At 44.0% G+C, this 72089-nt stretch overlaps 2 protein-coding genes across 3 annotated transcripts; one reads left to right on the top strand and one right to left on the bottom strand.

Annotated features, from left to right (window-relative positions):
• Positions 1-43564: 43564 nt before the first annotated feature.
• On the bottom strand, positions 43565-59747 carry LOC110491892 (beta-2-microglobulin-like). 2 transcript variants are annotated; one of them, XM_036945372.1, is made up of 4 exons: positions 59631-59747; positions 59050-59322; positions 57065-57101; positions 43565-43622 (listed from the first exon to the last, which is right to left on the bottom strand). In XM_036945372.1, exons 1-3 carry the CDS (start codon positions 59692-59694, stop codon positions 57088-57090), a joined length of 351 nt encoding a protein of 116 aa, XP_036801267.1. In that variant the 5' UTR covers positions 59695-59747; the 3' UTR covers positions 43565-43622; positions 57065-57087. The 2 variants fall into 2 exon arrangements, with proteins under 2 accessions (XP_036801267.1, XP_036801268.1); XM_036945373.1 differs by lacking the exon at positions 43565-43622 and adding an exon at positions 53908-53980.
• Positions 46805-49979, top strand: LOC118938855 (protein FAM111A-like). Its single transcript, XM_036945362.1, has 2 exons — positions 46805-48691; positions 48728-49979. Exon 1 carries the CDS (start codon positions 47671-47673, stop codon positions 48649-48651), a length of 981 nt encoding a protein of 326 aa, XP_036801257.1. The 5' UTR covers positions 46805-47670; the 3' UTR covers positions 48652-48691; positions 48728-49979.
• Positions 59748-72089: the final 12342 nt, after the last annotated feature.

Here is a 72089-nt window from a genome sequence, read left to right as displayed (position 1 = left end):
GAGAGTGTAAGAACAATTTATGCTTATGTGGTTTAAAACATAAAGCAAAAGACTGAGTTTCAACAACCTACAGAGTCATTGACAAAGGGACAGAATTCTATGTGAGGCAGATTACTCAGAGAACCAGATCTCCTGCTAAGCTATGATGAAGTCGAGGTGCCCGTTGACAAGGTGCATAAGCAAGAGACAACACAGAAATGGTAAAAAAAAAAAGACAAAGACCTTGCAACAACTAGTAAAAGAAAGGTCATAGGGAGAATGCTCACGTTGTGGATACAAACACAAATCAACAACAGTGTCCAGCATACGGAAAAAGCATGGCACAGGAAAAAAAATCATTATGCCAAAATGTGCTCCTCACACACGGACAGAAAACCAGAGGGTTCACGGCTTTGACAGGGAGAGGACAGCAGGAAATGGGGACATTGGGACAAATGTAGTGAAACAGAGTGAAGGTAAAGTGTGCAGCTCAGCTAGTCAATGAGAAAAAAAACACTGAGAAAGAGCAGTGGACAGAAACACTGAAAATAAACAACCAGAAACTTCCTGTTAAGCTGGATACAGGAGTTGAGCGTTTTGTCCTTGAGAGACTTGAAAACGCTGAAAGTGAAAGTGAGTGTCGATTCCATGCAAAAAAATCCAACCGAAAGCTAGTGACGTATTCTGTCCACCAGATGGCGCCAAAGGGCAAAATAAAACGCTCAAACGTCGATACAAAGAGAAAGTGGTTTTGAACTGGAATTTCAAGTGATAGAACAAGATGCACCAGTAGAGACTCGGAAGAAACGGGATTAATAGAGAGAATATTCAAGCTTGAACAAAAGACAGAGACGGACATTTTGAATATGAAGATATGCACCTGGACGTGCTCCAGGAGTTCATCATATACAAACAGATCCAGAAGTCACACCAGCGGTTCGTTCACCCATGAAATGTGCCTGTAGCACTAAAAAGGAATAAAAAAAAACTGTGGGAAAAGGGAACTGAACCGCAATGACAAACATGGATGTTGTCGTCAGGCAGATTGAGCTTCCTGAATGGGTAAACAACTTAGTGACAATCAGGAAGCTAAACATTTACAAAATATGGATATGCATGGAACCACCGGATCTAAACAAAGCCATCAAGAAAGAACATGATCCTTTACGTACAATTGAAGAGGTTGTTGCTGAAATGCCTAACACCAAGGTATTTCAAGTCATTGATGCAAACCAAATATACTGTCAAATCCAACTGGATGAAGAGAGCTCTCGACTCTGCACTTTCAATACGCCGTTTGGGAGGTATTCTATCAAGAGACTGCCGTTCGGAATCGTGTCCCGCTCCAGATGTGTTCCAGAGGTGTTCCAGATGTGTTCCAGATGTGCTCCAGAGGTGCTCCAGAGGTGTTCCAGAGGTGTTCCAGAGGTGCTCCAGAGGTGCTCCAGAGGTGTTCCAGAGGTGTTCCAGAGGTGCTCCAGAGGTGCTCCAGAGGTGCTCCAAAGGTGTTCCAGAGGTGCTCCAGATGTGTTCCAGAGGTGTTCCAGATGTGTTCCAGATGTGTTCCAGATGTGCTCCAGATGTGCTCCAGAGGTGCTCCAGAGGTGCTCCAGAGGTGTTCCAGAGGTGCTCCAGAGGTGATCCAGAGGTGTTCCAGAGGTGCTCCAGAGGTGCTCCAGAGGTGTTCCAGAGGTGTTCCAGAGGTGCTCCAGAGGTGCTCCAGAGGTGCTCCAAAGGTGTTCCAGAGGTGCTCCAGAGGTGCTCCAGATGTGTTCCAGAGGTGTTCCAGATGTGTTCCAGATGTGTTCCAGATGTGCTCCAGATGTGCTCCAGAGGTGCTCCAGAGGTGCTCCAGAGGTGTTCCAGAGGTGCTCCAGAGGTGATCCAGAGGTGATCCAGAGGTGTTCCAGATGTGTTCCAGATGTGTTCCAGATGTGCTCCAGATGTGCTCCAGAGGTGCTCCAGAGGTGCTCCAGAGGTGTTCCAGAGGTGCTCCAGAGGTGATCCAGAGGTGTTCCAGAGGTGATCCAGAGGTGATCCAGAGGTGTTCCAGAGGTGTTCCAGAGGTGCTCCAGAGGTGCCTCGACACAACATTTGGTAGGTCTGGAAGGTGCTGTGAACATCATGGATGACATTCTCGTCAGGGGTGATGACACAGATCAGCACGACCGGAGACTGAGACAGATATTAGTCAGACTGAGAAGCATCAACTTAAAACTGAATAAGAACAAGTGCAAAATCAGAATGACAGAAATTCTCTACATTGGACATGTGTTAGGCAAAGAAGGCCTGAAACCAGACTCCCAGAAGGTCCTGAGAAATACAAGCCAGAGGACAAAGCGCTTCAGAGGTTCATGGGAATGTTGCAGTATCTCTCAGATGATTGATCAGCCAATCGCAGTATCTCTCAAATGTCAGCACACCACTGACACAACTGCCCTAGAAAGAGACATTCAGTGGCACTGGGAGTCTGCACAGGAACAGAGCTTCAGAAACTTGAAAACACTCATCAGCAATGTGCCAGTGTTAAAGTACTACGATATGAAGAAGAAAAGAAACACTGACACTCTCTGTGGATGCAAGCTCAGAAGGCTTGGGAGCTGTGATCCTGCAAGATGGTCAGCCAATCGCATACGAGTCAAGATCCCTCACAGACTGTCGAAAGAGATACGCTCAAATGGAAAAAGATCTACTCTAGCGATAGTGTTTGGCTGCGAGAGGTTTCATCAGTACCTGTCTGGAAACCAGATCCAGGTGGAGTCAGACCACAAACCCTTGGAAACAATCTTCAAGAAGTCGCTCCAGAAGGCACCAGCCTGACTGCACAGAATGCTGATGAGACTACAGAGATACAGTCTATATGTGACATACAAACCAAGAAACCGAGATGCAGATCGCTGACGAGACTACAGAGATACAGTCTATATGTGACATACAAACCAAGAAACCGAGATGCAGATCGCTGATGAGACTACAGAGATACAGTCTATATGTGACATACAAACCAAGAAACCGAGATGCAGAACGCTGATGTTGGATGGTGAGCTGGATGTAAACTACAACTTCCTGTTTCAGAAGAGTAACTGCAGCAATTCAAAAACAACAAACAGAAGAAGATGAAGAGTTAAAAACGGGTCACAGTTGGATGGCGAGACACGAGAGGGAACGTTGCAAAGAAAATACAGCACTTACTGGACCTGCTGGGAGGACCTGACAAACTCAGATGGACTGCTGTTCAAAAGTTCAAAACGTCCTCGTTCCTCGGGTAATGAGAGAAGAAATAATGAAGCACACATGGGAATCGTAAAAAATGTAAAGAACAAGCAAGGGATGTTCTGTTCTGGCCAGGCAAGGCTAAACAGATCGAAGATGTTGTAACAAAATGTGCCGTCTGCAACTCACACAAAAAACAACAATCAAAGAGAACCGCTCATATCTCATCCAGTCCCAGAGAGAGTTTGAGCCAAAGTTGGAGTGGGCCTCTTCCATTACAGCGACACAGAATATATACTACTCACAAATACCCAGAAATCTCCAAGCTCAGTGGAACAACAAGCAAACACATCATTACAGCACTAAAGTCGAACTCAGCGAGGCTTTAGAGGGGGACCGACGTGTTGTGCTCCGACAATGGAAGACAGTTGGTGAGTCAAGAGATCTCTACCAGCTGGGAGTTCAAACATGTCACGTCGAGCCCTAGATTTCCACAGTCAAACGGCCAAGCTGAGAGTGCAGTTCAGACTGTGAAGAACCTGTTGAAAAAAGCACGAGAGACAGCAACGGAGATCCTAACACAGCTCTCCTTGAGTACAGAAACACACCCCTGGAAGGAGTAGGTATCTCTCCTGCACAACTACTAATGAGAAGAAGGCTGAAGACAAAGATTCTGACATCAAAGAGATTGTTGAAGCAAGGACTCTATCAGCATGTCAGGCTCCGTCTCACAAGCAGACAACAGAGAGACTCTCTCAGCATGTCTCCGTCTCACAAGCGAACAACAGAGAGACTCTAGCAGCATGTCAGGCTCCGTCTCAAAAGTGGACAACAGAGAGACTCTATCAGCATGTCTCCGTCTCACAAGCGGACAACAGAGAGACTCTATCAGCCTGTCTCCGTCTCACAAGCGAACAACAGAGAGACTCTATCAGCACGTCAGGCTCCATCCATTTGGTGCATTACCTCATCACACACTGAGGGTTATCCACAACAAGTCAGTTTGGTGCATTACCTCATCACACACTGAGGTTTATCCACAACAAGTCAGTTTGGTGCATTACCTCATCACACACTGAGGTTTATCCACAACAAGTCAGTTTGGTGCATTACCTCATCACGCACTGAGGTTTATCCACAACAAGTCAGTTTGGTGCATTACCTCATCACGCACTGAGGTTTATCCACAACAAGTCAGTTTGGTGCATTACCTCATCACACACTGATGTTTATCCACAACAAGTCAGTTTGGTGCATTACCTCATCACACACTGAGGTTTATCCACAACAAGTCAGTTTGGTGTATTACCTCATCACACACTGAGGTTTATCCCACAACAAGTCAGTTTGGTGCATTACCTCATCACACACTGAGGTTTATCCACAACAAGTCAGTTTGGTGCATTACCTCATCACACACTGATGTTTATCCACAACAAGTCAGTTTGGTGCATTACCTCATCACACACTGAGGTTTATCCACAACAAGTCAGTTTGGTGTATTACCTCATCACACACTGAGGTTTATCCCACAACAAGTCAGTTTGGTGCATTACCTCATCACACACTGAGGTTTATCCACAACAAGTCAGTTTGGTGCATTACCTCATCACACACTGAGGTTTATCCACAACAAGTCAGTTTGGTGCATTACCTCATCACACACTGAGGTTTATCCACAACAAGTCAGTTTGGTGCATTACCTCATCACACACTGAGGTTTATCCCACAACAAGTCAGTTTGGTGCATTACCTCATCACACACTGAGGTTTATCCACAACAAGTCAGTTTGGTGCATTACCTCATCACACACTGAGGTTTATCCCACAACAAGTCAGTTTGGTGCATTACCTCATCACACACTGAGGTTTATCCACAACAAGTCAGTTTGGTGTATTACCTCATCACACACTGAGGTTTATCCACAACAAGTCAGTTTGGTGCATTACCTCATCACACACTGAGGTTTATCCCACAACAAGTCAGTTTGGTGCATTACCTCATCACACACTGAGGTTTATCCCACAACAAGTCAGTTTGGTGCATTACCTCATCACACACTGAGGTTTATCCACAACAAGTCAGTTTGGTGCATTACCTCATCACACACTGAGGTTTATCCACAACAAGTCAGTTTGGTGCATTACCTCATCACACACTGAGGTTTATCCACAACAAGTCAGTTTGGTGCATTACCTCATCACACACTGAGGTTTATCCACAACAAGTCAGTTTGGTGCATTACCTCATCACACACTGAGGTTTATCCCACAACAAGTCAGTTTGGTGCATTACCTCATCACACACTGAGGTTTATCCACAACAAGTCAGTTTGGTGCATTACCTCATCACACACTGAGGTTTATCCACAACAAGTCAGTTTGGTGCATTACCTCATCACACACTGAGGTTTATCCACAACAAGTCAGTTTGGTGTATTACCTCATCACACACTGAGGTTTATCCACAACAAGTCCGTTTGGTGCATTACCTCATCACACACTGAGGTTTATCCACAACAAGTCAGTTTGGTGCATTACCTCATCACACACTGAGGTTTATCCACAACAAGTCAGTTTGGTGCATTACCTCATCACACACTGAGGTTTATCCACAACAAGTCAGTTTGGTGCATTACCTCATCACACACTGAGGTTTATCCACAACAAGTCAGTTTGGTGCATTACCTCGTCACACACTGAGGTTTATCCTCAACAAGTCAGTTTGGTGCATTACCTCGTCACACACTGAGGTTTATCCACAACAAGTCAGTTTGGTGCATTACCTCGTCACACACTGAGGTTTATCCACAACAAGTCAGTTTGGTGCATTACCTCGTCACACACTGAGGTTTATCCACAACAAGCCAGTTTGGTGCATTACCTCATCACACACTGAGGTTTATCCACAACAAGTCAGTTTGGTGCATTACCTCATCACACACTGAGGTTTATCCACAACAAGTCAGTTTGGTGCATTACCTCGTCACACACTGAGGTTTATCCACAACAAGTCAGTTTGGTGCATTACCTCATCACACACTGAGGTTTATCCACAACAAGTCAGTTTGGTGCATTACCTCATCACACACTGAGGTTTATCCACAACAAGTCAGTTTGGTGTATTACCTCATCACACACTGAGGTTTATCCACAACAAGTCAGTTTGGTGCATTACCTCATCACACACTGAGGTTCATCCACAACAAGTCAGTTTGGTGCATTACCTCATCACACACTGAGGTTTATCCACAACAAGTCAGTTTGGTGCATTACCTCATCACACACTGAGGTTTATCCACAACAAGTCAGTTTGGTGCATTACCTCATCACACACTGAGGTTTATCCACAACAAGTCAGTTTGGTGCATTACCTCGTCACACACTGAGGTTTATCCTCAACAAGTCAGTTTGGTGCATTACCTCGTCACACACTGAGGTTTATCCACAACAAGTCAGTTTGGTGCATTACCTCGTCACACACTGAGGTTTATCCACAACAAGTCAGTTTGGTGCATTACCTCGTCACACACTGAGGTTTATCCACAACAAGCCAGTTTGGTGCATTACCTCATCACACACTGAGGTTTATCCACAACAAGTCAGTTTGGTGCATTACCTCATCACACACTGAGGTTTATCCACAACAAGTCAGTTTGGTGCATTACCTCGTCACACACTGAGGTTTATCCTCAACAAGTCAGTTTGGTGCATTACCTCGTCACACACTGAGGTTTATCCACAACAAGTCAGTTTGGTGCATTACCTCGTCACACACTGAGGTTTATCCACAACAAGTCAGTTTGGTGCATTACCTCGTCACACACTGAGGTTTATCCACAACAAGTCAGTTTGGTGCATTACCTCGTCACACACTGAGGTTTATCCACAACAAGTCAGTTTGGTGCATTACCTCATCACACACTGAGGTTTATCCACAACAAGTCAGTTTGGTGCATTACCTCATCACACACTGAGGTTTATCCACAACAAGTCAGTTTGGTGTATTACCTCATCACACACTGAGGTTTATCCACAACAAGTCAGTTTGGTGCATTACCTCGTCACACACTGAGGTTTATCCACAACAAGTCAGTTTGGTGCATTACCTCGTCACACACTGAGGTTTATCCACAACAAGCCAGTTTGGTGCATTACCTCATCACACACTGAGGTTTATCCACAACAAGTCAGTTTGGTGCATTACCTCATCACACACTGAGGTTTATCCACAACAAGTCAGTTTGGTGCATTACCTCGTCACACACTGAGGTTTATTCTCAACAAGTCAGTTTGGTGCATTACCTCGTCACACACTGAGGTTTATCCACAACAAGTCAGTTTGGTGCATTACCTCGTCACACACTGAGGTTTATCCACAACAAGTCAGTTTGGTGCATTACCTCGTCACACACTGAGGTTTATCCACAACAAGTCAGTTTGGTGCATTACCTCGTCACACACTGAGGTTTATCCACAACAAGTCAGTTTGGTGCATTACCTCATCACACACTGAGGTTTATCCACAACAAGTCAGTTTGGTGCATTACCTCATCACACACTGAGGTTTATCCACAACAAGTCAGTTTGGTGTATTACCTCATCACACACTGAGGTTTATCCACAACAAGCCAGTTTGGTGCATTACCTCATCACGCACTGAGGTTTATCCCACAACAAGTCAGTTTGGTGTATTACCTCATCACACACTGAGGTTTATCCACAACAAGTCAGTTTGGTGCATTACCTCATCACACACTGAGGTGTATCCACAACAAGTCAGTTGGGTGCATTACCTCATCACACACTGAGGTGTATCCACAACAAGTCAGTTTGGTGCATTACCTCATCACACACTGAGGTTTATCCCACAACAAGTCAGTTTGGTGCATTACCTCATCACACACTGAGGTGTATCCACAACAAGTCAGTTTGGTGCATTACCTCATCACGCACTGAGGTTTATCCCACAACAAGTCAGTTTGGTGTATTACCTCATCACACACTGAGGTTTATCCACAACAAGTCAGTTTGGTGCATTACCTCATCACACACTGAGGTGTATCCACAACAAGTCAGTTGGGTGCATTACCTCATCACACACTGAGGTGTATCCACAACAAGTCAGTTTGGTGCATTACCTCATCACACACTGAGGTTTATCCCACAACAAGTCAGTTTGGTGCATTACCTCATCACACACTGAGGTGTATCCACAACAAGTCAGTTTGGAGCATTACCTCATCACACACTGAGGTTTATCCACAACAAGTCAGTTTGGTGCATTACCTCATCACACACTGAGGTTTATCCACAACAAGTCAGTTTGGTGCATTACCTCATCACACACTGAGGTTTATCCACAACAAGTCAGTTTGGTGCATTACCTCATCACACACTGAGGTTTATCCACAACAAGTCAGTTTGGTGCATTACCTCATCACACACTGAGGTGTATCCACAACAAGTCAGTTTGGTGCATTACCTCATCACACACTGAGGTTTATCCACAACAAGTCAGTTTGGTGCATTACCTCATCACACACTGAGGTTTATCCACAACAAGTCAGTTGGGTGCATTACCTCATCACACACTGAGGTGTATCCACAACAAGTCAGTTGGGTGCATTACCTCATCACACACTGAGGTGTATCCACAACAAGTCAGTTGGGTGCGTTACCTCATCACACACTGAGGTTTATCCACAACAAGTCAGTTTGGTGCGTTACCTCATCACACACTTAGGTTTATCCTCAACAAGTCAGTTTGGTGCATTACCTCATCACACACTGAGGTTTATCCACAACAAGTCAGTTTGGTGCATTACCTCATCACACACTGAGGTTTATCCACAACAAGTCAGTTTGGTGCATTACCTCATCACACACAGAGGTTTCTCCACAACAAGTCAGTTTGGTGCATTACCTCATCACACACAGAGGTTTATCCACAACAAGTCAGTTTGGTGCATTACCTCATCACACACTGAGGTTTATCCACAACAAGTCAGTTTGGTGCATTACCTCGTCACACACTGAGGTTTATCCACAACAAGTCAGTTTGGTGCATTACCTCGTCACACACTGAGGTTTATCCACAACAAGTCAGTTTGGTGCATTACCTCATCACACACTGAGGTTTATCCACAACAAGTCAGTTTGGTGCATTACCTCATCACACACTGAGGTTTATCCACAACAAGTCAGTTTGGTGTATTACCTCATCACACACTGAGGTTTATCCACAACAAGTCAGTTTGGTGCATTACCTCATCACACACTGAGGTTTATCCACAACAAGTCAGTTTGGTGCATTACCTCATCACACACTGAGGTTTATCCACAACAAGTCAGTTTGGTGCATTACCTCATCACACACTGAGGTTTATCCACAACAAGTCAGTTTGGTGCATTACCTCGTCACACACTGAGGTTTATCCTCAACAAGTCAGTTTGGTGCATTACCTCGTCACACACTGAGGTTTATCCACAACAAGTCAGTTTGGTGCATTACCTCGTCACACACTGAGGTTTATCCACAACAAGTCAGTTTGGTGCATTACCTCGTCACACACTGAGGTTTATCCACAACAAGCCAGTTTGGTGCATTACCTCATCACACACTGAGGTTTATCCACAACAAGTCAGTTTGGTGCATTACCTCATCACACACTGAGGTTTATCCACAACAAGTCAGTTTGGTGCATTACCTCGTCACACACTGAGGTTTATCCTCAACAAGTCAGTTTGGTGCATTACCTCGTCACACACTGAGGTTTATCCACAACAAGTCAGTTTGGTGCATTACCTCGTCACACACTGAGGTTTATCCACAACAAGTCAGTTTGGTGCATTACCTCGTCACACACTGAGGTTTATCCACAACAAGTCAGTTTGGTGCATTACCTCGTCACACACTGAGGTTTATCCACAACAAGTCAGTTTGGTGCATTACCTCATCACACACTGAGGTTTATCCACAACAAGTCAGTTTGGTGCATTACCTCATCACACACTGAGGTTTATCCACAACAAGTCAGTTTGGTGTATTACCTCATCACACACTGAGGTTTATCCACAACAAGCCAGTTTGGTGCATTACCTCATCACGCACTGAGGTTTATCCCACAACAAGTCAGTTTGGTGTATTACCTCATCACACACTGAGGTTTATCCACAACAAGTCAGTTTGGTGCATTACCTCATCACACACTGAGGTGTATCCACAACAAGTCAGTTGGGTGCATTACCTCATCACACACTGAGGTGTATCCACAACAAGTCAGTTTGGTGCATTACCTCATCACACACTGAGGTTTATCCCACAACAAGTCAGTTTGGTGCATTACCTCATCACACACTGAGGTGTATCCACAACAAGTCAGTTTGGAGCATTACCTCATCACACACTGAGGTTTATCCACAACAAGTCAGTTTGGTGCATTACCTCATCACACACTGAGGTTTATCCACAACAAGTCAGTTTGGTGCATTACCTCATCACACACTGAGGTTTATCCACAACAAGTCAGTTTGGTGCATTACCTCATCACACACTGAGGTTTATCCACAACAAGTCAGTTTGGTGCATTACCTCATCACACACTGAGGTGTATCCACAACAAGTCAGTTTGGTGCATTACCTCATCACACACTGAGGTTTATCCACAACAAGTCAGTTTGGTGCATTACCTCATCACACACTGAGGTTTATCCACAACAAGTCAGTTGGGTGCATTACCTCATCACACACTGAGGTGTATCCACAACAAGTCAGTTGGGTGCATTACCTCATCACACACTGAGGTGTATCCACAACAAGTCAGTTGGGTGCGTTACCTCATCACACACTGAGGTTTATCCACAACAAGTCAGTTTGGTGCGTTACCTCATCACACACTTAGGTTTATCCTCAACAAGTCAGTTTGGTGCATTACCTCATCACACACTGAGGTTTATCCACAACAAGTCAGTTTGGTGCATTACCTCATCACACACTGAGGTTTATCCACAACAAGTCAGTTTGGTGCATTACCTCATCACACACAGAGGTTTCTCCACAACAAGTCAGTTTGGTGCATTACCTCATCACACACAGAGGTTTATCCACAACAAGTCAGTTTGGTGCATTACCTCATCACACACTGAGGTTTATCCACAACAAGTCAGTTCGGTGCATTACCTCGTCACACACTGAGGTTTATCCACAACAAGTCAGTTTGGTGCATTACCTCGTCACACACTGAGGTTTATCCACAACAAGTCAGTTTGGTGCATTACCTCATCACACACTGAGGTTTATCCACAACAAGTCAGTTTGGTGCATTACCTCATCACACACTGAGGTTTATCCACAACAAGTCAGTTTGGTGTATTACCTCATCACACACTGAGGTTTATCCACAACAAGTCAGTTTGGTGCATTACCTCATCACACACTGAGGTTTATCCACAACAAGTCAGTTTGGTGCATTACCTCGTCACACACTGAGGTTTATCCACAACAAGCCAGTTTGGTGCATTACCTCATCACACACTGAGGTTTATCCACAACAAGTCAGTTTGGTGCATTACCTCATCACACACTGAGGTTTATCCACAACAAGTCAGTTTGGTGCATTACCTCGTCACACACTGAGGTTTATCCTCAACAAGTCAGTTTGGTGCATTACCTCGTCACACACTGAGGTTTATCCACAACAAGTCAGTTTGGTGCATTACCTCGTCACACACTGAGGTTTATCCACAACAAGTCAGTTTGGTGCATTACCTCGTCACACACTGAGGTTTATCCACAACAAGTCAGTTTGGTGCATTACCTCGTCACACACTGAGGTTTATCCACAACAAGTCAGTTTGGTGCATTACCTCATCACACACTGAGGTTTATCCACAACAAGTCAGTTTGGTGCATTACCTCATCACACACTGAGGTTTATCCACAACAAGTCAGTTTGGTGTATTACCTCATCACACACTGAGGTTTATCCACAACAAGCCAGTTTGGTGCATTACCTCATCACGCACTGAGGTTTATCCCACAACAAGTCAGTTTGGTGTATTACCTCATCACACACTGGGGTTTATCCACAACAAGTCAGTTTGGTGCATTACCTCATCACACACTGAGGTGTATCCACAACAAGTCAGTTGGGTGCATTACCTCATCACACACTGAGGTGTATCCACAACAAGTCAGTTTGGTGCATTACCTCATCACACACTGAGGTTTATCCCACAACAAGTCAGTTTGGTGCATTACCTCATCACACACTGAGGTGTATCCACAACAAGTCAGTTTGGAGCATTACCTCATCACACACTGAGGTTTATCCACAACAAGTCAGTTTGGTGCATTACCTCATCACACACTGAGGTTTATCCACAACAAGTCAGTTTGGTGCATTACCTCATCACACACTGAGGTTTATCCACAACAAGTCAGTTTGGTGCATTACCTCATCACACACTGAGGTTTATCCACAACAAGTCAGTTTGGTGTATTACCTCATCACACACTGAGGTTTATCCACAACAAGTCAGTTTGGTGCATTACCTCATCACACACTGAGGTTTATCCACAACAAGTCAGTTTGGTGCATTACCTCATCACACACTGAGGTTTATCCACAACAAGTCAGTTTGGTGCATTACCTCATCACACACTGAGGTTTATCCACAACAAGTCAGTTTGGTGCATTACCTCATCACACACTGAGGTTTATCCACAACAAGTCAGTTTGGTGCATTACCTCGTCACACACTGAGGTTTATCCTCAACAAGTCAGTTTGGTGCATTACCTCGTCACACACTGAGGTTTATCCACAACAAGTCAGTTTGGTGCATTACCTCGTCACACACTGAGGTTTATCCACAACAAGTCAGTTTGGTGCATTACCTCGTCACACACTGAGGTTTATCCACAACAAGCCAGTTTGGTGCATTACCTCATCACACACTGAGGTTTATCCACAACAAGTCAGTTTGGTGCATTACCTCATCACACACTGAGGTTTATCCACAACAAGTCAGTTTGGTGCATTACCTCGTCACACACTGAGGTTTATCCTCAACAAGTCAGTTTGGTGCATTACCTCGTCACACACTGAGGTTTATCCACAACAAGTCAGTTTGGTGCATTACCTCGTCACACACTGAGGTTTATCCACAACAAGTCAGTTTGGTGCATTACCTCGTCACACACTGAGGTTTATCCACAACAAGTCAGTTTGGTGCATTACCTCGTCACACACTGAGGTTTATCCACAACAAGTCAGTTTGGTGCATTACCTCATCACACACTGAGGTTTATCCACAACAAGTCAGTTTGGTGCATTACCTCATCACACACTGAGGTTTATCCACAACAAGTCAGTTTGGTGTATTACCTCATCACACACTGAGGTTTATCCACAACAAGTCAGTTTGGTGCATTACCTCGTCACACACTGAGGTTTATCCACAACAAGTCAGTTTGGTGCATTACCTCGTCACACACTGAGGTTTATCCACAACAAGCCAGTTTGGTGCATTACCTCATCACACACTGAGGTTTATCCACAACAAGTCAGTTTGGTGCATTACCTCATCACACACTGAGGTTTATCCACAACAAGTCAGTTTGGTGCATTACCTCGTCACACACTGAGGTTTATCCTCAACAAGTCAGTTTGGTGCATTACCTCGTCACACACTGAGGTTTATCCACAACAAGTCAGTTTGGTGCATTACCTCGTCACACACTGAGGTTTATCCACAACAAGTCAGTTTGGTGCATTACCTCGTCACACACTGAGGTTTATCCACAACAAGTCAGTTTGGTGCATTACCTCGTCACACACTGAGGTTTATCCACAACAAGTCAGTTTGGTGCATTACCTCATCACACACTGAGGTTTATCCACAACAAGTCAGTTTGGTGCATTACCTCATCACACACTGAGGTTTATCCACAACAAGTCAGTTTGGTGTATTACCTCATCACACACTGAGGTTTATCCACAACAAGCCAGTTTGGTGCATTACCTCATCACGCACTGAGGTTTATCCCACAACAAGTCAGTTTGGTGTATTACCTCATCACACACTGAGGTTTATCCACAACAAGTCAGTTTGGTGCATTACCTCATCACACACTGAGGTGTATCCACAACAAGTCAGTTGGGTGCATTACCTCATCACACACTGAGGTGTATCCACAACAAGTCAGTTTGGTGCATTACCTCATCACACACTGAGGTTTATCCCACAACAAGTCAGTTTGGTGCATTACCTCATCACACACTGAGGTGTATCCACAACAAGTCAGTTTGGAGCATTACCTCATCACACACTGAGGTTTATCCACAACAAGTCAGTTTGGTGCATTACCTCATCACACACTGAGGTTTATCCACAACAAGTCAGTTTGGTGCATTACCTCATCACACACTGAGGTTTATCCACAACAAGTCAGTTTGGTGCATTACCTCATCACACACTGAGGTTTATCCACAACAAGTCAGTTTGGTGCATTACCTCATCACACACTGAGGTGTATCCACAACAAGTCAGTTTGGTGCATTACCTCATCACACACTGAGGTTTATCCACAACAAGTCAGTTTGGTGCATTACCTCATCACACACTGAGGTTTATCCACAACAAGTCAGTTGGGTGCATTACCTCATCACACACTGAGGTGTATCCACAACAAGTCAGTTGGGTGCATTACCTCATCACACACTGAGGTGTATCCACAACAAGTCAGTTGGGTGCGTTACCTCATCACACACTGAGGTTTATCCACAACAAGTCAGTTTGGTGCGTTACCTCATCACACACTGAGGTTTATCCTCAACAAGTCAGTTTGGTGCATTACCTCATCACACACTGAGGTTTATCCACAACAAGTCAGTTTGGTGCATTACCTCGTCACACACTGAGGTTTATCCACAACAAGTCAGTTTGGTGCATTACCTCATCACACACAGAGGTTTCTCCACAACAAGTCAGTTTGGTGCATTACCTCATCACACACAGAGGTTTATCCACAACAAGTCAGTTTGGTGCATTACCTCATCACACACTGAGGTTTATCCACAACAAGTCAGTTTGGTGCATTACCTCGTCACACACTGAGGTTTATCCACAACAAGTCAGTTTGGTGCATTACCTCGTCACACACTGAGGTTTATCCACAACAAGTCAGTTTGGTGCATTACCTCATCACACACTGAGGTTTATCCACAACAAGTCAGTTTGGTGCATTACCTCATCACACACTGAGGTTTATCCACAACAAGTCAGTTTGGTGTATTACCTCATCACACACTGAGGTTTATCCACAACAAGTCAGTTTGGTGCATTACCTCGTCACACACTGAGGTTTATCCACAACAAGTCAGTTTGGTGCATTACCTCGTCACACACTGAGGTTTATCCACAACAAGCCAGTTTGGTGCATTACCTCATCACACACTGAGGTTTATCCACAACAAGTCAGTTTGGTGCATTACCTCATCACACACTGAGGTTTATCCACAACAAGTCAGTTTGGTGCATTACCTCGTCACACACTGAGGTTTATCCTCAACAAGTCAGTTTGATGCATTACCTCGTCACACACTGAGGTTTATCCACAACAAGTCAGTTTGGTGCATTACCTCGTCACACACTGAGGTTTATCCACAACAAGTCAGTTTGGTGCATTACCTCGTCACACACTGAGGTTTATCCACAACAAGTCAGTTTGGTGCATTACCTCGTCACACACTGAGGTTTATCCACAACAAGTCAGTTTGGTGCATTACCTCATCACACACTGAGGTTTATCCACAACAAGTCAGTTTGGTGCATTACCTCATCACACACTGAGGTTTATCCACAACAAGTCAGTTTGGTGTATTACCTCATCACACACTGAGGTTTATCCACAACAAGCCAGTTTGGTGCATTACCTCATCACGCACTGAGGTTTATCCCACAACAAGTCAGTTTGGTGTATTACCTCATCACACACTGAGGTTTATCCACAACAAGTCAGTTTGGTGCATTACCTCATCACACACTGAGGTGTATCCACAACAAGTCAGTTGGGTGCATTACCTCATCACACACTGAGGTGTATCCACAACAAGTCAGTTTGGTGCATTACCTCATCACACACTGAGGTTTATCCCACAACAAGTCAGTTTGGTGCATTACCTCATCACACACTGAGGTGTATCCACAACAAGTCAGTTTGGAGCATTACCTCATCACACACTGAGGTTTATCCACAACAAGTCAGTTTGGTGCATTACCTCATCACACACTGAGGTTTATCCACAACAAGTCAGTTTGGTGCATTACCTCATCACACACTGAGGTTTATCCACAACAAGTCAGTTTGGTGCATTACCTCATCACACACTGAGGTTTATCCACAACAAGTCAGTTTGGTGCATTACCTCATCACACACTGAGGTGTATCCACAACAAGTCAGTTTGGTGCATTACCTCATCACACACTGAGGTTTATCCACAACAAGTCAGTTTGGTGCATTACCTCATCACACACTGAGGTTTATCCACAACAAGTCAGTTGGGTGCATTACCTCATCACACACTGAGGTGTATCCACAACAAGTCAGTTGGGTGCATTACCTCATCACACACTGAGGTGTATCCACAACAAGTCAGTTGGGTGCGTTACCTCATCACACACTGAGGTTTATCCACAACAAGTCAGTTTGGTGCGTTACCTCATCACACACTTAGGTTTATCCTCAACAAGTCAGTTTGGTGCATTACCTCATCACACACTGAGGTTTATCCACAACAAGTCAGTTTGGTGCATTACCTCATCACACACTGAGGTTTATCCACAACAAGTCAGTTTGGTGCATTACCTCATCACACACAGAGGTTTCTCCACAACAAGTCAGTTTGGTGCATTACCTCATCACACACAGAGGTTTATCCACAACAAGTCAGTTTGGTGCATTACCTCATCACACACTGAGGTTTATCCACAACAAGTCAGTTTGGTGCATTACCTCGTCACACACTGAGGTTTATCCACAACAAGTCAGTTTGGTGCATTACCTCGTCACACACTGAGGTTTATCCACAACAAGCCAGTTTGGTGCATTACCTCATCACACACTGAGGTTTATCCACAACAAGTCAGTTTGGTGCATTACCTCATCACACACTGAGGTTTATCCACAACAAGTCAGTTTGGTGCATTACCTCGTCACACACTGAGGTTTATCCTCAACAAGTCAGTTTGGTGCATTACCTCGTCACACACTGAGGTTTATCCACAACAAGTCAGTTTGGTGCATGACCTCGTCACACACTGAGGTTTATCCACAACAAGTCAGTTTGGTGCATTACCTCGTCACACACTGAGGTTTATCCACAACAAGTCAGTTTGGTGCATTACCTCGTCACACACTGAGGTTTATCCACAACAAGTCAGTTTGGTGCATTACCTCATCACACACTGAGGTTTATCCACAACAAGTCAGTTTGGTGCATTACCTCATCACACACTGAGGTTTATCCACAACAAGTCAGTTTGGTGTATTACCTCATCACACACTGAGGTTTATCCACAACAAGTCAGTTTGGTGCATTACCTCGTCACACACTGAGGTTTATCCACAACAAGTCAGTTTGGTGCATTACCTCGTCACACACTGAGGTTTATCCACAACAAGCCAGTTTGGTGCATTACCTCATCACACACTGAGGTTTATCCACAACAAGTCAGTTTGGTGCATTACCTCATCACACACTGAGGTTTATCCACAACAAGTCAGTTTGGTGCATTACCTCGTCACACACTGAGGTTTATCCTCAACAAGTCAGTTTGGTGCATTACCTCGTCACACACTGAGGTTTATCCACAACAAGTCAGTTTGGTGCATTACCTCGTCACACACTGAGGTTTATCCACAACAAGTCAGTTTGGTGCATTACCTCGTCACACACTGAGGTTTATCCACAACAAGTCAGTTTGGTGCATTACCTCGCCACACACTGAGGTTTATCCACAACAAGTCAGTTTGGTGTATTACCTCATCACACACTGAGGTTTATCCACAACAAGCCAGTTTGGTGCATTACCTCATCACGCACTGAGGTTTATCCACAACAAGTCAGTTTGGTGCATTACCTCATCACACACAGAGGTTTCTCCACAACAAGTCAGTTTGGTGCATTACCTCATCACACACTGAGGTTTATCCACAACAAGTCAGTTTGGTGCATTACCTCATCACACACTGAGGTGTATCCACAACAAGTCAGTTTGGTGCATTACCTCATCACACACTGAGGTTTATCCACAACAAGTCAGTTTGGTGCATTACCTCATCACACACTGAGGTTTATCCACAACAAGTCAGTTGGGTGCATTACCTCATCACACACTGAGGTGTATCCACAACAAGTCAGTTGGGTGCATTACCTCATCACACACTGAGGTGTATCCACAACAAGTCAGTTGGGTGCGTTACCTCATCACACACTGAGGTTTATCCACAACAAGTCAGTTTGGTGCGTTACCTCATCACACACTTAGGTTTATCCTCAACAAGTCAGTTTGGTGCATTACCTCATCACACACTGAGGTTTATCCACAACAAGTCAGTTTGGTGCATTACCTCATCACACACTGAGGTTTATCCACAACAAGTCAGTTTGGTGCATTACCTCATCACACACAGAGGTTTCTCCACAACAAGTCAGTTTGGTGCATTACCTCATCACACACAGAGGTTTATCCACAACAAGTCAGTTTGGTGCATTACCTCATCACACACTGAGGTTTATCCACAACAAGTCAGTTTGGTGCATTACCTCGTCACACACTGAGGTTTATCCACAACAAGTCAGTTTGGTGCATTACCTCGTCACACACTGAGGTTTATCCACAACAAGTCAGTTTGGTGCATTACCTCATCACACACTGAGGTTTATCCACAACAAGTCAGTTTGGTGCATTACCTCATCACACACTGAGGTTTATCCACAACAAGTCAGTTTGGTGTATTACCTCATCACACACTGAGGTTTATCCACAACAAGTCAGTTTGGTGCATTACCTCGTCACACACTGAGGTTTATCCACAACAAGTCAGTTTGGTGCATTACCTCGTCACACACTGAGGTTTATCCACAACAAGCCAGTTTGGTGCATTACCTCATCACACACTGAGGTTTATCCACAACAAGTCAGTTTGGTGCATTACCTCATCACACACTGAGGTTTATCCACAACAAGTCAGTTTGGTGCATTACCTCGTCACACACTGAGGTTTATCCTCAACAAGTCAGTTTGGTGCATTACCTCGTCACACACCTAGGTTTATCCACAACAAGTCAGTTTGGTGCATTACCTCGTCACACACTGAGGTTTATCCACAACAAGTCAGTTTGGTGCATTACCTCGTCACACACTGAGGTTTATCCACAACAAGTCAGTTTGGTGCATTACCTCGTCACACACTGAGGTTTATCCACAACAAGTCAGTTTGGTGCATTACCTCATCACACACTGAGGTTTATCCACAACAAGTCAGTTTGGTGCATTACCTCATCACACACTGAGGTTTATCCACAACAAGTCAGTTTGGTGTATTACCTCATCACACACTGAGGTTTATCCACAACAAGCCAGTTTGGTGCATTACCTCATCACGCACTGAGGTTTATCCCACAACAAGTCAGTTTGGTGTATTACCTCATCACACACTGAGGTTTATCCACAACAAGTCAGTTTGGTGCATTACCTCATCACACACTGAGGTGTATCCACAACAAGTCAGTTGGGTGCATTACCTCATCACACACTGAGGTGTATCCACAACAAGTCAGTTTGGTGCATTACCTCATCACACACTGAGGTTTATCCCACAACAAGTCAGTTTGGTGCATTACCTCATCACACACTGAGGTGTATCCACAACAAGTCAGTTTGGAGCATTACCTCATCACACACTGAGGTTTATCCACAACAAGTCAGTTTGGTGCATTACCTCATCACACACTGAGGTTTATCCACAACAAGTCAGTTTGGTGCATTACCTCATCACACACTGAGGTTTATCCACAACAAGTCAGTTTGGTGCATTACCTCATCACACACTGAGGTTTATCCACAACAAGTCAGTTTGGTGCATTACCTCATCACACACTGAGGTGTATCCACAACAAGTCAGTTTGGTGCATTACCTCATCACACACTGAGGTTTATCCACAACAAGTCAGTTTGGTGCATTACCTCATCACACACTGAGGTTTATCCACAAAAAGTCAGTTGGGTGCATTACCTCATCACACACTGAGGTGTATCCACAACAAGTCAGTTGGGTGCATTACCTCATCACACACTGAGGTGTATCCACAACAAGTCAGTTGGGTGCGTTACCTCATCACACACTGAGGTTTATCCACAACAAGTCAGTTTGGTGCGTTACCTCATCACACACTTAGGTTTATCCTCAACAAGTCAGTTTGGTGCATTACCTCATCACACACTGAGGTTTATCCACAACAAGTCAGTTTGGTGCATTACCTCATCACACACTGAGGTTTATCCACAACAAGTCAGTTTGGTGCATTACCTCATCACACACAGAGGTTTCTCCACAACAAGTCAGTTTGGTGCATTACCTCATCACACACAGAGGTTTATCCACAACAAGTCAGTTTGGTGCATTACCTCATCACACACTGAGGTTTATCCACAACAAGTCAGTTTGGTGCATTACCTCGTCACACACTGAGGTTTATCCACAACAAGTCAGTTTGGTGCATTACCTCGTCACACACTGAGGTTTATCCACAACAAGCCAGTTTGGTGCATTACCTCATCACACACTGAGGTTTATCCACAACAAGTCAGTTTGGTGCATTACCTCATCACACACTGAGGTTTATCCACAACAAGTCAGTTTGGTGCATTACCTCGTCACACACTGAGGTTTATCCTCAACAAGTCAGTTTGGTGCATTACCTCGTCACACACTGAGGTTTATCCACAACAAGTCAGTTTGGTGCATGACCTCGTCACACACTGAGGTTTATCCACAACAAGTCAGTTTGGTGCATTACCTCGTCACACACTGAGGTTTATCCACAACAAGTCAGTTTGGTGCATTACCTCGTCACACACTGAGGTTTATCCACAACAAGTCAGTTTGGTGCATTACCTCATCACACACTGAGGTTTATCCACAACAAGTCAGTTTGGTGCATTACCTCATCACACACTGAGGTTTATCCACAACAAGTCAGTTTGGTGTATTACCTCATCACACACTGAGGTTTATCCACAACAAGTCAGTTTGGTGCATTACCTCGTCACACACTGAGGTTTATCCACAACAAGTCAGTTTGGTGCATTACCTCGTCACACACTGAGGTTTATCCACAACAAGCCAGTTTGGTGCATTACCTCATCACACACTGAGGTTTATCCACAACAAGTCAGTTTGGTGCATTACCTCATCACACACTGAGGTTTATCCACAACAAGTCAGTTTGGTGCATTACCTCGTCACACACTGAGGTTTATCCTCAACAAGTCAGTTTGGTGCATTACCTCGTCACACACTGAGGTTTATCCACAACAAGTCAGTTTGGTGCATTACCTCGTCACACACTGAGGTTTATCCACAACAAGTCAGTTTGGTGCATTACCTCGTCACACACTGAGGTTTATCCACAACAAGTCAGTTTGGTGCATTACCTCGCCACACACTGAGGTTTATCCACAACAAGTCAGTTTGGTGTATTACCTCATCACACACTGAGGTTTATCCACAACAAGCCAGTTTGGTGCATTACCTCATCACGCACTGAGGTTTATCCACAACAAGTCAGTTTGGTGCATTACCTCATCACACACAGAGGTTTCTCCACAACAAGTCAGTTTGGTGCATTACCTCATCACACACTGAGGTTTATCCACAACAAGTCAGTTTGGTGCATTACCTCATCACACACTGAGGTGTATCCACAACAAGTCAGTTTGGTGCATTACCTCATCACACACTGAGGTTTATCCACAACAAGTCAGTTTGGTGCATTACCTCATCACACACTGAGGTTTATCCACAACAAGTCAGTTGGGTGCATTACCTCATCACACACTGAGGTGTATCCACAACAAGTCAGTTGGGTGCATTACCTCATCACACACTGAGGTGTATCCACAACAAGTCAGTTGGGTGCGTTACCTCATCACACACTGAGGTTTATCCACAACAAGTCAGTTTGGTGCGTTACCTCATCACACACTTAGGTTTATCCTCAACAAGTCAGTTTGGTGCATTACCTCATCACACACTGAGGTTTATCCACAACAAGTCAGTTTGGTGCATTACCTCATCACACACTGAGGTTTATCCACAACAAGTCAGTTTGGTGCATTACCTCATCACACACAGAGGTTTCTCCACAACAAGTCAGTTTGGTGCATTACCTCATCACACACAGAGGTTTATCCACAACAAGTCAGTTTGGTGCATTACCTCATCACACACTGAGGTTTATCCACAACAAGTCAGTTTGGTGCATTACCTCGTCACACACTGAGGTTTATCCACAACAAGTCAGTTTGGTGCATTACCTCGTCACACACTGAGGTTTATCCACAACAAGTCAGTTTGGTGCATTACCTCATCACACACTGAGGTTTATCCACAACAAGTCAGTTTGGTGCATTACCTCATCACACACTGAGGTTTATCCACAACAAGTCAGTTTGGTGTATTACCTCATCACACACTGAGGTTTATCCACAACAAGTCAGTTTGGTGCATTACCTCGTCACACACTGAGGTTTATCCACAACAAGTCAGTTTGGTGCATTACCTCGTCACACACTGAGGTTTATCCACAACAAGCCAGTTTGGTGCATTACCTCATCACACACTGAGGTTTATCCACAACAAGTCAGTTTGGTGCATTACCTCATCACACACTGAGGTTTATCCACAACAAGTCAGTTTGGTGCATTACCTCGTCACACACTGAGGTTTATCCTCAACAAGTCAGTTTGGTGCATTACCTCGTCACACACCTAGGTTTATCCACAACAAGTCAGTTTGGTGCATTACCTCGTCACACACTGAGGTTTATCCACAACAAGTCAGTTTGGTGCATTACCTCGTCACACACTGAGGTTTATCCACAACAAGTCAGTTTGGTGCATTACCTCGTCACACACTGAGGTTTATCCACAACAAGTCAGTTTGGTGCATTACCTCATCACACACTGAGGTTTATCCACAACAAGTCAGTTTGGTGCATTACCTCATCACACACTGAGGTTTATCCACAACAAGTCAGTTTGGTGTATTACCTCATCACACACTGAGGTTTATCCACAACAAGCCAGTTTGGTGCATTACCTCATCACGCACTGAGGTTTATCCCACAACAAGTCAGTTTGGTGTATTACCTCATCACACACTGAGGTTTATCCACAACAAGTCAGTTTGGTGCATTACCTCATCACACACTGAGGTGTATCCACAACAAGTCAGTTGGGTGCATTACCTCATCACACACTGAGGTGTATCCACAACAAGTCAGTTTGGTGCATTACCTCATCACACACTGAGGTTTATCCCACAACAAGTCAGTTTGGTGCATTACCTCATCACACACTGAGGTGTATCCACAACAAGTCAGTTTGGAGCATTACCTCATCACACACTGAGGTTTATCCACAACAAGTCAGTTTGGTGCATTACCTCATCACACACTGAGGTTTATCCACAACAAGTCAGTTTGGTGCATTACCTCATCACACACTGAGGTTTATCCACAACAAGTCAGTTTGGTGCATTACCTCATCACACACTGAGGTTTATCCACAACAAGTCAGTTTGGTGCATTACCTCATCACACACTGAGGTGTATCCACAACAAGTCAGTTTGGTGCATTACCTCATCACACACTGAGGTTTATCCACAACAAGTCAGTTTGGTGCATTACCTCATCACACACTGAGGTTTATCCACAACAAGTCAGTTGGGTGCATTACCTCATCACACACTGAGGTGTATCCACAACAAGTCAGTTGGGTGCATTACCTCATCACACACTGAGGTGTATCCACAACAAGTCAGTTGGGTGCGTTACCTCATCACACACTGAGGTTTATCCACAACAAGTCAGTTTGGTGCGTTACCTCATCACACACTTAGGTTTATCCTCAACAAGTCAGTTTGGTGCATTACCTCATCACACACTGAGGTTTATCCACAACAAGTCAGTTTGGTGCATTACCTCATCACACACTGAGGTTTATCCACAACAAGTCAGTTTGGTGCATTACCTCATCACACACAGAGGTTTCTCCACAACAAGTCAGTTTGGTGCATTACCTCATCACACACAGAGGTTTATCCACAACAAGTCAGTTTGGTGCATTACCTCATCACACACTGAGGTTTATCCACAACAAGTCAGTTTGGTGCATTACCTCGTCACACACTGAGGTTTATCCACAACAAGTCAGTTTGGTGCATTACCTCGTCACACACTGAGGTTTATCCACAACAAGCCAGTTTGGTGCATTACCTCATCACACACTGAGGTTTATCCACAACAAGTCAGTTTGGTGCATTACCTCATCACACACTGAGGTTTATCCACAACAAGTCAGTTTGGTGCATTACCTCGTCACACACTGAGGTTTATCCACAACAAGTCAGTTTGGTGCATGACCTCGTCACACACTGAGGTTTATCCACAACAAGTCAGTTTGGTGCATTACCTCGTCACACACTGAGGTTTATCCACAACAAGTCAGTTTGGTGCATTACCTCGTCACACACTGAGGTTTATCCACAACAAGTCAGTTTGGTGCATTACCTCATCACACACAGAGGTTTATCCACAACAAGTCAGTTTGGTGCATTACCTCATCACACACTGAGGTTTATCCACAACAAGTCAGTTTGGTGTATTACCTCATCACACACTGAGGTTTATCCACAACAAGTCAGTTTGGTGCATTACCTCGTCACACACTGAGGTTTATCCACAACAAGTCAGTTTGGTGCATTACCTCGTCACACACTGAGGTTTATCCACAACAAGCCAGTTTGGTGCATTACCTCATCACACACTGAGGTTTATCCACAACAAGTCAGTTTGGTGCATTACCTCATCACACACTGAGGTTTATCCACAACAAGTCAGTTTGGTGCATTACCTCGTCACACACTGAGGTTTATCCTCAACAAGTCAGTTTGGTGCATTACCTCGTCACACACTGAGGTTTATCCACAACAAGTCAGTTTGGTGCATTACCTCGTCACACACTGAGGTTTATCCACAACAAGTCAGTTTGGTGCATTACCTCGTCACACACTGAGGTTTATCCACAACAAGTCAGTTTGGTGCATTACCTCGTCACACACTGAGGTTTATCCACAACAAGTCAGTTTGGTGCATTACCTCATCACACACTGAGGTTTATCCACAACAAGTCAGTTTGGTGCATTACCTCATCACACACTGAGGTTTATCCACAACAAGTCAGTTTGGTGTATTACCTCATCACACACTGAGGTTTATCCACAACAAGCCAGTTTGGTGCATTACCTCATCACGCACTGAGGTTTATCCCACAACAAGTCAGTTTGGTGTATTACCTCATCACACACTGAGGTTTATCCACAACAAGTCAGTTTGGTGCATTACCTCATCACACACTGAGGTGTATCCACAACAAGTCAGTTGGGTGCATTACCTCATCACACACTGAGGTGTATCCACAACAAGTCAGTTTGGTGCATTACCTCATCACACACTGAGGTGTATCCACAACAAGTCAGTTTGGAGCATTACCTCATCACACACTGAGGTTTATCCACAACAAGTCAGTTTGGTGCATTACCTCATCACACACTGAGGTTTATCCACAACAAGTCAGTTTGGTGCATTACCTCATCACACACTGAGGTTTATCCACAACAAGTCAGTTTGGTGCATTACCTCATCACACACTGAGGTTTATCCACAACAAGTCAGTTTGGTGTATTACCTCATCACACACTGAGGTTTATCCACAACAAGCCAGTTTGGTGCATTACCTCATCACGCACTGAGGTTTATCCCACAACAAGTCAGTTTGGTGTATTACCTCATCACACACTGAGGTTTATCCACAACAAGTCAGTTTGGTGCATTACCTCATCACACACTGAGGTGTATCCACAACAAGTCAGTTGGGTGCATTACCTCATCACACACTGAGGTGTATCCACAACAAGTCAGTTTGGTGCATTACCTCATCACACACTGAGGTGTATCCACAACAAGTCAGTTTGGAGCATTACCTCATCACACACTGAGGTTTATCCACAACAAGTCAGTTTGGTGCATTACCTCATCACACACTGAGGTTTATCCACAACAAGTCAGTTTGGTGCATTACCTCATCACACACTGAGGTTTATCCACAACAAGTCAGTTTGGTGCATTACCTCATCACACACTGAGGTTTATCCACAACAAGTCAGTTTGGTGCATTACCTCATCACACACTGAGGTTTATCCACAACAAGTCAGTTTGGTGTATTACCTCATCACACACTGAGGTTTATCCACAACAAGTCAGTTTGGTGTATTACCTCATCACACACTGAGGTTTATCCACAACAAGCCAGTTTGGTGCATTACCTCATCACGCACTGAGGTTTATCCCACAACAAGTCAGTTTGGTGTATTACCTCATCACACACTGAGGTTTATCCACAACAAGTCAGTTTGGTGCATTACCTCATCACACACTGAGGTGTATCCACAACAAGTCAGTTGGGTGCATTACCTCATCACACACTGAGGTGTATCCACAACAAGTCAGTTTGGTGCATTACCTCATCACACACTGAGGTTTATCCCACAACAAGTCAGTTTGGTGCATTACCTCATCACACACTGAGGTGTATCCACAACAAGTCAGTTTGGAGCATTACCTCATCACACACTGAGGTTTATCCACAACAAGTCAGTTTGGTGCATTACCTCATCACACACTGAGGTTTATCCACAACAAGTCAGTTTGGTGCATTACCTCATCACACACTGAGGTTTATCCACAACAAGTCAGTTTGGTGCATTACCTCATCACACACTGAGGTTTATCCACAACAAGTCAGTTTGGTGCATTACCTCATCACACACTGAGGTGTATCCACAACAAGTCAGTTTGGTGCATTACCTCATCACACACTGAGGTTTATCCACAACAAGTCAGTTTGGTGCATTACCTCATCACACACTGAGGTTTATCCACAACAAGTCAGTTGGGTGCATTACCTCATCACACACTGAGGTGTATCCACAACAAGTCAGTTGGGTGCATTACCTCATCACACACTGAGGTGTATCCACAACAAGTCAGTTGGGTGCGTTACCTCATCACACACTGAGGTTTATCCACAACAAGTCAGTTTGGTGCGTTACCTCATCACACACTTAGGTTTATCCTCAACAAGTCAGTTTGGTGCATTACCTCATCACACACTGAGGTTTATCCACAACAAGTCAGTTTGGTGCATTACCTCATCACACACTGAGGTTTATCCACAACAAGTCAGTTTGGTGCATTACCTCATCACACACAGAGGTTTCTCCACAACAAGTCAGTTTGGTGCATTACCTCATCACACACAGAGGTTTATCCACAACAAGTCAGTTTGGTGCATTACCTCATCACACACTGAGGTTTATCCACAACAAGTCAGTTTGGTAGAGACACACCACTGGTGGGAAAATGGGCATATTGTCTTTATGCAGATTTTAGAATATTCGCATGAAAATCTGATCGCCGATTGGATGGAATCCTAGCTTTTGAAAGAATTGCTCCCACTGCATTAGAATGCCTGTTGTTTCCCTGATCCAGAATCTCTGCAAACTTTCATTGTAATTAATCAGTGGATTTACCGTCAGGCCAGACCACATGCCATGCCTGTGTTTTCTCTTTCATTGGCACCATGACGTGTGTGTGTGTGTGTGTGTGTGTGTGTGTGTGTGTGTGCGCGTGTGTGGTAGAGAGAGAGAGACAGACAGACAGAGTGTGTGTCCTTCCTCCCTGCCTTATTTGTTACTTTTATTTTTTACTTATCTATTTCTTACTTAACACTTATTTTTTTCTTAAAAGTGCATTGTTGGTTAAGGGCTTGTAAAGTAAGCATTTCACTGTAAGGTTGAATTCGGCGCATGTGACAAATTAAATTAGATTTGATTTACATCACATATCACATACTGATCTAGCCTGAAACCCAGACTGAACATCACTCTGTTCTCCATCACACTGCTCTACTGGTCTAGTCTGAAACCCAGACTGAACATCACTCTGTTCCCCTTCACACTGCTCTACTGGTCTAGCCTGAAACCCAGACTGAACATCACTCTGTTCCCCTTCACACTGGTCTACTGGTCTAGCCTGAAACCCAGACTGAACATCACTCTGTTCCCCTTCACACTGATCTAGCCTGAAACCCACTATATGATCCACTACTTTTGACCAGAGCCCTATGGGACTATATAATCCTATAATCCACTACTTTTGACCAGAGCCCTATGGGACTATATAATCCACTACTTTTGACCAGGGTCCTATGGGACTATATAATCCACTACTTTTGACCAGAGCCTGTGTCATAAGGCTGTCTGAGAGGCCAGAGAGACGTCAACAGTGTCATAAGTCTGCCTGAGGGGCCAGAGAGACGTCAACTGTGTCATGAGGCTGTCTGAGTGGCCAGAGAGACGTCAACGATGTCATAAGGCTGTCTGAGGGGCCAGAGAGACGTCAACGATGTCATAAGGCTGTCTGAGTGGCCAGAGAGACGTCAACGATGTCATAAGGCTGTCTGAGGGGCCAGAGAGACGTCAACGATGTCATAAGGCTGTCTGAGAGGCCAGAGAGACGTCAACTGTGTCATAAGGCTGTCTGAGTGGCCAGAGAGACGTCAACGATGTCATAAGGCTGTCTGAGAGGCCAGAGAGACGTCAACGATGTCATAAGGCTGTCTGAGGGGCCAGAGAGACGTCAACGATGTCATAAGGCTGTCTGAGTGGCCAGAGAGACGTCAACAATGTCATAAGGCTGTCTGAGGGGCCAGAGAGACGTCAACGATGTCATAAGGCTGTCTGAGTGGCCAGAGAGACGTCAACGATGTCATAAGGCTGTCTGAGTGGCCAGAGAGACGTCAACAATGTCATAAGGCTGTCTGAGTGGCCAGAGAGACGTCAACGATGTCATAAGGCTGTCTGAGTGGCCAGAGAGACGTCAACGATGTCATAAGGCTGTCTGAGTGGCCAGAGAGACGTCAACAATGTCATAAGGCTGTCTGAGGGGCCAGAGAGACGTCAACGATGTCATAAGGCTGTCTGAGTGGCCAGAGAGACGTCAACGATGTCATAAGGCTGTCTGAGTGGCCAGAGAGACGTCAACGATGTCATAAGGCTGTCTGAGGGGCCAGAGAGACGTCAACGATGTCATAAGGCTGTCTGAGTGGCCAGAGAGACGTCAACGATGTCATAAGGCTGTCTGAGTGGCCAGAGAGACGTCAACTGTGTCATAAGTCTGCCTGAGGGGCCAGAGAGACGTCAACGATGTCATATTTTTACATTTACATATACACATTCACATATTATCCACCTCACACACACGGTTATGGGCTTAAAGAAGAAGAAGACACCTGTACCTATAAATTGTGTTTCTTTAAGATGTGCCTGACTGACCCTGACTGTTTCCTCACGTTATTCTCCATGTGGTTATCCCATGGTTGTTGGTTATTAAATAACTGGTGTTTCTTTAAGAAGACGTACCTGACTGACCCTGACTGTTTCCTCACGTTATTCTCCATGTGGTTATCCCATGGTTGTTGGTTATTAACCAGGAAACGATACAAGGACTGAAGCAGTAGCCTCCTTACTCAACTACAGATTTAAATAACTGGTGTTTCTTTAAGAAGACGTACCTGACTGACCTCGACTGTTTCCTCACGTTATTCTCCATGTGGTTATCCCATGGTTGTTGGTTATTAACCAGGAAACGATACAAGTAGCCTCCGTACTCAACTACAGATTTAAATAACTGGTGTTTCTTTAAGAAGACGTACCTGACTGACCCTGACTGTTTCCTCACGTTATTCTCCATGTGGTTATCCCATGGTTGTTGGTTATTAACCAGGAAACGATACAAGGACTGAAGCAGTAGCCTCCTTACTCAACTACAGATTTAAATAACTGGTGTTTCTTTAAGAAGACGTACCTGACTGACCTCGACTGTTTCCTCACGTTATTCTCCATGTGGTTATCCCATGGTTGTTGGTTATTAAATAACTGGTGTTTCTTTGAAAAGATGTGCCTGGCTGACATTACAACTACGTTAAGTGGAAAGGATACACAGACACAGAGGCTGATTATCTTTCTGTACATCTCTTTATTTACAATGCCCGGCTGCCATACTGTCCTGCCGTTTGTGTTAACCATGGCAACCGGACATTGTAAATAAAGAGATGTGTCTGTCTGCCATACTGTCCTGTGTTTGTGTTAACCAAGGCAACCGGACATTGTAAATAAAGAGATGTGTCTGTCTGCCATACTGTCCTGTGTTTGTGTTAACCATGGCAGCCGGACATTGTAAATAAAGAGATGTGTCTGTCTGCCATACTGTCCTGCCGTTTGTGTTAACCATGGCAGCCGGACATTGTAAATAAAGAGATGTGTCTGCCATACTGTCCTGTGTTTGTGTTAACCATGGCAGCCGGACATTGTAAATAAAGAGATGTGTCTGTCTGCCATACTGTCCTGTGTTTGTGTTAACCATGGCAGCCGGACATTGTAAATAAAGAGATGTGTCTGTCTGCCATACTGTCCTGTGTTTGTGTTAACCATGGCAGCCGGACATTGTAAATAAAGAGATGTGTCTGTCTGCCATACTGTCCTGTGTTTGTGTTAACCATGGCAGCCGGACATTGTAAATAAAGAGATGTGTCTGTCTGCCATACTGTCCTGTGTTTGTGTTAACCATGGCAGCCGGACATTGTAAATAAAGAGATGTGTCTGTCTGCCATACTGTCCTGTGTTTGTGTTAACCATGGCAGCCGGACATTGTAAATAAAGAGATGTGTCTGTCTGCCATACTGTCCTGTGTTTGTGTTAACCATGGCAACCGGACATTGTAAATAAAGAGATGTGCCTGTCTGCCATACTGTCCTGTGTTTGTGTTAACCATGGCAACCGGGCATTGTAAATAAAGAGATGTGGCTGTCTGCCATACTGTCCTGTGTTTGTGTTAACCAAGGCAACCGGACATTGTAAATAAAGAGATGTGTCTGTCTGCCATACTGTCCTGTGTTTGTGTTAACCATGGCAACCGGGCATTGTAAATAAAGAGATGTGTCTGTCTGCCATACTGTCCTGTGTTTGTGTTAACCATGGCAACCGGACATTGTAAATAAAGAGATGTGCCTGTCTGCCATACTGTCCTGTGTTAGTGTTAACCAAGGCAGCCGGACACTGTAAATAAAGAGATGTGTCAGCCAGGGTCATTTTTTAAAGAAACACCATTTATTTAAATCTCTAGTTGAGTAAAATAAGTCGTTTTCTTCTGGTCACAATTATAACCCATAAAATTGCGGTGAACAGCGCCACACTGAGGCCGAAAACGGAATGTTCTATTCTCAGTTAGGCCCATCTTTCCAAAGAAAACACAAGACTGTTGTGATCACGTCAACAAATGATTTCTGGGAAGGCATGTGACTGAAATTTTGCGGGTGGGGAGAGAGCGAGAGAGGGTTGAGGAGGAGGCTTGAAGCGCCTAGGACATCTTTATGACGTGCATTATCTGAAAAAGGATTCACATACAGTGCATTCACAAAGTATTCAGACCACTTGACTTTTTCCACATTATGTTACGTTACAGCCTTGTATTTTAAAAAAATAATTACAAATTAAAAACTCAACAATCTACGCACAATACCCTATGATGACGAAGCAAAAACAGCTGTAAATAATATATATATATATATATAAATAAACTGAAACCTCACATTTACATAAGTATTCAGACCCTTTACTCAGTACTTTGTTGATGCACCGTTGGCAGCGATTACAGCCTTGAGTCTTCTTGGGTATGGCGCTACAAGCTTGGTACACCTGTATTTGGGGTGTTTCTCACATTCTTCTCTGCAGATCCTCTCAAGCTCTGTCAGGTTGGATTGGGAGCATCACTGCACAGCTATTTTCAGGTGTCTCCAGAGATGTTAGATCGGGTTCAAGTCCGGGCTCTGGCTGGGCCACTCAAGGACATTCAGAGACTTGTCCCGAAGCCACTCCTGCATTGTCTTGGCTGTGTGCTTAGGGTCATTGTCCTGTTGGAAGGTGAACCTTCTCCGCAGTCTGAGGTCCTGAGCGCTCTGGAGCAGGTTTTCATCAAGGATCTCTCTGTACTTTGCTCTGTTCATCTGTGCCTCGATTCTGACTAGTCTCCCTGTCCCTGCCTCTGAAAAACGTCCCCATTGAAATGGCCTGAAGACATATGGTGCCTATTGCTTCAGTGTAAATTAACTGGTAAAGCCCAAGAGGTTTTGTCAGCGCTACCTCTGGAGGACAGTTTGAATTATGAAGTGGTCAAAGCTACTGTTCTTCGTGCCTATGAGCTTGTGCCTGAGGCATACCGACAGAGATTTAGGTCTCATAGAAAGTCTTCTAGTAAGACTTATGTGGAATTTGCTAGAGACAAGGGAAATCTGTTTGATAAATGGCATGCTGCTAGTAAGGTAACTGATTTCAACTCTCTCCGGGAGTTAATCTTGTTGGAAGAGTTTAAAAATGGTTTACCCGAACGCATTGTAGTTTACCTAAACGAACAGAAAGTATCCTCCCTGGCAGAAGCGTCTGTGTTGGCAGACGAGTTTGTGTTGACGCACAAGAGTGTATTTTCGGCTCATACTGAGAGTAGAGCCACTGAGTTTCCTACCTTTAGCCCTAGTCGGCCCGCAGTAGTATATCAAGCACGCCAGAAGAATGAGCGTTCCTGTTTCTATTGTTATAAAGTGGGACATATGATTAATGATTGCTTCCTGCTTAAACGCAAACAAGGGATGCCTCTTCGTGCCAAGCCGCCAACAGGTGTTGCTCTAATTCGTACGGTTGTGAGGTCTGCAACAAAACAGGTGCCTCAGGGTAACTGTAGTTTGAAAGTCTCAGTCCCCGACCGCAGTTATGAACCATTCATTTCCGAGGGCTTTATGTCCCTAACGAATGACGAAGCTTCTCAGCGTCCGGTTAAAATCCTTAGAGATACTGGTGCGGCGCAGTTATATTGTCTGATGTGTTGCCCTTATCTGACGATACATACTGTGGTTCCAGTGTGTTAGTGCAGGGTATTGAAATGGGTTTTGTCCCAGTGCCATTGCACTTTGTGAAAGTACACTCTGAGTTAATAGCCTACACTGTACAGAACACAGTTTATCAGTGAAGAGTAGCCTACACTGTACAGAACACAGTTTATCAGTGAAGAGTAGCCTACACTATACAGAACACAGTTTATCAGTGAAGAGTAGCCTACACTGTACAGAACACAGTTTATCAGTGAAGAGTAGCCTACACTGTACAGAACACAGTTTATCAGTGAAGAGTAGCCTACACTATACAGAACACAGTTTATCAGTGAAGAGTAGCCTACACTATACAGAACACAGTTTATCAGTGAAGAGTAGCCTACACTATACAGAACACAGTTTATCAGTGAAGAGTAGTCTACACTATACAGAACACAGTTTATCAGTGAAGAGTAGCCTACACTGTACAGAAGACAGTTTATCAGTGAAGAGTAGCCTACACTGTACAGAACACAGTTTATCAGTGAAGAGTAGCCTACACTATACAGAACACAGTTTATCAGTGAAGAGTAGCCTACACTATACAGAACACAGTTTATCAGTGAAGAGTAGCCTACACTATACAGAACACAGTTTATCAGTGAAGAGTAGTCTACACTATACAGAACACAGTTTATCAGTGAAGAGTAGCCTACACTGTACAGAAGACAGTTTATCAGTGAAGAGTAGCCTACACTGTACAGAACACAGTTTATCAGTGAAGAGTAGCCTACACTATACAGAACACAGTTTATCAGTGAAGAGTAGCCTACACTATACAGAACACAGTTTATCAGTGAAGAGTAGCCTACACTGTACAGAACACAGTGTATCAGTTACACTGTACAGAACACAGTTTATCAGTTACACTGTACAGAACACAGTTTATCAGTGAAGAGTAGTCTACACTGCACAGAACACAGTTTATCAGTGAAGAGTAGTCTACACTGTACAGAACACAGTTTATCAGTGAAGAGTAGTCTACACTGTACAGAACACAGTTTATCAGTGAAGAGTAGCCTACACTGTACAGAACACAGTTTATCAGTGAAGAGTAGCCTACACTGTACAGAACACAGTTTATCAGTGAAGAGTAGCCAACATTGTACAGAACACAGTTTATCAGTGAAGAGTAGCCTACACTGTACAGAACACAGTTTATCAGTGAAGAGTAGCCAACATTGTACAGAACACAGTTTATCAGTGAAGAGTAGCCTACACTGTACAAAACACAGTTTATCAGTGAAGAGTAGTCTACACTGCACAGAACACAGTTTATCAGTGAAGAGTAGCCTACACTGTACAGAACACAGTTTATCAGTGAAGAGTAGTCTACACTGTACAGAACACAGTTTATCAGTGAAGAGTAGCCTACACTGTACAGAACACAGTTTATCAGTGAAGAGTAGCCTACACTGTACAGAACACAGTTTATCAGTGAAGAGTAGTCTACACTGTACAGAACACAGTTTATCAGTGAAGGGTAGCCTACACTGTACAGAACACAGTTTATCAGTGAAGAGTAGCCTACACTAGCCTACACTGTACAGAACACAGTTTATCAGTGAAGAGTAGCCTACACTGTACAGAACACAGTTTATCAGTGAAGAGTAGCCTACACTGTACAGAACACAGTTTATCAGTGAAGAGTAGCCTACACTGTACAGAACACAGTTTATCAGTGAAGAGTAGCCTACACTGTACAGAACACAGTTTATCAGTGAAGAGTAGCCTACACTATACAGAACACAGTTTATCAGTGAAGAGTAGCCTACACTGTACAGAACACAGTTTATCAGTGAAGAGTAGCCTACACTAGCCTACACTGTACAGAACACAGTTTATCAGTGAAGAGTAGCCTACACTATACAGAACACAGTTTATCAGTGAAGAGTAGCCTACACTGTACAGAACACAGTTTATCAGTGAAGAGTAGCCTACACTGTACAAAACACAGTTTATCAGTGAAGAGTAGCCTACACTGTACAGAACACAGTTTATCAGTGAAGAGTAGCCTACACTGTACAGAACACAGTTTATCAGTGAAGAGTAGCCTACACTAGCCTACACTGTACAGAACACAGTTTATCAGTGAAGAGTAGCCTACACTAGTCTACACTGTACAGAACACAGTTTATCAGTGAAGAGTAGCCTACACTGCACAGAACAATTGCAGATATCAATTGCATTTGTGACACAGGTAAAATCTATGGACACAATTGTGTTTTTCTTTCATTTTTAAGAGGAATATATATATTTTTTTTCCACAGGTGCATGCTCATTAATTGTTTATGGTTCATTTAACAAGCATGGAAACAGTCTTTAAACCCTTTATAATGAAGATCTGTGAAGTTATTTGGATTTTTACGAATTATATTTGAAAGACAGGGTCCTTAAAAGGGGAAGTTTCTTTTTTTTGCTGAGTTTATGAGCAGGCTATTTATTAACAAACTAGGCTATAACGGACTAACATTTGCATTGGAGTTTATGACAACGCAATACATTGAAGACCGTAAACACACAACTTGAAGCAACCACATATTTAGCCAGTGTGATTGGCCAGTGTGGGGCCAAGCCTTGACCCAACGATAACTTGTTTATTCATTAAAACCCAGCACTTTAGTGAAAACCCAGCTCTTTCAGGTTGTGAAAATATAACCAAATATTAAGGACACACTCCTGAACCTATAACGCTACCGCTAAGATTTACCATTGCATTAGGTTTGTTAAGATAGAGCCCTGAATGTCACATTAACAGTGCGTTTTGTAAATTCACTCTGGCTATCTACTCCGATAACAGAGCACTCTCATCCGAATGTGTCAGAGCGCAAAATAACTGATGAATTTAAGAAAGCTCAACATCCGGTGAACATGGCCGGTGTCAGTAAAGGCGGCAAAAAAAAGAGCGCGTAATTAAATTGTTTGTCAGTGTGACAAAATGCAAACGTAGAGTTTCCATCTACTTCGCGCGCAATTGAAATGTCAAAGAACGCCGCAGTTCGCGGGTAAAGTCGTGGGTGAAACCATTCATTTCAGAAAAAGGGGTGATTATAAATAAAGTTTCCTTTCATTATGTGTTGTTGAATTCATAATAATTATTTGCTGACATTGTAGTAAGGTTGGCAATACCTCTCGTATTACGTCTTCGGACGTACCATTTTTGTATTATTTTCTTTCAATGAACAACTAGTGGGTTTTGAGTGCTTCTCCCCTATTTGGGAAGCTGGTCTACCTGCTCCTCAGTCTGAGAGAGATATTTCCTCTGTATATAAACACCTGTTTTTAAAACTATAACACAATAGTGTCTTTGGAAAACGGGTTCATATATCATAAAGACAATAGCGACATGTAGTTATTTATCCGTTAATGTATTTAAGACCTGTTTCGGTAAGTTTATTATTATTTTTATTTTTTTCACCTTTATTTAACCAGGTAGGCTAGTTGAGAACACCTTTATTTAACCTGGTAGGCTAGTTGAGAACACCTTTATTTAACCAGGTAGGCTAGTTGAGAACACCTTTATTTAACCAGGTAGGCTAGTTGAGAACACCTTTATTTAACCAGGTAGGCTAGTTGAGAACACCTTTATTTAACCTGGTAGGCTAGTTGAGAACACCTTTATTTAACCAGGTAGGCTAGTTGAGAACACCTTTATTTAACCAGGTAGGCTAGTTGAGAACACCTTTATTTAACCAGGTAGGCTAGTTGAGAACACCTTTATTTAACCAGGTAGGCTAGTTGAGAACACCTTTATTTAACCAGGTAGGCTAGTTGAGAACACCTTTATTTAACCAGGTAGGCTAGTTGAGAACACCTTTATTTAACCAGGTAGGCTAGTTGAGAACACCTTTATTTAACCAGGTAGGCTAGTTGAGAACACCTTTATTTAACCAGGTAGGCTAGTTGAGAACACCTTTATTTAACCTGGTAGGCTAGTTGAGAACACCTTTATTTAACCAGGTAGGCTAGTTGAGAACACCTTTATTTAACCAGGTAGGCCAGTTGAGAACACCTTTATTTAACCAGGTAGGCCAGTTGAGAACACCTTTATTTAACCAGGTAGGCCAGTTGAGAACACCTTTATTTAACCAGGTAGGCCAGTTGAGAACACCTTTATTTAACCAGGTAGGCCAGTTGAGAACACCTTTATTTAACCAGGTAGGCCAGTTGAGAACACCTTTATTTAACCAGGTAGGCTAGTTGAGAACACCTTTATTTAACCAGGTAGGCCAGTTGAGAACACCTTTATTTAACCAGGTAGGCTAGTTGAGAACACCTTTATTTAACCAGGTAGGCTAGTTGAGAACACCTTTATTTAACCAGGTAGGCTAGTTGAGAACACCTTTATTTAACCAGGTAGGCTAGTTGAGAACACCTTTATTTAACCAGGTAGGCTAGTTGAGAACACCTTTATTTAACCAGGTAGGCTAGTTGAGAACACCTTTATTTAACCAGGTAGGCTAGTTGAGAACACCTTTATTTAACCAGGTAGGCTAGTTGAGAACACCTTTATTTAACCAGGTAGGCTAGTTGAGAACACCTTTATTTAACCAGGTAGGCCAGTTGAGAACACCTTTATTTAACCAGGTAGGCTAGTTGAGAACACCTTTATTTAACCAGGTAGGCTAGTTGAGAACACCTTTATTTAACCAGGTAGGCTAGTTGAGAACACCTTTATTTAACCAGGTAGGCTAGTTGAGAACACCTTTATTTAACCAGGTAGGCTAGTTGAGAACACCTTTATTTAACCAGGTAGGCTAGTTGAGAACACCTTTATTTAACCAGGTAGGCCAGTTGAGAACACCTTTATTTAACCAGGTAGGCTAGTTGAGAACACCTTTATTTAACCTGGTAGGCTAGTTGAGAACACCTTTATTTAACCAGGTAGGCTAGTTGAGAACACCTTTATTTAACCTGGTAGGCTAGTTGAGAACACCTTTATTTAACCAGGTAGGCTAGTTGAGAACACCTTTATTTAACCAGGTAGGCCAGTTGAGAACACCTTTATTTAACCAGGTAGGCCAGTTGAGAACACCTTTATTTAACCTGGTAGGCTAGTTGAGAACACCTTTATTTAACCAGGTAGGCCAGTTGAGAACACCTTTATTTAACCAGGTAGGCTAGTTGAGAACAAGTTCTCATTTACAACTGTGACCTGGCCAAGATAAAGCATAGCAGTGTGAACAGACAACACAGAGTTACACATGGAATAAATCATTTTTGCTGGCTGAGCTAGCCATGTTAATGACGAGCTAAATAACACCGTCGGTCACTGCACTACATTGTCTCGCTAGCTACTGCTAGCAGGTGATTTATTGATATTAAGTGAATGTTTGTTTTTGTATTAATGTCACTTCACATTGAGGCCATGTGTCATTACTGTTGCTCCTATCTAAAATATATATTGTGTCCAACCTAACCAGTGAACGTGTGGCTGTGACCGTCCTGTCAATGCCCATCATCACCGTTTGATATCTTTTACTGCAGATAAAAACCAAGTCAACCTGAAGTGTGGTTGTCCATGTGCCTTTCTTCTGGGGGGGTTATGTGAAGTTGGTTACACCAGCCGCACAGTTAGTCACCAACGCTCTGGACAACATGAAAACAGCCTAACAAGCTCTGCAAGGGTGAGTAAAATGATCAGAGTGATGTGTTCTCTCATTTGTGTCTGGAAGTAGCTAGCCAACGTTAGCCTGTTAGCTTGAGTGCTTGACAGCCGTTGTGAAGCCAGAACGCTACTCCTCGGCCAGAGCGTCCATTGAGATCTCTGAGAGCGAAACGCTCTGAATTTATGACCGGACAATCTTGACAACGCTCTGAATTTATGACCGGACAATCTGACAACGCTCTGAATTTATGACCGGACAATCTTGACAACGCTCTGAATTTATGACCGGACAATCTTGACAACGCTCTGAATTTATGACCGGACAATCTTGACAACGCTCTGAATTTATGACCGGACAATCTTGACAACGCTCTGAATTTATGACCGGACAATCTGACAACGCTCTGAATTTATGACCGGACAATCTTGACAACGCTCTGAATTTATGACCGGACAATCTTGACAACGCTCTGAATTTATGACCGGACAATCTGACAACGCTCTGAATTTATGACCGGACAATCTTGACAACGCTCTGAATTTATGACCGGACAATCTTGACAACGCTCTGAATTTATGACTGGACAATCTTGACAACGCTCTGAATTTATGACCGGACAATCTTGACAACGCTCTGAATTTATGACCGGACAATCTGACAACGCTCTGAATTTATGACCGGACAATCTTGACAACGCTCTGAATTTATGACCGGACAATCTGACAACGCTCTGAATTTATGACCGGACAATCTTGACAACGCTCTGAATTTATGACCGGACAATCTGACAACGCTCTGAATTTATGACCGGACAATCTTGACAACGCTCTGAATTTATGACCGGACAATCTGACAACGCTCTGAATTTATGACCGGACAATCTTGACAACGCTCTGAATTTATGACCGGACAATCTGACAACGTTTATGACCGGATAATCTGACAACGTTTATGACCGGACAATCTGACAACGCTCTGAATTTATGACCGGACAATCTGACAACGCTCTGAATTTATGACCGGACAATCTTGACAATGCTCTGAATTTATGACCGGACAATCTGACAACGTTTATGACCGGATAATCTGACAACGTTTATGACCGGACAATCTGACAACGCTCTGAATTTATGACCGGACAATCTGACAACGCTCTGAATTTATGACCGGACAATCTGACAACGCTCTGAATTTATGACCGGACAATCTGACAACGCTCTGAATTTATGACCGGATAATCTGACAACGTTTATGACCGGACAATCTGACAACGCTCTGAATTTATGACCGGACAATCTGACAACGCTCTGAATTTATGACCGGACAATCTGACAACGTTTATGACCGGATAATCTGACAACGTTTATGACCGGACAATCTGACAACGCTCTGAATTTATGACCGGACAATCTGACAACGCTCTGAATTTATGACCGGACAATCTTGACAACGCTCTGAATTTATGACCGGACAATCTGACAACGTTTATGACCGGATAATCTGACAACGTTTATGACCGGACAATCTGACAACGCTCTGAATTTATGACCGGACAATCTGACAACGCTCTGAATTTATGACCGGACAATCTGACAACGCTCTGAATTTATGACCGGACAATCTGACAACGCTCTGAATTTATGTCCGGATAATCTGACAACGTTTATGACCGGACAATCTGACAACGCTCTGAATTTATGACCGGACAATCTGACAACGCTCTGAATTTATGACCAGACAATCTGACGTTTATGACCGGATAATCTGACAACGTTTATGACCGGATAATCTGACAACGTTTATGACCGGACAATCTGACAACGCTCTGAATTTATGACCGGACAATCTGACAACGCTCTGAATTTATGACCGGACAATCTGACAACGCTCTGAATTTATGACCGGACAATCTGACAACGCTCTGAATTTATGACCGGACAATCTGACAACGCTCTGAATTTATGACCGGATAATCTGACAACGTTTATGACCGGACAATCTGACAACGCTCTGAATTTATGACCGGACAATCTGACAACGCTCTGAATTTATGACCGGACAATCTGACAACGTTTATGACCGGATAATCTGACAACGTTTATGACCGGATAATCTGACAACGTTTATGACCGGACAATCTGACAACGCTCTGAATTTATGACCGGACAATCTGACAACGCTCTGAATTTATGACCGGACAATCTGACAACGCTCTGAATTTACAGGACAATCTGACAACGCTCTGAATTTATGACCGGCCAATCTGACAACGCTCTGAATTTACGAACGCCCAGTGCGCACTCTGGCATTCCAGATTGTGTTGTGTTGTTACACAATAGTATGGTGGTAATAACACAAGTTTATCCATCCAAAACTTTTCAATAATTGACCACTTGTCTTTTGAACTCACCTGTTGTACGGACTAGTAGGGTGGTAATAACACAAGTTTATCAGTCATGTCCTCATAAGAGACTGTTTGGTTCACATTTCACTCATCATTTGGCATTTTCACATACGACTGTCTAGTCAACTAAATTGTAAAATGTAAAACAAGGTAATTTTCTAATTGTTATTATAATTATATCTCTCTCCATTACCGTCTATAGCTTGACCAACGAGACAGTTGCTTTATTAATGTACTACCATCTGGTTTAGACAGGTCCTTTCCAGAAGTTGAGCGTGGGGCAGGTATGTTAGGTAGGTGGGCATTTATACTGTACTCTATATATACAGTGATCACCAACAGTTTCTGGTTTAGATGTGGTTGCCATAGCAGTAGGCTACTACACAATCACAACTGATTTTTCTAGTTGGATTCAATTAACCAAAGCTTAGCTGGTCATTGAGTGCCATTGGATCTGGCAATAGGCTTGTTCTTGTGAACCACCGGTGGGTGGGGTGTCTGTTTTACAAGCCAAAGAGAGAAGGTGCTGGTTTATCTTGTTGTATTTGGGTCTTTATTGAAAGTCCTCTCTGGGCCGTCTTCTTCCCTGTTCTTCTGCAGTCTACTTGTTCTCCTGCAGTCTACCTGTTCTCCTGCGGTCTACCTGTTCTCCTGCGGTCTACCTGTTCTCCTGCGGTCTACCTGTTCTCCTGCGGTCTACCTGTTCTCCTGCGGTCTACCTGTTCTCCTGCGGTCTACCTGTTCTCCTGCGGTCTACCTGTTCTCCTGCGGTCTACCTGTTCTCCTGCGGTCTACCTGTTCTCCTGCGGTCTACCTGTTCTCCTGCGGTCTACCTGTTCTCCTGCGGTCTACCTGTTCTCCTGCGGTCTACCTGTTCTCCTGCGGTCTACCTGTTCTCCTGCGGTCTACCTGTTCTCCTGCGGTCTACCTGTTCTCGGTCGTTCTCACAAGTAGGGTTCGCCTTTTGCTCTTTTTTATATTTTAAGTAGAAATGTGCATGGCGTAATGTTTGGGTCAATGTTGGTACATTGCATCCTTCTGTTTTTTTTCTATTTCTAGGATGATTTTAACCCAAACATTACGCCACGTTTTGACCATCGTAAAGCTAGTTATTTAAGTTTACTAGTTAGTTAACTAGTTATCTGGTTGCTACGACAGTCATTTTTGAATATTTTTGAAATTATACAACGTGATTAGTGATGAATTTACATTTGTCCCTCATTTCAAGATCAGACCCTGTTATGTACATGAACTGAACTCTAATTTTAATATGGTGAAACTATTCTTTTATAAAAAATGTTTCAAAAGAAACATTAAACATCTAATAGTTATAGTGTAGAAGCCGGTGAGCTGGAGATGGAGATACCTAGTCAGCAAATCAAATCAAATCAAATGTATTTATATAGCCCTTCGTACATCAGCTGATATCTCAAAGTGCTGTACAGAAACCCAGCCTAAAACCCCAAACAGCAAGCAATGCAGGTGTAGAAGCACGGTGGCTAGGAAAAACTCCCTAGAAAGGCCAAAACCTAGGAAGAAACCTAGAGAGGAACCAGGCTATGTGGGGTGGCCAGTCCTCTTCTGGCTGTGCCGGGTGGAGATTATAACAAAACATGGTCAAGATGTTCAAATGTTCATAAATGACCAGCATGGTCGAATAATAATAAGGCAGAACAGTTGAAACTGGAGCAGCAGCACAGTCAGGTGGACTGGGGACAGCAAGGAGTCATCATGTCAGGTATTCCTGGGGCATGGTCCTAGGGCTCAGGTCCTCCGAGAGAGAGAAAGAAAGAGAGAATTAGAGAGAGCATATGTGGGATGGCCAGTCCTCTTCTGGCTGTGCCGGGTGGAGATTATAACAGAACATGGCCAAGATGTTCAAATGTTCATAAATGACCAGCATGGTCGAATAATATTAAGGCAGAACAGTTGAAACTGGAGCAGCAGCACAGCCAGGTGGACTGGGGACAGCAAGGAGTCATCATGTCAGGTAGTCCTGGGGCATGGTCCTAGGGCTCAGGTCCTCCGAGAGAGAGAAAGAGAGAAGGAGAGAATTAGAGAACGCACACCTAGATTCACACAGGACACCGAATAGGACAGGAGAAGTACTCCAGATATAACAAACTGACCCTAGCCCCCCGACACATAAACTACTACTGCAGCATAAATACTGGAGGCTGAGACAGGAGGGGTCAGGAGACACTGTGGCCCACTCCGAGGACACCCCCGGACAGGGCCAAACAGGAAGGATATAACCCCACCCACTTTGCCAAAGCACAGCCCCCACACCACTAGAGGGATATCTTCAACCACCAACTTACCATCCTGAGACAAGGCTGAGTATAGCCCACAAAGACCTCCGCCACGGCACAACCCAAGGGGGGGGGGGGGGGGGGGGGGGGGGCGCCAACCCAGACAGGATGACCACATCAGTGACTCAACACACTCAGGTGACGCACCCCCTCCAGGGACGGCATGAGAGAGCCCCAGTAAGCCAGTGACTCAGCCCCTGTAATAGGGTTAGAGGCAGAGAATCCCAGTGGAAAGAGGGGAACCGGCCAGGCAGAGACAGCAAGGGCGGTTCGTTGCTCCAGAGCCTTTCCGTTCACCCTCCCACTCCTGGGCCAGACTACACTCAATCATATGACCCACTGAAGAGATGAGTCTTCAGTAGAGACTTAAAGGTTGAGACCGAGTTTGCGTCTCTGACATGGGTAGGCAGACCGTTCCATAAAAATGGAGCTCTATAGGAGAAAGCCCTGCCTCCAGCTGTTTGCTTAGAAATTCTAGGGACAATTAGGAGGCCTGCGTCTTGTGACCGTAGCGTACGTGTAGGTATGTACGGCAGGACCAAATCAGAGAGATAGGTAGGAAGGAGCAAGCCCATGTAATGCTTTGTAGGTTAGCAGTAAAACCTTGAAATCAGCCCTTGCTTTGACAGGAAGCCAGTGTAGAGAGGCTAGCACTGGAGTAATATGATCAAATTTTTTGGTTCTAGTCAGGATTCTAGCAGCCGTATTTAGCACTAACTGAAGTTTATTTAGTGCTTTATCCGGGTAGCCGGAAAGTAGAGCATTGCAGTAGTCTAACCTAGAAGTGACAAAAGCATGGATTAATTTTTCTGCATCATTTTTGGACAGAAAGTTTCTGATTTTTGCAATGTTACGTAGATGGAAAAAAGCTGTCCTTGAAATGGTCTTGATATGAGCAGGTGAGCTGGGGAAGGAGATACCTAGTCAGCAGGTGAGCTGGGAAAGGAGATACCTAGTCAGCCGGTGAGCTGGGAAAGGAGATACCTAGTCAGCCGGTGAGCTGGAGAAGGGGAAAGGAGATACCTAGTCAGCAGGTGAGCTGGGGAAGGAGATACCTAGTTAGCAGGTGAGCTGGGAAAGGAGATACCTAGTCAGCAGGTGAGCTGGAGAAGGAGAAAGGAGATACCTAGTCAGCCGGTGAGCTGGAGAAGGGGAAAGGAGATACCTAGTCAGCAGGTGAGCTGGAGAATGAAAAAGGAGATACCTAGTCAGCAGGTGAGCTGGGAAAGGAGATACCTAGTCAGCAGGTGAGCTGGAGAAGGAAAAAGGAGATACCTAGTCAGCAGGTGAGCTGGGAAAGGAGATACATAGTCAGCAGGTGAGCTGGAAAAGGAGATACCTAGTCAGCCGGTGAGCTGGAGAAGGAGAAAGGAGATACCTAGTCAGCAGGTGAGCTGGAGAAGGAAAAAGGAGATACCTAGTCAGCAGGTGAGCTGGGAAAGGAGATACCTAGTCAGCAGGTGAGCTGGGAAAGGAGATACCTAGTCAGCCGGTGAGCTGGAGAAGGAGAAAGGAGATACCTAGTCAGCAGGTGAGCTGGAGAAGGAGAAAGGAGATACCTAGTCAGCAGGTGAGCTGGGAAAGGAGATACCTAGTCAGCCGGTGAGCTGGGAAAGGAGATACCTAGTCAGCCGGTGAGCTGGAGAAGGGGAAAGGAGATACCCAGTCAGCAGGTGAGCTGGGAAAGGAGATACCTAGTCAGCAGGTGAGCTGGGAAAGGAGATACCTAGTCAGCCGGTGAGCTGGGAAAGGAGATACCTAGTCAGCAGGTAAGCTGGAGAAGGGGAAAGGGGATACCTAGTCAGCAGGTGAGCTGGAGAAGGGGAAAGGGGATACCTAGTCAGCAGGTGAGCTGGGAAAGGAGATACCTAGTCAGCAGGTGAGCTGGAGAAGGGGAAAGGAGATACCTAGTCAGCAGGTGAGCTGGAGAAGGGGAAAGGAGATACCTAGTCAGCAGGTGAGCTGGAGAAGGAGAAAGGGGATACCTAGTCAGCAGGTGAGCTGGAGAAGGGGAAAGGAGATACCTAGTCAGCAGGTGAGCTGGAGAAGGAGAAAGGGGATACCTAGTCAGCAGGTGAGCTGGGGAAGGAGATACCTAGTCAGCAGGTGAGCTGGAGAAGGGGAAAGGGGATACCTAGTCAGCAGGTGAGCTGGAGAAGGGGAAAGGGGATACCTAGTCAGCAGGTGAGCTGGAGAAGGAGAAAGGGGATATCTAGTCACCCGGTGAGCTGGAGAAGGGGAAAGGAGATACCTAGTCAGCAGGTGAGCTGTAGAAGGAGAAAGGGGATATCTAGTCACCCGGTGAGCTGGAGAAGGGGAAAGGAGATACCTAGTCAGCAGGTGAGCTGGGGAAGGAGAAAGGAGATACCTAGTCAGCTGCTCGTTGCTACGTCATTTCACTGAGTCTACTTTTAACCTCTTGATATGGGAAAAAAATGTTTTTTTAATGAAGTTGAACGTGCTCTTTATGACAATGTTACAATTAGGTGACACAAACAGTTTTTTTAAACATTTTTTTTTAACCAAATTACCCAAAAAGGCACTATTGATGGAATGACCCTCTTGTCAACCACAATGGACTTAATAATGTTGAATCATTTCACAGGTCATTCCACAGGTCCAATGGCAGCCATGGTGAAGTCTGAGCCGCTTGTAAGTGAAGTTATTTTTGTTTTAGTTTAAGCATGACTTTGATGGGTCACATAATAAAAGCATCATCAGCATCAAGGACAGAGGGATCTTATCGTGTGTGTGTCTGTGTGTGTGTGTGTGTGTGTGTATATATTTATACAATACTGTTTCTCAATATGATGAAAATATACTGCAGAGTATCTCAGAATACCATTTCAGTAACATGAGAATATTGACACCAAAAAAAATCAATATTCTATTTTCTTTTACAGATTTATCCAGAAACGGAACACTGTCACTCATTCTCCTTCAGTTGCCCAACTCATAAAATACCCAAAGAGGAAATCACCTGCACCAACCCTGGAACAATATGGAGAGCTCTTGGAACTAATGACACATTCAAGGAGTTAAACCAAATGGACAGGAAGACACCGAAAGGGTGTCATTGTCATCAGGAGTTTTAAGGGGTACATAGTGAAGCACTTTCCATGTTGGCTGATCAAAGAGGATGACCGTCTCACTATTGAGATGGTCACACATGCCACAGATGAACCTGCAGGGGTCACGGATCAGGAAACAGACAATTATGTCACTTTCTCTGTTGAGACAACGGGAGGGAAAAACAGCAAATCAAAACAAATACTTGGAAACAAACAACTGGAGTCCTACGGACCTCTATGTGTCTATGCAAAACAGAAGGAGGAAGTGAAGAAGGCTCTACGAAATGATGGACGCTTCTCAAACATTGTGTTTGAACAGAGATGCCAGCTCTCTGAGCGATCAACAGGAAGCAAGGTTTCAATGGGGCAAATTGCAAAAAAACTTAATGGTAGAAACTTTGAAATCTGTCTGACAAAGCATAAGGAGAAAACGGCAATTAAGATGGAAACATCTGACTCCACAATAAAAACAAAAAACATTGTAACCACGCAAACATCTCTGTTCAACCCAAGCCCTGACTCTGAAGGAGACGACACACAGATGTCTCCATCGACGCTAACAACACAAACATCAGATGTAGGGGAGTCCTCTTCGAGAAGAAAGCAGAAATGAAAATGCATTCCCGTGCCAAAACATGGTGAAATATTGACGATCCTTCGCAACCAGTTTGAAGATCTGGTGAAGCAGATGGAAAGTAGGAGGGAGGACAGCCAACAGAAGACATTTCCTGAAGAGTTGGATCTCATGAAGCAGGAATTCGGGAAAATCAGACAAAAGTTCTCTGAGGTTCACAGAGTGAAGAAATTGATTAAACTTGGTGCCTCCGTTTGTCAGGTGATTGTTGAAGGTGTTCAGGGTGTTCTGGGGACAGGCTTCGTGCTGTTTGACAACTACATCCTAACAAATGCACATTTGTTTGGTGAAAATGTAAGAGAAAACATACAGTTGTTAGTCGATGTATCTGTAAAGTTCAACTTTGAAAATCCAAATGGATCCGATGTGAACGTATTCAGAGCAAAAACCCTGCTGATCGACTTTCAATATGGACATCAGGGAAAACATTATATCGACTATGCCATACTGGAGCTGGATCCTCAGAATAAGAAACAACGGCAAAAGGTTCCTCCTGGTCTCCTCCGTGAATATGGCCCAGTCCCAGCATGCGGTGGGGCCTGCCTCATTGGACACCCAGGTGGACTGGTGAAACAAATGGAACCCACCTCCATCATTGGCAGTGAGATAAGAGAGGAGGCTGCGAATAAATATAAACGGGAAAAGGGACATGCAATCTTCACAATAAACGATGCCCTTGAAAAAGAGAAAAAGCGTTACGAGGAAGTGATGCAGGAGAACAAGGACGACTTTGTGACCTACAACACCTCCTTCTTCCATGGATCTTCTGGCTCGCCAGTCTTCGATGACCTTGGTCGAGTGTTTGGCATACATACTGGTGGCTTTGAATATGAGGATAAGCGCACTCAGAGCAAACAGAGTGTGTTAGAGTACGCCCTCCCTCTGCTCCCCATATTACGGAACTTTGTCATCCGTTTGGAGGAGGACAACAATCAGGCAGTTTTGAAAAGAGTTAAGGAAGAGGTACAGGAAAACGTCTTCCTGAATGAGGCTCTTTTCACGACAGATGGTGATGAGCCTATGGATATGTCGTAGGAGATTGTTGCAAATACAGCTAATTCAATGCCACCCAGTGGTTGTCCTGGGAACAACACAACAATGCCACCCAGTGGTTGTCCTGGGAACAACACAACAATGCCACCCAGTGGTTGTCCTGGGAACAACACAACAATGCCACCCAGTTGTTGTCCTGGGAACAACACAACAATGCCATCCAGTGGTTGTCCTGGGAACAACACAACAATGCCACCCAGTGGGTGTCTTTGCAAATACTGTAACGTTAGTATTTATGTTCAACCATTCCATTAGTGCCTTTTGGGCATTTTTAGGATATTGATAGATTACTTGTCCGAGGTCAAAGGTACATGTTTAAAAAAAATAAAATGTTTTGTTTTATCTCATGCACCTTTGTTTTCTGTAATTCTCATCACTGGTTCCTTATGATGTATTCTGCATTTCTGTGAAGCATGGTTTCTTTTGAAAAATATACTTTGGTCTCAGTGGGCCTTCTCTGCAAAAATAAACATTTCATAGATTAAGACATCTACCTAGATCAGATTGCAACTATCTAAATGTTGTTTTATTGTGTTCTACATTTTGATTACTTGTCTTTTTCTTTAACTTGTTGAATAGAGTAATGTGGAATAGAATCATGATAGAATCATGTTGAATAGAATCATGTTGAATAGAATCATGTTGAATAGAATCATGTTGAATAGAATCATGTTGAATAGAATCGTGTTGAATAGAGTCATGTTGAATAGAGTAATGTGGAATAGAATCATGTTGAATAGAATCGTGTTGAATAGAATCATGTTGAATAGAATCATGTTGAATAGAATCATGTTGAATAGAATCATGTTGAATAGAATCATGTTGAATAGAATCATGTTGAATAGAATCGTGTTGAATAGAGTCATGTTGAATAGAGTAATGTGGAATAGAATCATGTTGAATAGAATCGTGTTGAATAGAATCATGTTGAATAGAATCATGTTGAATAGAATCATGTTGAATAGAATCATGTTGAATAGAATCATGTTGAATAGAATCATGTTGAATAGAATCGTGTTGAATAGAGTCATGTTGAATAGAGTAATGTGGAATAGAATCATGTTGAATAGAATCGTGTTGAATAGAATCATGTTGAATAGAATCATGTTGAATAGAATCATGTTGAATAGAATCATGTTGAATAGAATCATGTTGAATAGAATCATGTTGAATAGAATCGTGTTGAATAGAGTCATGTTGAATAGAGTAATGTGGAATAGAATCATGTTGAATAGAATCGTGTTGAATAGAATCATGTTGAATAGAATCATGTTGAATAGTCATGTTGAATAGAATCATGTTGAATAGAATCATGTTGAGTAGTCATGTTGAATAGAATCATGTTGAATAGAATCATGTTGAATTGAATCATGTTGAATAGAATCATGTTGAATAGAATCATGTTGAATAGTCATGTTGAATAGAATCATGTTGAATAGTCATGTTGAATAGTCATGTTGAATAGAATCATGTTGAATAGAATCATGTTGAATTGAATCATGTTGAATAGAGTCATGTTGAATAGAGTCATATTACTTCATGGATCCATCGTTTTGCTTTCTTGGTTTGACATGTAAAGGTTAATGTACAATGTGTTAACTGTGATTACATTGGAATACTGTATGCATCATTTAGACATTGTTTTCATTTCATGAGTTGTAACAATCATGCATAAAACTAGTGACAGACTGACTAATCAATAAATGTGTTGACAATTACAGCTTGCTTATTGCTTCTTATTGCAAGTGGACCACACAGGGGTGTGTCTGGTCACATGACTGACCACACAGGGGTGTGTCTGGTCACATGACTGACCACACAGGGGTGTGTCTGATCACATGACTGACCACACAGGGGTGTTGTGTCTGATCACATGACTGACCACACAGGGGTGTTGTGTCTGATCACATGACTGACCACACAGGGGTGTGTCTGGTCACATGACTGACCACACAGGGGTGTGTCTGATCACATGACTGACCACACAGGGGTGTGTCTGATCACATGACTGACCACACAGGGGTGTGTCTGGTCACATGACTGACCACACAGGGGTGTGTCTGGTCACATGACTGACCACACAGGGGTGTGTCTGGTCACATGACTGACCACACAGGGGTGTGTCTGATCACATGGCTGACCACACAGGGGTGTGTCTGATCACATGACTGACCACACAGGGGTGTTGTGTCTGATCACATGACTGACCACACAGGGGTGTTGTGTCTGATCACATGACTGACCACACAGGGGTGTGTCTGGTCACATGACTGACCACACAGGGGTGTGTCTGATCACATGGCTGACCACACAGGGGTGTGTCTGATCACATGACTGACCACACAATGATGTGTCTGATCACATGACTGTGACCACACAATGGTGTCTGATCACATGACTGTGACCACCCAGGGGTGTGTCAGATCATTTAACCGGCAGAGACCATGGAACTTGAGAAGAGAGAAATAACACAAATCCATTTAGAGTCGACAGAGTAATATTGTCATCCATTTGATCTAATGTCCTGGCTGTAGAGCTTGTGATTTCTATAGAAATATCTCTTATGGTGATTTAGGCCTCAACTACAGCAGAGGAGGCAACCCGCTCTTCAACATTAGATTGGACGGTCTGCTCTGAACAGTACAAGGTGAGACAAGTGGTACATAACTTTTACATAATCACGTTTCAGTAAAGTGATAAATTAGCAGAATACTATGACACATAATGCATATAAATATCATGTGGCTTTTTTTTTAGACAAGAATAGAACAGGAAATAACTGGTAGTTCAAAGACAATCAAGTCAGACTTTATTTATTTTGGTGATTTTTAAAACCAAGCACTTAATAATCTACGCTATTTAAAAACAGATTAAAGTTCTACATTTCTCATCAATCACATCTGGATTGATCAATTGTACTTATTTCCTGATCATAGCTAAGAGAAAAGCCCAAATAACCTATACAGTAGGACCTGGGCAAACACATTACATAATCTATACAGTAGGACCTGGGCAAACACATTACATAATCTATACAGTAGGTCCTGGGCTAACACATTACATAATCTATACAGTAGGTCCTGGGCTAACACATTACATAATCTATACAATAGGACCTGGGCAAACACATTACATAATCTATACAATAGGACCTGGGCTAACACATTACATAGCCCAGGACCTACTGTATAGATAAACACATTACATAGCCCAGGACCTACTGTATAGATTAACACATTACATAGCCCAGGACCTACTGTATAGGTTGATACATTACATAGCCCAGGACCTACTGTACAGATTAACACATTACATAACCCAGGTCCTACTGTATAGATTAACACATTACATAGCCCAGGTCCTACTGTATAGATTAACACATTACATAGCCCAGGTCCTACTGTATAGATTAACACATTACATAGCCCAGGTCCTACTGTATAGATTAACACATTACATAACCCAGGTCCTACTGTATAGATTAACACATTACATAGCCCAGGTCCTACTGTATAGATTAACACATTACATAACCCAGGTCCTACTGTATAGATTAACACATTACATAACCCAGGTCCTACTGTATAGATTAACACATTACATAACCCAGGTCCTACTGTATAGATTAACACATTACATAGCCCAGGTCCTACTGTATAGATTAACACATTACATAACCCAGGTCCTACTGTATAGATTAACACATTACATAACCCAGGTCCTACTGTATAGATTAACACATTACATAGCCCAGGTCCTACTGTATAGATTAACACATTACATAGCCCAGGTCCTACTGTATAGATTAACACATTACATAGCCCAGGTCCTACTGTATAGATTAACACATTACATAGCCCAGGTCCTACTGTATAGATTAACACATTACATAGCCCAGGTCCTACTGTATAGATTAACACATTACATAGCCCAGGTCCTACTGTATAGATTAACACATTACATAACCCAGGTCCTACTGTATAGATTAACACATTACATAGCCCAGGTCCTACTGTATAGATTAACACATTACATAACCCAGGTCCTATTGTATAGATTAACACATTACATAGCCCAGGTCCTACTGTATAGATTAACACATTACATAGCCCAGGTCCTACTGTATAGGTTGACACATTACATAACCCAGGTCCTACTGTATAGATTAACACATTACATAGCCCAGGTCCTACTGTATAGATTAACACATTACATAACCCAGGTCCTACTGTATAGATTAACACATTACATAACCCAGGTCCTACTGTATAGATTAACACATTACATAACCCAGGTCCTACTGTATAGATTAACACATTACATAACCCAGGTCCTACTGTATAGATTAACACATTACATAGCCCAGGTCCTACTGTATAGATTAACACATTACATAACCCAGGTCCTACTGTATAGATTAACACATTACATAACCCAGGTCCTACTGTATAGATTAACACATTACATAACCCAGGTCCTACTGTATAGATTAACACATTACATAGCCCAGGTCCTACTGTATAGATTAACACATTACATAACCCAGGTCCTACTGTATAGATTAACACATTACATAACCCAGGTCCTACTGTATAGATTAACACATTACATAGCCCAGGTCCTACTGTATAGATTAACACATTACATAGCCCAGGTCCTACTGTATAGATTAACACATTACATAGCCCAGGTCCTACTGTATAGATTAACACATTACATAGCCCAGGTCCTACTGTATAGATTAACACATTACATAGCCCAGGTCCTACTGTATAGTCTGGTCAAATAAAATACAATTTAAGTTCAATGATCAGTCCCAATGTGCAGAGAGTCATTACAGATTTCACCTGCAGTGTTTAGACAGGACAGTGTTGTGGAGATGATTTAGACAGGACAGTGTTGTGGAGATGATTGACAGGACAGTGTTGTGGAGATGATTTAGACAGGACAGTGTTGTGGAGATGATTTTTGACAGGACTGTGTTGTGGAGATGATTTAGACAGGACAGTGTTGTGGAGATGAGTTTAGACAGGACAGTGTTGTGGAGATGAGTTTTGTGGAGATGATTTTGACAGGACAGTGTTGTGGAGATGATTTAGACAGGACAGTGTTGTGGAGATGATTTTGACAGGACAGTGTTGTGGAGATGAGTTTTGACAGGACAGTGTTGTGGAGATGAGTTTTGACAGGACAGTGTTGTGGAGATGAGTTTTGACAGGACAGTGTTGTGGAGATGAGTTTAGACAGGACAGTGTTGTGGAGATGATTCCCAGGAATGTCCGGAGTGGAGATTCTCAGAGGCTGGTGTATTCTGTGGTTGTCAACAACAACAACAACATCAACAAGAAGTCATTAATCTCATCAACGTTTCATTTCCACAATGGTTCATGCTTACTTCAGTAAAGTGTATATATTACACAGTATGCAGTACTAGGGCTGGGGGCGGGGCTAGATCTGAAACATCGCTCCCCGAATGACAGTCGATATACCATATTTGACAATACACCGGTATTGATGCACGGACCAGTTTGTGTTTTTACTTCACCTTCTATAAAAAGGTATTTCAATGTTAGGTTTGTTAAATTACACGCGACTCCGCTGTGTATAACATCCGTTTTTATAGTTTACTCTGCTACTTGAGTCATCTCTCTCCTCTCCATGCCGCTTTCCACATAGATCTAGCCCCGCCCCCTGTCACTCGGGGAGCGATGTTTCAGATCTAGCCCCGCCCCCTGTCACTCGGGGAGCGATGTTTCAGATCTAGCCCCGCCCCCTGTCACTCGGGGAGCATTGTTTCAGATCTAGCCCCGCCCCCTGTCACTCGGGGAGCGATGTTTCAGATCTAGCCCCGCCCCCTGTCACTCGGAGAGCGATGTTTCAGATCTAGCCTCGCCCCCTGTCACTCGGGGAGCAATGTTTCAGATCTAGCCCCGCCCCCTGTCACTCGGGGAGCAATGTTTCAGATCTAGCCCCGCCTCCTGTCACTCGGGGAGCGATATTTCAGATCTAGCCCCGCCCCCTGTCACTCGGGGAGCGATGTTTCAGATCTAGCCCCGCCCCCTGTCACTCGGGGAGCAATGTATCAGATCTAGCCCCGCCCCCTGTCACTCGGGGAGCGATGTTTCAGATCTAGCCCCGCCCCCTGTCACTCGGGGAGCGATGTTTCAGATCTAGCCCCGCCCCCTGTCACTCGGGGAGCTATGTTTCAGATCTAGCCCCGCCCCCTGTTACTCGGGGAGCTATGTTTCAGATCTAGCCCCGCCCCTGTCACTCGGGGAGCGATGTTTCAGATCTAGCCCCGCCCCCTGTCACTCAGGGAGCGATGTTTCAGATCTAGCCCCGCCCCTGTCACTCGGGGAGCGATGTTTCAGGATAGTGTTTTGCTCGACCAGGAGGAGACCCCACTTCACACTAGTCTTGTGTTCAAGACTTTGATGACAACTATGCAGCTGTTCTATAACTTTTCATTCGTTGTCATGTCAAACAACACCGTAGGATGTCAAACAACACCGTAGGATGTCAAACAACACCGTAGGATGCCAAACAACACCGTAGGATGTCAAACAACACCGTAGTATGCCAAACAACACCGTAGGATGCCAAACACTGTAGGATGCCAAACAACAACGTAGGATGTCAAACACTGTAGGATGCCAAACAACACCGTAGGATGCCAAACAACACCGTAGTATGTCAAACAACACCGTAGGATGTCAAACAACACCGTAGGATGTCAAACAACACCGTAGGATGTCAAACAACACCGTAGGATGTCAAACAACAAACAACACTGTAGGATGCCAAACAACACCGTAGGATGTCAAACAAAACTGTAGGATGCCAAACAGCACCGTAGGATGCCAAACAACACCGTAGTATGTCAAACAACACCGTAGGATGTCAAACAACACCGTAGGATGTCAAACAACACCGTAGGATGTCAAACAACACCGTAGGATGTCAAACAACAAACAACACTGTAGGATGCCAAACAACACCGTAGGATGTCAAACAAAACTGTAGGATGCCAAACAGCACCGTAGGATGCCAAACAGCACCGTAGGATGTCAAACAACACCGTAGGATGCCAAACACCGTAGGATGCCAAACAACACCGTATGATGTTGTACAACACTGTAGGATGTCGAACAACACCGTAGGATGTCGAACAACACCGTAGGATGTCAAACAACACCACAACACCGTATGGTGTCAAACAACACCACAACACCGTTGGATGTCAAACAACACTGTAGGATGTCAAACAACACCGTAGGATGTGTTAAAAGTGTTTGAGCTAACAGTAGCCTAGGCTAACAGTAACAGTGTTTGTCTAACAGTAGCCTAGGCTAACAGTAACAGTGTTTGTCTAACAGTAGCCTAGGCTAACAGTAACAGTGTTTGTCTAACAGTAGCCTAGGCTAACAGTAACAGTGTTTGTCTAACAGTAGCCTCGGCTAACAGCAACAGTGTTTGAGCTAACAGTAGCCTAGGCTAACAGTAACAGTGTTTGTCTAACAGTAGCCTAGGCTAACAGCAACAGTGTTTGGCTAATAATAGCCTCGGATAACAGCAACAATGTTTGGGCTAAAAGTAGCCTAGGCTAACAGCAACAGTGTTTGGCTAACAATAGCCTCGGCTAACAGCAACAGTGTTTGGGCTAAAAGAAGTCCTGGGCTAACAGCAACAGTGTTTGGGCTAACAGTAACCTAGGCTAACAGTAACAGTGTTTGGGCCAACAGTAACCTAGGCTAACAGTAACAGTGTTTGGGCTAACAGTAGCCTAGGCTAACAGCAACAGTGTTTGGCTAACAATAGCCTCGGCTAACAGCAACAGTGTTTGGGCTAACAGAAGTCCTGGGCTAACAGCAACAGTGTTTGGGCTAACAGTAACCTAGGCTAACAGTAACAGTGTTTGGGCTAACAGTAGCCTAGGCTAACAGTAACAGTGAAAGAAGTCATAGAACTGATTGATTCTGACAGACCCTCCGTTGGTGCTGTAGACTCACCGTTTTTAGAAGTAGGGAAGACAGCATACCATTGTCAGGGCTGACCAGAGGGCTAAATGCTATGATAGTAAAACGCCTGTTCATGTAAAATGCAACCCCGATAGTCCATGAGAGAAACATTAGCTTGAAGATTAAAACAATTACTTTGTCCTCAAGAGCTGTAGGCTACATTTAAAGTGCACAACTTTAAACAATGTGCTGTCAACAATGTAACCTGGATCATTTAATTTATTGTTAAATATCGCCCAGCCCTACCATATTGTCCAGCCAGCCCTATTCAGTTCTCTACAGTATTACAATAACCAGAGATTGTTAGTGACCAAAGCTAAAGAACTGCCAGCTAAATAGACTGTTTCTCTACAAATGAAATGATCAGACATACACACCTGCAGCGATGAACACCGAAGCCTTACATATCTGATTCTGTAGAGGAAATAGGAAAAGTTGGTTTCTGTCAGTCAATGGCACATTATGATTAACTCTCTCTCACACACACGCACACACACGCACACACACGCACACACACACACACACACTGAAGTCAGATTCTGAAATAGAACTTAGCAACGTGTGTATGTGTGGGACTCTGCAGCTGTACTTTAACTACTAACTACACTAGTAGCTCACCCCAGGTGTATTCCTCTAACTACTAACTATACTAGTAGCTCACCCCAGGTATACTCCTCTAACTACTAACTATACTAGTAGCTCACCCCAGGTGTACTCCTCTAACTACTACCTATACTAGTAACTCACCCCAGGTGTACTCCTCTAACTACTAACTACACTAGTAACTCACCCCAGGTGTACTCTTCTAACTACTAACTATACTAGTGACTCACCCCAGGTGTACTCCTCTAACCACACTAGTAACTCACCCCAGGTGTACACCTCTAACTACACTAGTAACTCACCCCAGGCGTACTCCTCTAACTACACTAGTAACTCACCCCAGGTGTACTCCTCTAACTACTAACAATACTAGTAACTCACCCCAGGTGTACTCCTCTAACTACTAACTACACTAGTAACTCACCCCAGGTGTACTCCTCTAACTACACTAGTAACTCACCCCAGGTGTACTCCTCTAACTACTAACTATACCAGTTACTCACCCCAGGTGTACTCCTCTAACTACACTAGTAACTCACCCCAGGTGTACTCCTCTAACTACACCAGTAACTCACCCCAGGTGTACTCCTCTAACTACTAACTCACCCCAGGTGTACTCCTCTAACTACTAACTATACTAGTAACTCACCCCAGGTGTACTCCTCTAACTACTAACTATACTAGTAACTCATCCCAGGTGTACTCCTCTAACTACACTAGTAACTCACCCCAGGTGTACTCATCTAACTACACTAGTAACTCACCCCAGGTGTACTCCTCTAACTACTAACTATACTAGTAACTCACCCCAGGTGTACTCCTCTAACTACACTAGTAACTCACCCAAGGTGTACTCCTCTAACTACACTAGTAACTCACCCCAGGTGTACTCGTCTAACTACACTAGTAACTCACCCCAGGTGTTCTCCTCTAACTACACTAGTAACTCACCCCAGGTGTACTCCTCTAACTACACTAGTAACTCACCCCAGGTGTACTCCTCTAACTACACTAGTAACTCACCCCAGGTGTACTCCTCTAACTACACTAGTAACTCACCCCAGGTGTACTCCTCTAACTACACTAGTAACTCACCCCAGGTGTACTCTTCTAACTACACTAGTAACTCACCCCAGGTGTACTCCTCTAACTACACTAGTAACTCACCCCAGGTGTACTCCTCTAACTACACTAGTAACTCACCCCAGGTGTACTCCTCTAACTACACCAGTAACTCACCCCAGGTGTACTCCTCTAACTACTAACTCACCCCAGGTGTACTCCTCTAACTACTAACTATACTAGTAACTCACCCCAGGTGTACTCCTCTAACTACACTAGTAACTCACCCCAGGTGTACTCCTCTAACTACTAACTATACTAGTAACTCACCCCAGGTGTACTCCTCTAACTACACTAGTAACTCACCCCAGGTGTACTCATCTAACTACACTAGTAACTCACCCCAGGTGTACTCCTCTAACTACTAACTATACTAGTAACTCACCCCAGGTGTACTCCTCTAACTACACTAGTAACTCACCCAAGGTGTACTCCTCTAACTACACTAGTAACTCACCCCAGGTGTACTCGTCTAACTACACTAGTAACTCACCCCAGGTGTACTCCTCTAACTACACTAGTAACTCACCCCAGGTGTACTCTTCTAACTACACTAGTAACTCACCCCAGGTGTACTCCTCTAACTACACTAGTAACTCACCCCAGGTGTACTCCTCTAACTACACTAGTAACTCACCCCAGGTGTAGGTCTTCAGATTCTTCAGGTGGCGGACTCTGCAGGTATACTCCTCTCCGCTGGCTGGTGTGAATCCAACACTCTTGGTGAGGTGGAACTGCCATCCCTGTTCGAAGGCCAGGTCTGTCTGCTTGGCGTCGGGGATCTCCACGCCGTTCTTCAGGAGCTGGATGCTGATGTCAGGGGGGTGGAAGCCACTCACGTGACAGATCAGGGTGTTGTCCTTCCCATATTCCCCTGGGTTACGGCTGTACACCTTCACCATGGGGGGAGCTACAGGGGGAGGAGGGAATGGTAGTCAGGCAGGCGCCGGCACACATAATCTGTATCACAGAAGTTTATTATCTTATTCTCACTATAAAAATAAAAGAGTAATCTCTCTGCTCAATATACATTTGCTTAAAAAGTGTAACCCATACAAAGTACACATTTGCTGTCGACTTAAGACATAAATTAAGGAAATACATAATTGTTTTCAGGAACGTCGTTGGTGAGGCCTTTCAAAATTAAGATCGTACACAACACAATCCCATCAATATAGCCTAATCATAATTACAAAGTAATTCCTATACTTTACTGACATTCTTTTGCGTTTATGGTTACCAACACGACGCAGAATGCAACTACGGACAAAACCGTTTTCATGATTAATTTTTTTCCAAGTCTTTCCAACGCTGAAAAATATGTCAAACTGGACAAAACGGACTGTCGCAAACGAAGAAATGAAACTGAAAGTAAATTATATATTTTCCTTCAATGTAGTGAAGCCACACCCTCTTTCGATTTATGCACCAATTGAAAATCCTACTTCACAGTTGTTATGCAGTCTTCTCCTGTGGATGCTTCTTTAGGCAGCCCGATGCAGTCAGTTACAAAGTTGACGCAGTCTTCATTTTATTAGTTACAATGTTGCACATATAACGCATTGAGATAAAAGTATGTTGAAAAAGCAAAGTCATGTACAGTATAGTCACAATAAAGTATAGTTAAAGGCTAGGTACAGTATAGTCACAATAAAGTATAGTTAAAGGCTAGGTACAGTATAGTCACAATAAAGTATGGTTAAAGGCTAGGTACAGTATAGTCACAATAAAGTATGGTTAAAGGCTAGGTACAGTATAGTCACAATAAAGTATAGCTAAAGGCTAGGTACAGTATAGTCACAATAAAGTATGGTTAAAGGCTAGGTACAGTATAGTCACAATAAAGTATGGTTAAAGGCTAGGTACAGTATAGTCACAATAAAGTATAGCTAAAGGCTAGGTACAGTATAGTCACAATAAAGTATAGCTAAAGGCTAGGTACAGTATAGTCACAATAAAGTATGGTTAAAGGCTAGGTACAGTATAGTCACAATAAAGTATGGTTAAAGGCTAGGTACAGTATAGTCACAATAAAGTATGGTTAAAGGCTAGGTACAGTATAGTCACAATAAAGTATAGTTAAAGGCTAGGTACAGTATAGTCACAATAAAGTATAGTTAAAGGCTAGGTACAGTATAGCTACACTAAAGTATGGTTAAAGGCTAGGTACAGTATAGTCACAATAAAGTATAGTTAAAGGCTAGGTACAGTATAGTCACAATAAAGTATAGTTAAAGGCTAGGTACAGTATAGCTACACTAAAGTATGGTTAAAGGCTAGGTACAGTATAGCTACAATAAAGTATGGTTAAAGGCTAGGTACAGTATAGCTACAATAAAGTATGGTTAAAGGCTTGGTACAGTGTAGCCATAATAAAAGTATGGTGAACAAAAATATAAAACTAATATGTAGTGTTGGTCCCATGTTTCATGAGTTGAAATAAAAGATCCCAGAAATGATCCATATGCACAAAAAAACTTACTGCTCTCAATTGTTGTTCACACATTTGTTTACATCCCTATTGGTGAGCATTTCTCCTTTGCCAAGATAATCCATCCATCTGACAGGTGTGGCAAAGTTCACTAAAATATTATTATTTGTTGTTTATTGTTATTTATCCTCTTGGTCTTTTGCACCCCAGTATCTCTATTTGCACATCATCATCTGCACGTCTATCACTCCAGTGTTAATGATACATTTTAATTATTAGAGATGATGTCACAGCAGGTGGCAGCGTAGAACCCCTGAGAGATGCACTGCTCCGAGAGATGGTCCCAGTAGGTGGCACCATAGAAACCCTGAGAGATGATGTCACAGTAGGTGGCACCATAGAAACCCTGAGAGATGATGTCACAGTAGGTGGCAGCATAGAAACCCTGAGACATGATGTCACAGTAGGTGGCACCATAGAAACCCTGAGAGATGATGTCACAGTAGGTGGCACCATAGAAACCCTGAGAGATGATGTCACAGTAGGTGGCAGCATAGAAACCCTGAGAGATGATGTCACAGTAGGTGGCAGCGTAGAAACCCTGAGAGATGATGTCACAGTAGGTGGCACCATAGAAACCCTGAGAGATGATGTCACAGTAGGTGGCAGCGTAGAAACCCTGAGAGATGATGTCACAGTAGGTGGCAGCGTAGAAACCCTGAGCGATGATGTCACAGTAGGTGGCACCATAGAAACCCTGAGAGATGATGTCACAGTAGGTGGCACCATAGAAACCCTGAGAGATGATGTCACAGTAGGTGGCAGCATAGAAACCCTGAGAGATGATGTCACAGTAGGTGGCACCATAGAAACCCTGAGAGATGATGTCACAGTAGGTGGCAGCATAGAAACCCTGAGAGATGATGTCACAGTAGGTGGCACCATAGAAACCCTGAGAGATGATGTCACAGTAGGTGGCACCATAGAAACCCCGAGAGATGATGTCACAGTAGGTGGCAGCATAGAAACCCTGAGAGATGATGTCACAGTAGGTGGCACCGTAGAAACCCTGAGAGATGATGTCACAGTAGGTGGCACCATAGAAACCCTGAGAGATGATGTCACAGTAGGTGGCAGCATAGAAACCCTGAGAGATGATGTCACAGTAGGTGGCACCATAGAAACCCTGAGAGATGATGTCACAGTAGGTGGCACCATAGAAACCCTGAGAGATGATGTCACAGTAGGTGGCAGCATAGAAACCCTGAGAGATGATGTCACAGTAGGTGGCACCATAGAAACCCTGAGAGGTGATGTCACAGTAGGTGGCACCATAGAAACCCCGAGAGATGATGTCACAGTAGGTGGCAGCATAGAAACCCTGAGAGATGATGTCACAGTAGGTGGCACCGTAGAAACCCTGAGATGATGTCACAGTAGGTGGCACCATAGAAACCCTGAGAGATGATGTCACAGTAGGTGGCAGCATAGAAACCCTGAGAGATGATGTCACAGTAGGTGGCAGCATAGAAACCCTGAGAGATGATGTCACAGTAGGTGGCACCGTAGAAACCCTGAGAGATGATGTCACAGTAGGTGGCACCATAGAAACCCTGAGAGATGATGTCACAGTAGGTGGCAGCATAGAAACCCTGAGAGATGATGTCACAGTAGGTGGCACCATAGAAACCCTGAGAGATGATGTCACAGTAGGTGGCACCATAGAAACCCTGAGAGATGATGTCACAGTAGGTGGCAGCATAGAAACCCTGAGAGATGATGTCACAGTAGGTGGCAGCGTAGAAACCCCGAGAGATGATGTCACAGTAGGTGGCAGCATAGAAACCCTGAGAGATGATGTCACAGTAGGTGGCAGCGTAGAAACCCCGAGAGATGATGTCACAGTAGGTGGCAGCATAGAAACCCTGAGAGATGATGTCACAGTAGGTGGCAGCATAGAAACCCTGAGAGATGATGTCACAGTAGGTGGCACCATAGAAACCCTGAGAGATGATGTCACAGTAGGTGGCAGCATAGAAACCCTGAGAGATGATGTCACAGTAGGTGGCAGCGTAGAAACCCTGAGATGATGTCATAGTAGGTGGCAGCATTGAAACCCTGAGAGATGCACTGCTCTGAAAGATGATGTCACAGTAGGTGGCACCATAGAACCCCTGAGAGATGATGTCAAATCAAAATCAAAATCAAATCAAATCAAATTGTATTTGTCACATACACATGGTTAGCAGATGTTAATGCGAGTGTAGCGAAATGCTTGTGCTTCTAGTTCCGACAATGCAGTAATAACCAACAAGTAATCTAGCTAACAATTCCAAAACTACTACCTTATAGACACAAGTGTAAGGGGATAAAGAATATGTACATAAAGATATATGAATGAGTGATGGTACAGAGCGGCATAGGCAAGATACAGTAGATGGTATTGAGTGCAGTATATACATATGAGATGAGTATGTAAACAAAGTGGCATAGTTAAAGTGGCTAGTGATACATGTATTACATAAGGATGCAGTAGATGATCTAGAGTACAGTATATACATACATATGAGATGAGTAATGTAGGGAACATTATATAAGGTAGCATTGTTTAAAGTGGCTAGTGATATATTTTACATAATTTCCCATCAATTCCCATTATTAAAGTGGCTGGAGTTGAGTCAGTGTGTTGGCAGCAGCCACTCAATGTTAGTGGTGGCTGTTTAACAGTCTGATGGCCTTGAGATAGAAGCTGTTTTTCAGTCTCTCGGTCCCAGCTTTGATGCACCTGTACTGACCTCGCCTTCTGGATGATAGCGGGGTGAACAGGCAGTGGCTCGGGTGGTTGATGTCCTTGATGATCTTTATGGCCTTCCTGTAACATCGGGTGGTGTAGGTGTCCTGGAGGGCAGGTAGTTTGCCCCCGGTGATCCGTTGTGCAGACCTCACTACCCTCTGGAGAGCCTTACGGTTGTGGGCGGAGCAGTTGCCGTACCAGGCGGTGATACAGCCCGACAGGATGCTCTCGATTGTGCTCTCGACCATAGAAACCCTGAGAGATGATGTCACAGTAGGTGGCACCATAGAAACCCTGAGAGATGATGTCACAGTAGGTGGCAGCATAGAAACCCTGAGAGATGATGTCACAGTAGGTGGCACCATAGAAACCCTGAGAGATGATGTCACAGTAGGTGGCAGCATAGAAACCCTGAGAGATGATGTCACAGTAGGTGGCACCATAGAAACCCTGAGAGATGATGTCACAGTAGGTGGCAGCGTAGAAACCCTGAGAGATGATGTCACAGTAGGTGGCACCATAGAAACCCCGAGAGATGATGTCACAGCAGGTGGCACCATAGAAACCCTGAGAGATGATGTCACAGTAGGTGGCACCATAGAAACCCTGAGAGATGATGTCACAGTAGGTGGCAGCATAGAAACCCTGAGAGATGATGTCACAGCAGGTGGCACCATAGACCCCCTGAGAGATGATGTCACAGTAGGTGGCACCATAGAAACCCTGAGAGATGATGTCACAGTAGGTGGCAGCGTAGAAACCCTGAGAGATGATGTCACAGTAGGTGGCAGCATAGAAACCCTGAGAGATGATGTCACAGTAGGTGGCAGCATAGAAACCCTGAGAGATGATGTCACAGTAGGTGGCACCATAGAAACCCTGAGAGATGATGTCACAGTAGGTGGCAGCGTAGAAACCCTGAGAGATGATGTCACAGCAGGTGGCAGCATAGAAACCCTGAGAGATGCACTGCTCTGAGAGATGATGTCACAGTAGGTGGCACCATAGAAACCCTGAGAGATGATGTCACAGTAGGTGGCACCATAGAAACCCTGAGAGATGATGTCACAGTAGGTGGCAGCATAGAAACCCCGAGAGATGATGTCACAGTAGGTGGCAGCATAGAAACCCTGAGAGATGATGTCACAGTAGGTGGCAGCATAGAAACCCTGAGAGATGATGTCACAGTAGGTGGCAGCATAGAAACCCTGAGAGATGATGTCACAGTAGGTGGCACCATAGAAACCCTGAGAGATGATGTCACAGTAGGTGGCAGCGTAGAAACCCTGAGAGATGCACTGCTCTGAAAGATGATGTCACAGCTGGACAATGTTGGGGCTTATTTTCAGTGGAGGGTGGGAGAGAGGAGGGACGGTGAGTCGGGTGACAGGCAGGCTCACCACTGTTCTCTCCCTCCCCTCAGACTGACCATCAGATCCAGGCCATCAGTCCAGAAAACAAAAATAATCTAATTATTATCCTCACTCAGCTGTGCCTCACAAGCAATACAACAATTCATCTATTGCCAGTGTGATCATATACTGTAGCTAACATGTTGAAATATAATTTCTAAATGGTCTGAGAACAACATTAGCAGGGCAATTCAAGCTTAGCCAATATGCAGTGATAATGTACTGGGCCTATAGCCTACTGCACAAACCTCATTGCTACAGAACTGTTTTTAATTGGTTAATGTTGCATAGACTTATGTTTTTTAAAGTAATGTTTATAAAATAAATCTCAGCGGTAGATCATCGGCGTTTTGACTCAAGAAAGTGATCTGGACTCAGAAAAAAGGTTGGTGACCACTGCTGTAGATTACTGCTCTGCATTCATTGCCTTCCTGCCTTGGAAATGTGATTAGCTTATTACAAGTATTTCAATAATTTACTCATTGATAATAATATAGAAATATAACTTCTCAAAAAACGACCGTTGACAACGACTGAGATCTTTAGAGATCTTTCATCAAGAGATATCAATCATGTCAACATATAAATGAGCATTTTTTGTTCACACGGATTTTTGATTCCAATTAATGTCCTGTCGTGAAAACCCCTCCCCAAAAGGCGGAAGAGCAGCAGTGGCTCTGTCTCCTGGAAGCCCTATGTTCCACATAAGAACCTAAAGGACTAAGTAAGTCATGTCAATAGTTCACAATGTCACAATGTAGTTTTTTTTATAAAACTCAACAGAACAGTGTTCTGTGCACGGTCCTCTCATTAGGAGGGATGAGGTGAGACCGGGGCTGGTCCTCTCATTAGGAGGGATGAGGTGAGACCGGGGCTGGTCCTCTCATTAAGCAGGATGAGGTGAGACCCAGAACCGGTCCTCTCATTAGGCAGGATGAGGTGAGACCGGGGCTGGTCCTCTCATTAGGCAGGATGAGGTGAGACCCAGGACCTCTCATTAGGCAGGATGAGGTGAGACCAGGACCTCTCATTAGGCAGGATGAGGTGAGACCGGGGCTGGTCCTCTCATTAGGCAGGATGAGGTGAGACCCAGGACCTCTCATTAGGCAGGATGAGGTGAGACCAGGACCTCTCATTAGGCAGGATGAGGTGAGACCCAGAACCTCTCATTAGGCAGGATGAGGTGAGACCAGGGCCAATCCTCTCATTAGGCAGGATGAGGTGAGACCAGGGCCGGTCCTCTCATTAGGAGGGATGAGGTGAGACCGGGGCTGGTCCTCTCATTAGGCAGGATGAGGTGAGACCCAGGACCTCTCATTAGGCAGGATGAGGTGAGACCAGGACCTCTCATTAGGCAGGATGAGGTGAGACCCAGAACCTCTCATTAGGCAGGATGAGGTGAGACCAGGGCCAATCCTCTCATTAGGCAGGATGAGGTGAGACCAGGGCCGGTCCTCTCATTAGGCAGGATGAGGTGAGACCCAGAACCGTTCCTCTCATTAGGCAGGATGAGGTGAGACCAGGTCCTCTCATTAGGCAGGATGAGGTGAGACCCAGAACCTCTCATTAGGCAGGATGAGGTGAGACCAGGGCCTCTCATTAGGCAGGATGAGGTGAGACCAGGGCCTCTCATTCGGCAGGATGAGGTGAGACCCAGGACCTCTCATTAGGCAGGATGAGGTGAGACCAGGGCCTCTCATTAGGCAGGATGAGGTGAGACCCAGGACCTCTCATTAGGCAGGATGAGGTGAGACCCAGGACCTCTCATTAGGCAGGATGAGGTGAGACCAGGACCTCTCATTAGGCAGGATGAGGTGAGACCCAGGGCCTCTCATTAGGCAGGATGAGGTGAGACCAGGGCCTCTCATTAGGCAGGATGAGGTGAGACCAGGGCCTCTCATTAGGCAGGATGAGGTGAGACCCAGGACCTCTCATTAGGCAGGATGAGGTGAGACCAGGGCCTCTCATTAGGCAAGATGAGGTGAGACCCAGGACCTCTCATTAGGCAGGATGAGGTGAGACCAGGGCCTCTCATTAGGCAGGATGAGGTGAGACCCAGGACCTCTCATTAGGCAAGATGAGGTGTATGGCAGCAGATTGATGAGAGCGCCATTTTCTGAGCTAAACTGAACAAGACACACCTCCAGCAACGATGACAACTTCTCTCAACCAGTGGCATATGGGCTTTTTAGGTGAGCGCTGACGCCGCCTTGTGATAAGAAGTGCCCACTTAGTCAAAGGCAGGGACTCCAAATATTTATCTAGTCCATTCCCAGCATGCCTCTCCAGGGTGCCGTTGGAGAGATGCAGTGCTACATTCCGTCAGATATAGCATCTGGTAGAAAGAGGATGTGGCCTCTTCTATAGCGGAGATAAAAATGTATGACAATGTACTGAGCCAGAAAACTTTTTTTTTTATACATCATTCAGGTTAATCTGATCAAATAGCTTGACCTAAATCACACTCAATCAAATAAATAAAAAATTTAACAACCGCTGACATGTTATTAACAAACAACATATTCTACAAACAGGACAGGTCAAAAAAGTAAAATGGCCGACCAGGCTACTCACAACGGGCTGTCCAGTAGTATAAAATGTCACGGTCATCCAATCAGGCTACTCACAACAGGCTGTCCAGTAGTATAAAATGTCACGGTCATCCAACCAGGCTACTCACAACGGGCTGTCCAGTAGTATAAAATGACACGGTCAGCCAACCAGGCTACTCACAACAGGCTGTCCAGTAGTATAAAATGACACGGTCAGCCAACCAGGCTACTCACAACAGGCTGTCCAGTAGTATAAAATGTCACGGTCATCCAACCAGGCTACTCACAACGGGCTGTCCAGTAGTATAAAATGACACGGTCAGCCAACCAGGCTACTCACAACAGGCTGTCCAGTAGTATAAAATGTCACGGTCATCCAACCAGGCTACTCACAACGGGCTGTCCAGTAGTATAAAATGACACGGTCAGCCAACCAGGCTACTCACAACGGGCTGTCCAGTAGTATAAAATGTCACGGTCATCCAACCAGGCTACTCACAACGGGCTGTCCAGTAGTATAAAATGTCACGGTCATCCAACCAGGCTACTCACAACAGCTGTCCAGTAGTATAAAATGTCACGGTCATCCAACCAGGCTACTCACAACGGGCTGTCCAGTAGTATAAAATGACACGGTCAGCCAACCAGGCTACTCACAACGGGCTGTCCAGTAGTATAAAATGTCACGGTCATCCAACCAGGCTACTCACAACAGCTGTCCAGTAGTATAAAATGTCACGGTCATCCAACCAGGCTACTCACAACGGGCTGTCCAGGAGTATAAAATGTCACGGTCATCCAACCAGGCTACTCACAACAGCTGTCCAGTAGTTTAAAATGTCAGTCAGCCAACCAGGCTACTCACAACGGCTGTCCAGTAGTATAAAATGTCAGTCAGCCAACCAGGCTACTCACAACGGCTGTCCAGTAGTATAAAATGTCACGGTCATCCAACCAGGCTACTCACAACGGGCTGTCCAGTAGTATAAAATGACACGGTCAGCCAACCAGGCTACTCACAACAGCTGTCCAGTAGTATAAAATGTCAGTCAGCCAACCAGGCTACTCACAACGGGCTGTCCAGTAGTATAAAATGTCACGGTCATCCAACCAGGCTACTCACAACGGGCTGTCCAGTAGTATAAAATGACACGGTCAGCCAACCAGGCTACTCACAACAGCTGTCCAGTAGTATAAAATGTCACGGTCAGCCAACCAGGCTACTCACAACGGGCTGTCCAGTAGTATAAAATGACACGGTCAGCCAACCAGGCTACTCACAACAGGCTGTCCAGTAGTATAAAATGACACAGTCAGCGGTTTCAAGTTTGTATCCAAATTGATTAGTCAACAGGAATCGGGACTAATAAATCCAATGCAACAGCCTGTTTTACAAACGGTGGGCCTACCACATGAGCATTCATAAAATTCCATTGCAGGACATGGTAGGCTACACCCCAGGAAGAATGCACCAATGTATTTTTTTTTTAGTCTTGTCCAGAACGGCCATATACAGTGCCTTGCGAAAGTATTCGGCCCCCTTGAACTTTGCGACCTTTTGCCACATTTCAGGCTTCAAACATAAAGATATAAAACTGTATTTTTTTGTGAAGAATCAACAACAAGTGGGACACAATCATGAAGTGGAACGACATTTATTGGATATTTCAAACTTTTTTAACAAATCAAAAACTGAAAAATTGGGCGTGCAAAATTATTCAGCCCCCTTAAGTTAATACTTTGTAGCGCCACCTTTTGCTGCGATTACAGCTGTAAGTCGCTTGGGGTATGTCTCTATCAGTTTTGCACATCGAGAGACTGAAATATTTTCCCATTCCTCCTTGCAAAACAGCTCGAGCTCAGTGAGGTTGGATGGAGAGCATTTGTGAACAGCAGTTTTCAGTTCTTTCCACAGATTCTCGATTGGATTCAGGTCTGGACTTTGACTTGGCCATTCTAAAACCTGGATATGTTTATTTTTGAATCATTCCATTGTAGATTTTGCTTTATGTTTTGGATCATTGTCTTGTTGGAAGACAAATATCCGTCCCAGTCTCAGGTCTTTTGCAGACTCCATCAGGTTTTCTTCCAGAATGGTCCTGTATTTGGCTCCATCCATCTTCCCATCAATTTGAACCATCTTCCCTGTCCCTGCTGAAGAAAAGCAGGCCCAAACTATGATGCTGCCACCACCATGTTTGACAGTGGGGATGGTGTGTTCAGCTGTGTTGCTTTTACGCCAAACATAACGTTTTGCGTTGTTGCCAAAAAGTTCAATTTTGGTTTCATCTGACCAGAGAACCTTCTTCCACATGTTTGGTGTGTCTCCCAGGTGGCTTGTGGCAAACTTTAAACGACACTTTTTATGGATATCTTTAAGAAATGGCTTTCTTCTTGCCACTCTTCCATAAAGGCCAGATTTGTGCAATATACGACTGATTGTTGTCCTATGGACAGAGTCTCCCACCTCAGCTGTAGATCTCTGCAGTTCATCCAGAGTGATCATGGGCCTCTTGGCTGCATCTCTGATCAGTCTTCTCCTTGTATGAGCTGAAAGTTTAGAGGGACGGCCAGGTCGTGGTAGATTTGCAGTGGTCTGATACTCACTCCATTTCAATATTATCGCTTGCACAGTGCTCCTTGGGATGTTTAAAGCTTGGGAAATCTTTTTGTATCCAAATCCGGCTTTAAACTTCTTCACAACAGTATCTCGGACCTGCCTGGTGTGTTCCTTGTTCTTCATGATGCTCTCTGCGCTTTTAACGGACCTCTGAGACTATCACAGTGCAGGTGCATTTATACGGAGACTTGATTACACACGGGTGGATTGTATTTATCATCATTAGTCATTTAGGTCAACATTGGATCATTCAGAGATCCTCACTGAACTTCTGGAGAGAGTTTGCTGCACTGAAAGTAAAGGGGCCGAATAATTTTGCACGCCCAATTTTTTTCAGTTTTTGATTTGTTAAAAAAGTTTGAAATATCCAATAAATGTCGTTCCACTTCATGATTGTGTCCCACTTGTTGTTGATTCTTCACAAAAAAATACAGTTTTATATCTTTATGTTTGAAGCCTGAAATGTGTCAAAAGGTCGCAAAGTTCAAGGGGGCCGAATACTTTCGCAAGGCACTGTATCTGGAGTACTTCTCCTGTCCTATTCGGTGTCCTGTGTGAATTTAAGTGTGCTCTCTAATTCTCTCTTTCTCTCTCTCGGAGGACCTGAGCCCTAGGACCATGCCTCAGGACTACCTGACATGATGACTCCTTGCTGTCCCCAGTCCACCTGGCCGTGCTGCTGCTCCAGTTTCAACTGTTCTGCCTTATTATTATTATTGGACCTTGCTGGTCATTTATGAACATTTGAACATCTTGGCCATGTTCTGTTATAATCTCCACCCGGCACAGGCCACCCCACATAGCCTGGTTCCTCTCTAGGTTTCTTCCTAGGTTTTGGCCTTTCTAGGGAGTTTTTACTAGCCACCGTGCTTCTACACCTGCATTGCTTGCTGTTTGGGGTTTTAGGCTGGGTTTCTGTACAGCACTTTGAGATATCAGCTGATGTACGAAGGGCTATATAAATGAATTGAATTGTGGGCATACAGATTCGTCGGTCATATGTACCTGTAGGTTGGGATGAAGTGACTATGCATAGATGACAGGCAGCCTAGGACAAACATATACCTTGAAAAAAAGGAGAACAACCTGTAGGCATACAGCCTGTCCAGCCATCCACATGGACTGTTGTCTTCCCCATTTAGTACCAACTCCTACAAACACACGATGTAATCACTTTTTTTCCCCACCATTGAGGAACCATCTTCTTTCCACTCCAAAATGACATGGAACTTTTCTAGACTCTCTTCAGCAGAGACTGCAACAGACCCTTCACTTTTCACATGCTGTGTTCCTTGCGTAATTGTGCGACGCCATGCTTGTTGTAAGTCAGTTTTTTTTTTTGGTGCTTTCAAGACAACAGGGAACTCGAGGGGAAAAAAATGTAAAATAATGACGTCAGTGATCTTTGTAGCTCCCTTCAGTAATCACGAGCACAACCGTTCCTTGATTTTAACTGGTGGCTTTATTCTGTCGTTTTAGTCAGAATTATCACCTTCCGTGAGAACTATAAAGTAAATGAAAAATAGAGTTAAGCACACTTTTACAACCTCCTTATCTTACGAGTGACTTAACTTGGTATAACTCAAAGTGCTTACATACATCACAGTTTAACCGGCGTTATAACGAATTCAGATTAAACACATGAATAAAGGAAAAAAATACCTCATTGGCTGCTTATTACAGAAGGGAGGAAATCAAACTTCACACTTATTATTCATGAATTCACACTTCATCCCAACATACACGCTTCAACCTTTATGAACTACACCCGATGACATAAACTTAGCTAACACAGCGCGGGATTGCCTTCCCTCCAAAAGTGTGTTGCTACAATATGGATCCCCGTTACGACAGTATTAGCTACGTAG

This window comes from Oncorhynchus mykiss, chromosome 15, assembly GCF_013265735.2.
Source record: "Oncorhynchus mykiss isolate Arlee chromosome 15, USDA_OmykA_1.1, whole genome shotgun sequence".
Classification (NCBI taxonomy): Eukaryota; Metazoa; Chordata; class Actinopteri; order Salmoniformes; family Salmonidae; genus Oncorhynchus; species Oncorhynchus mykiss.
Note: the sequence above shows the minus strand (reverse complement) of the source record. Positions and strands in the feature narration are given on the sequence as shown.

Bases quoted from the DNA above. Each gene is read 5' to 3' on its own strand.
- LOC118938855 (XM_036945362.1), top strand. From the start codon at position 47,671: ATGGAAAGTAGGAGGGAGGACAGCCAACAGAAGACATTTCCTGAAGAG.
- LOC110491892 (XM_036945372.1), bottom strand. From the start codon at position 59,694: ATGAAAACGGTTTTGTCCGTAGTTGCATTCTGCGTCGTGTTGGTAACC. The intron at 59,323-59,630 runs GTCAGTAAAGTA...CTCCCCCTGTAG, and splicing joins AACCATAAACGCAAAAGAAT to CTCCCCCCATGGTGAAGGTG.